The sequence below is a fragment of the Gymnoscopelus braueri genome (assembly GCF_963280865.1).
Source record: "Gymnoscopelus braueri genome assembly, chromosome: 16".
NCBI classification, from domain to species: Eukaryota; Metazoa; Chordata; class Actinopteri; order Myctophiformes; family Myctophidae; genus Gymnoscopelus; species Gymnoscopelus braueri.
This window is the reverse complement of record NC_137616.1, coordinates 3,952,187-4,016,091: the sequence shown is the minus strand read 5'-3', so window position 1 is coordinate 4,016,091 and position 63,905 is coordinate 3,952,187. Positions and strand designations below refer to the sequence as shown.

The 63,905-nt window shown below is 40.7% G+C and overlaps 2 protein-coding genes across 3 annotated transcripts; both read left to right on the top strand.

Moving 5' to 3' along the window:
* The first annotated feature begins 7,856 nt into the window (after positions 1 to 7,856).
* On the top strand, positions 7,857 to 22,192 carry LOC308103214 (uncharacterized protein). Of its 2 annotated transcripts, none has more exons than XM_080453111.1 (6): positions 7,857 to 8,186; positions 12,278 to 12,520; positions 14,353 to 14,420; positions 16,810 to 16,968; positions 17,406 to 17,502; positions 18,524 to 22,192. In XM_080453111.1, the coding sequence occupies exons 1-6, from the start codon at positions 7,985 to 7,987 to the stop codon at positions 21,418 to 21,420; spliced, it is 3,666 nt and encodes a 1,221-aa protein (XP_080309237.1). In that variant the 5' UTR covers positions 7,857 to 7,984; the 3' UTR covers positions 21,421 to 22,192. The 2 variants fall into 2 exon arrangements, with proteins under 2 accessions (XP_080309237.1, XP_080309236.1); XM_080453110.1 differs by having other exon boundaries at positions 12,251 to 12,520.
* A 17,007-nt stretch (positions 22,193 to 39,199) lies between these two features.
* Positions 39,200 to 57,975, top strand: LOC308102625 (macoilin-1; the record flags this gene model as incomplete). Its single annotated transcript, XM_080452426.1, has 12 exons — positions 39,200 to 39,276; positions 43,095 to 43,236; positions 44,760 to 44,886; positions 45,262 to 45,388; positions 46,130 to 46,284; positions 47,301 to 47,672; positions 48,532 to 48,787; positions 49,875 to 50,033; positions 51,058 to 51,228; positions 52,607 to 52,733; positions 57,354 to 57,528; positions 57,785 to 57,975. 12 exons carry the CDS (start codon positions 39,200 to 39,202, stop codon positions 57,973 to 57,975), a joined length of 2,079 nt encoding a protein of 692 aa, XP_080308552.1.
* Positions 57,976 to 63,905: the final 5,930 nt, after the last annotated feature.

Below are 63,905 nucleotides of genomic sequence, written 5' to 3'. Positions count from 1 at the left end.
CCAGGCCTATAATAGTATAAAATAGGTCCTAATTGGTTAATGTATGCTTTGTAATAATCCTATATATTAAAGTGGTCTAATGGGAGGGCTGGGCAGAACACGTCATCATTGACGCTCACTCACATGTCCATAAATCAGTCAGCTCCTCCATATATGGAGCTCTGGAACAATCACTACCATATAAGTTTGGGTTGATGTTCGTGACCAAATATGGCACCGGCAGTGGTGGAAAGTAACTAATTACATTTACTCAAGTACTGTACTTGAATTCAATTCAATGTTGAGGTATTTTTTACTTTACTTGAGTATTTCCAATGTTCGATACTTTTACTTCTACTCCAGTACATCTCAGAGGCAAATATTGTACTTTTTACTCCACTACAATTATTTGAAAACTTTAGTTACTATATATAGTTACTAAAAATGAGAGTACTTTTTTACACCGCACTGGGTACAGGCCGGCGGACCACGACAACAGAACATAAGGCCGAACATCTATGATCTAAATCTACAAAGTAGAAATAAAAGAGTAGCCTATACAATATTTGCCTCTGAGATGTAGTGGAGTAGAAGAATAAAGCATACAATATTAGCCTACTTTACTCCAATAAAGTGAAAGTACAATACCAACTACCCCCCCCACCCCCCCTGAACTGTTTATTGTACATATTTTTTCTGTTTCTGTTTTCAAACTGTTTTTATGATGTTCTGCATAGTAGTGTATATCTGTCTGTCATTTAATGTCTCTATGAATTGAGTACAAAGGACCCCAATGGAAACAAGCCATATAGGCTTTCTTGGGTTTTAAATCCTCTAATAGCTGACCTTGAACTGTACTTTCCTGTGCTTTTTTTTGCAAACTAATAAAGTATTCAATCAATCAATCAATCAATCAATCAATCAATCAATCAATCAATCAATCAATCAATCAATCAATCGATCAGTAAACTTACTACTTTTACTTTCTGCTTCACACAGACATGTATTACTTGAAGCTATGTTTTGCTGACATCTAGCGGACATTTTACATACTGCTCAGTCAGAAACCACTCAGTGCTCAATAAAATGATCAGTGATGGAAGAATTAAGTACTCAATTTTGTCTTACTTAAAAGTATCAATACCCAATTGTATAAATTGTCTGTTACAAGCACAAGTTCGGAATTCAAAATCTACTTGATTAAAAGTAAAAAAAAATTGGTATGAAAATGTACTACCAAAAGTACTCATTAGCTATGCAATATGCAATATAGCTATGCTATATGATTTCACAAGTTTACAACATGTATAAGAATCCTTTGAAAATAGCAGGTATGCAATGCGTTGTGAGCTTGAAGATGGCCTATTTTCAAATTGCCAAAGTAGGCAATATATATAGGTCTGAAGTGGTAAGTAGGCCTAGTAACTAAAGTTTTCAAATAATTATAGTGAAGTAAAATTATATTTGCTTTTGAGATGTAGTGGAGTTGAAGTAAAAGTATTGCAAATTGGAAAGTAAAAATACCTCAACATTTTACTTAAGTACAGGCCTACTTGAGTACACGTATACTTTCCACCACTGAAAATTATATAATATAAAGTTTAAAAATCGAAAGATAATGAGATAAAGAGATGAGAAAACGACTTTACTGAACCGATTATTTTACAAGGGTCTCAATCGATCAAAGATAAGCTGGTAACATAAGGTACTCGTAATTTAACTTAATACATTATTTAAGCGTTAATTAAGGGTTAAGCATTAATTAAGAATCAATCCATCATGAATTCATCATGAATTCTTTGTAATTCATGTATTCAGTAACTTTGCTTAATGATCAACAAATGATGTTAATTAATGATGATGATGATGAATTACAAGGAATTCATGATGAATAATGCTAATTAATAAATAATGTGTTAAGTAGGCTAATCATAAATTAAGCGTTAATTACGAGTACCAGCTTATGAGCAAGAGTTACATGTTGCTAATGCTATAATAACACATTTTGCTGGGGAAACCCCTGGAAACACCCGAAACACCCCTGGGGGTCCCCGGACCCCACTTTGAGAACCACTGCTTTAGTGGTTCTCAGTGGAGAACGTGAAGTTTGTGACCTCTGACCTCTGCCCTAAAGAAACACTTTCAGGAGGCTGCAATTCCAAATTGGCCCCTGTCAAAGTCTTAACCTAGGGCTTGTTTGTAAAGTGTAGTTCCTTATTTGGGCATGCTTCCTAATGTTGTTGTTCACAAACGTTTTCATGCCATTTTCAATTAAATTAAATTCAATTCAATTGAAAGGAGCTTTATTGGCATGAGAATGAAAACATAGGTTTACATTGACAAAGCAAGTGTCAAAACATAGTAAAAACTATTTAAGATTACATTGTTATTATAATATTCAAGTACCCCCGCCAATTAATATGTATATTGTCCGTAGACCCCCTTCTGAAAATATTTTGTGCCTAGGAACCCTATACATTATTTGTGTTGTTGTATAATTTGTTTAAAAAATAATCATACAACTTGTATGTTTAAAAAAATATTCCAAATATTTAGTTTTTCAAGATTCTTTTGAAAAAAGCAGATCAACACGTCGCACAACAAGCTCACAAAGGGTTCAAGACAAGTGATAAAACTGGTTGCTCCTTTTGGGTTGGTTTCTGTATGGGCTGGTTTCTGTAGACCTAATGGTTTCTGTGTAGACCTACTGTATATGGGCTGGTTTCTGTAGACCTATATGGGCTGGTTTCTGTAGACCTGTATTCTAAGACACTTAGTTTCTCTTGCAAAACCTGGCAGGTTGATGTAAACCAACCAACAAACTGGTGAGGCTACTTCTTGGCCTTACATCTACGACTCATCAAACCCCTAGGGTCGGAAGGCTCAGGCTTTATTAGAAGTTTGGAGAAAAAAGCACATTAAAGTACTGTTCAATACAAGGTCAGCTAATAGGATTTAAAACCCAAGAAAGCCTATGGCTTGTTTCCATTAATTGGGGTCCTTTGTATTCAATTCATAGAGACATTAAATGACAGACAGATATACACTACTATGCAGAACATCATAAAAACAGTTTGAAGATAAGAAAAACAAAAAATATGTTCAGTAAACAGTTCAAGGAAGGGGGGGTTAGGCCACACTGATAAGACACCCATGTACCTGTCAAAGTACTACAAAAACGTAAATAAAGACCACAATCACAACACCAGAGGAAGCTCCACTGATCACAACACAGATTTGACACAAACAAGAGTTTGAATTCGTTCTCCTGTTTATGCCACTAAAATGTGGAATGCCCTACCAAAAGTAGTGAAGGAGTGTAAAACCCTACTCAATTTCAAAACTGCCCTCAAAGAGTAGGCCTACCTACAGGTGGCTGCAATTTGAATTCTGGCCACTGTAAAAGTCAAAGCCTAACCCCCCCTTCCTCGAACTGTTACTGAACATATTTTTTGTTTTTCTTATCTTCAAACAGTTTTTATGATGTTCTGCATAGTAGTGTATATCTGTCTGTCATTTAATGTCTCTATGAATTGAATACAAAGGACCCCAATTAATGAAAACAAGCCATAGGCTTTTGGGGGTTTTAAATCCTATTAGCTGACCTTGTATTGAACAGTACTTTCATGTGCTTTTTTCTGCAAACTTCTAATAAAGTATTCAAACAATCAATCAGGTGGTTTTGTGATAATAATCAAAATCTACAAAGTAACTAGTAACTCAAGTTTTCAAATAATTATAGTGAAGTAAAAGTATAATATTTGCTTTTGAGATCTGTAGTGGAGTAGAAGTAAAATTAACGCAAATTGGAAATACTCGAGCAGAAAATACCTCAAAATTAGTTTTAAGTACGTAGGCCTACTTGAGTACATGTAGGCTACTTACTCTCCACCACTAAAAATTATATAATATAAAGTTTAACAATTGAAAAATAAGAGATGAGAAAACGACATTCCTGAACCAATTATTTTACAAGGGTCTCAATTACTCAAAGATAGTATTATTATAAGCTAATGCTATATTAACTCATTTTGCTGGGGAAACCCCTGGAAACCCCCCAAGGACCCCTGGGGGCCCCCGGACCCCACTTTGAGAACCACTGCTTTAGGGAACCAGTGGAGTGACGTTTGTGACCTCTGACCTCACATACTTCTTCACTCCTTGTCAGCGTTGCCAAGTTTGCTTATTATAAGCAACTTTGGGCTTGTTTCTTTTCAGTAACTTTATTGTCTCCGCCGAAGGTGGAGAATATGTTTTCGCTTTGTGTGAGCAAACATTGTTAGCCAAGCTAACATTGGGCAAGCTCCACGTGACACGTGTCAATTTGTTGACACCAATGCCTCTGATTGGCTAGAGGGACGCGTGACGAAATAAAATTCTATAAATAGGTGTGTCACTTCAAAAAGCCCCTACTTTTTGAAGTGAGGTAAAACAGGATCAATCAGACTTGATTGGAACAGTACCTTCAGTAAGTCCAAGTCACCCGTCTGTGCGTGTGTGTTTCCCTCTGAGAACACCTAACATTGGTCAAGCAAAGGCGCAGAAGGCCAAAGCTAAGAAAGCATACTCATCTACAATTGTAACGTAGAAGAGGACTAGAGTTGAAATGATCCCACAACAAAGCCGAACTCTTAATACGTGTCAATATGTTGACATCAATGTCTCTGATTGGCTAAGAGGGACGCATGACGAAATACAATCCTATAATAAAAAGGTGTGTCACTTCAAAAAGCCGTTTACGTTTTTGAAGCGAGGTAAGACAGGATCAATCAGTCTTGATTGGAACAGTATCTTCTAGTCCAAATCACCCGTCCGTGCGTGTGTGTGTCCCTCTGAGAACACCTAACATTGGTCAAACAAAGGCGCAGAAGGCCAAAGCTGATCAAACACACCAATCAACTGCTGAAACTGTTCAAGACAATGAAGATGAAGAAGACAGACAAGTATTTGAACAAACCAGTCAATTATGACGACTCCCATATGATAGATTGCTTCAATGTAAACAAAGCATTGCTTCAATTAAACAGAGCTAAGAATCATAAAGAAAGAATGAAATTAATCAGAGACAAAAAATCGCTAAATGACAAAAGACGAAGACTAGCCATGAATGCTTACAATATGACACAGCAAAGATTGCTACAATCTCTGGAAGAAAAAGTAGAAGAGTCTGAAGAGAACATCGAAAGGAAAAAAAGGAACTGGTCAGAGTATTTAAATAATGAAAGACAACATCAACAAGCACATAACACGAGTAAGAAGAAACGATACAGATCACAAGAATTAGAAGTTAATGAAGCTGCTCTCGCATTCTTAAAGAAGATGTCCGAAAGTGGACCCAATTATGTCTGTGGTTCCTGTGAACGAATGCTCTACAGAGAATCAGTGGCAGAGTTTAAACCTGGAAATTATACAGGAACGATAGATATTGTAAGTCTCCTAGGCAAAAACCCAACTGCAATCAAGCAAAACAACACTTGGATGTGCCACACGTGTCATCGGGCCATTAAACTTGGGAAACTCCCTACACAGGCTTGGGCTAACAACTTATTACTCGACCCAATACCCCGAGAACTGCAGGACTTGCACCCGTTAGAAGAAAGGTTGATAAGTCAACGTATTGCCTTCATGAAACTTGTTGGCTTGCCAAGAGGCAGACAAAAGGCAATCCATGGTAATGCAGTCAATGTGCCATCTAACCTAGACACTATTATCAAATTATTGCCAAGACTTCCTGAAACTGCGGAGGTTGTTCCCTTAAAACTAAAACGAAAATTGGCATTTTTGTAAGAAATACATAAATAAATAATTTTTTGGATCTCTTTTTTTCATCCTATCTTTTTTTAAACATTTTTTTAAACATTTTTTTAAACATATTTTTAAACATTAGAAGAGAAAATATGATTTTTAAATCATTTTTTTTTAAATAAATATTTCTTTAATATACACCTTTTTATTTAACTACAGTATATATCTTTTACTCTACTGTATCTCATTAGTTATTGCTATGATAATTGCTATAGTCTGCTGGCGGAGACTTGTGCTCCGAGGAGCACATTTTCTAGTTACTTGTATTATTGATAGTTGTGGGTTAAGGTTGTTTGGGCTTGTCTGTAAAGTGTACTTCCTTATTTGGGCTTGCTTCCTAATGTTGTTCACAAACGTTTTCATGCCAATTTCAATTCAATTCAATTCAATTGAAAGGAGCTGTATTGGCATGAGAATGAAAACATAAGTTTACAATGCCAAAGAAGTGTCAAAACATAGTAAAAACTATTTAAGATTACATTTTCATTTTAATATTCAAGTACCCCCCCCCCCCCCAATTAATATGTAATTTGTCCACGAACCCCCATCTGAAAATATTTTGTGCCTAGGAACCCTATACATTTTCTAAATAATCATACAACTTGTAGGCCTATGTTTAAACAAATATTCCAAATATTTAGTTTTTTCCCCCAAGATTCTTTTGAAAAAAGCAGATCACAACACTTCGCACAACAAGCTCAACAAGGTTCAAGACAAGTGGTAAAACTGGTTGCTTCTTTTGGGCTGGTTTCTGTAGTATGGGCTGGTTTCTGTAGACCTGATTGATTGATTGATTGATTGATTGATTGACCTATGGGCTGGTTTCTGTAGACCAGGGGACAGCAAACTTTTTGACATGAAGTGCCATGTTTTTATTTTCTTGATAGTCAGTGTGCCATATCAACATTATGTTAAATTATGACACCACATCAAAATTAAATATTTCCAACAGATTTGGATTGTCCATAAATATAACAACCTTTCTTCTTCTTCTGAACTATTTTCTTTCACATCAGGATGTAATGATCATTGGACTCACCTATCTCCCCTCCCCAGTCAGAGTTCAGAGTTTGAATGAATGTGGAATTGTGTGCAGGTTGTAATTTGCATATAGGGACTTCAATTAATTTACTAAATTGTTTTTAGTATTTTATTTTAAACTCTCTCTCTCTCACGCTTATGCCAGTGTGCCAGAGTGATCACCCTCCCCTGTGCCAGGCTTGTTTTTCTGTAAAGTTGTTGGTAGTTGCGGGTTGCGTTTTTTGGGCTTGTTTCTAAAGTGTAGTTGCTTATTTGGGCTTGTTTCCTAATGCTGTTTAAACGGTTGTCAAACATTTTCATGGCAAGGACCCCCAGATTAATATGCAGGCTATTTGTCTGCACACCCCCCTAAAATTATTCTGTGCCAGCCAGGGACCCCTGGCCCGTAGCTTACCAGATTTTGTGTTGTTAAAATGTTTTTGAATATATTATTTTTTTCAAGAATTTATTTGAAAATAGCAGATCTGCAAGCTCTCGTTGCGATGCAACGCGTTGTGAGCTTGTAGAGCTGCTAGTTTCAAATAGCCGATGCATATAGGTTTAAAGTGCTCATGTGGAAGCTATTAAAATGTATAATAGCTCATTCCTTCAATAGGGTATAGGTGTAGGCTACTCATGTAAGTGGTGGTAGCAGATCTAATATTCATATTAGCTTTGATTTATGATTTAGCATATTTTCTTTGCTAAATCAAATTTTACACTTGCTTTGGCATCACACATTAGAAGGACATGCATGAGGGGGCCGTGATTTGTCCATTACTTTTTTCCTTTTTTTAAAATACATATATTTTTAATGTTTATTTTATTTGAAAGTGAAATATCCCTTCAATGTTTACTGACACAGATATCTACCGTCAATCTGTAGTCTAAAGAGCGGTCATTAAGTAGGCTACTCTCTACCTGTCAACATGTACCACTTGGGTACCAAGTCGCACGCCACGCCCCCCTCGCTGACGTCACCGTTGCCGCTCACTATATAGTCGCTGCTTTTGGGCTTGGTTCCACAGATCTGGCAACACTGAACATACTTCAGTTGAAAGGGAAAGGGAAGTTAGTTCATCTCCACCCACACACACCCTGCACAGCTCACACCCGCAGAGCAGGAACTAAGCCATAAGTTAGCTTAACTTCTTTACATCATTTGTATTTTATATAAATCATGACTTCAATACAGACCATCAGGTCCTTCGTGACGGAGCGGCTGTCGCTGGCCGCCGGGGAGATCCTGGGAGCGGTGGAGAGCGTTTTTACTGAGTACCAGAGCCAGGCGGAGAGCAGAGAGCGGCAGATAGAGCGTCAACGCTCCATCCTGGACCTGGTGTTGAAGCTACCAAATCCACAGCTAAAACTACACGGAGCAGGTTGGTAAAAGCACTAAAACAGTGGTAGAAAAAGTACTCAATTGCTTGCTTTACTTAAAGTAAAAGTGGGAAGTAGGCTACATTATGCAGAATGTTCCATTTGAAATGTATACAATTTATGAAAATCTTTTGAAAATAGCAGATGTACAAGCTACAAGATCTATTCTACATTGTGAGCTTGCAGATCGGCTATTTTCAAATGGCCGAAATGCAGTGGGCTGAAGTGGTTAATGCATGTTTTGTAATAATAATCGAAATCTTCAAAGTAACTAGTAACTAAAGTTTTCAAATAAGTGTAGCGGAGTAAAAGTATAAGATTTGGACCCGAGATGTAGTGGAGTAGAAGTAAAAGTACTGAAAATTGGAAATACTCCACCAAAGTAAAAATACTTCAAAAGTGTACTTAAGTACAGTACTTGAGTAAATGTAGTTACTTTACACCACTGGTAGACACTAACTTATAAAAGCACTCTAGTTAAAGTCCCCATGAAGTGGATTCTATTATTTGTTTATAATACTTGCAAGAATAGTCATCATGGCCGAAAACCTGTACAATTGTGTTCTGTTGGTTATAATAACACATCATTAACTCTGTGGTGTGACAAACTGGATATACATATTGTATCATTCTTTTTGCTGTACGGGGTCTTTAAACACTGGTATTTACACTTCCTGACAGTTTAACTTCTGCATGGGTTTATTAAAGGCTAATAACCTCAGGTTTAAACACTGGTATTTACACTTCCTGACAGTGTAACTCTGCATGGGTTTATTAAAGGCTAATAACCTCTAGGTTTAAACACTGGAGTGAAACTGAAACTTTTCTCCTTTTTTATTTCTGTGTGGAACCAAAAACTGCAGTGGAAACAAAAAACTGCAGTGGAAACAAAAAACTGCAGTGGAAAGTGTCATTTTAATATGTGTTTTTGATTGGTTGTAGACTAGAGGAAGTAACCTAAGTGGGCCTGCAAAGGGACCTTTTTGAGGAACTTCTCCTTTTTGAGTTGAGGAACTTCTCCTTTGCTTGAGTGTTTCCAATTTCCAATACTTTATACTTCCTACTGCACTACATCTCAGACACAAATATTGTACTTTTTTTTTTACTTCATTACACATATTTGAAAACTTAAGTTACTAGTTACCAGTGGTGGAGAAAGTACTCAAATGTTTTGCTTAAGTAAAAGTATCAACACTGCAAAGTAGAAGTACTCTGTTACAAGTAAAAGTCCGGAATTCAACATTTACTTGAGTTAAAGTACAATATTGGTATCAAAATGCATAAAGTACCAAAAGTAAAAGTACTAAAATGTTTGAAAATAGCCTTTATAAAAAACAGGGATAAAGTGGTTAATGTATGTTTTATAATATAATAATTTATATCTGCAAAGTAACTAGCAGTTAAAGTTTTCAAATAATTGTAGTGGAGTAAATGTACAATATTACTAGTACTGAGATGTAGTGGAGTAGAAGTAAAATGATTGGAAATTGGAAATACTTGAGTAGAGTGCAAATAACTCAAAATTGTACTTAAGTACAGTACTTGAGTACATGTACTTAGTTACTTTCCACCACTTGTTTTCGATTGGTTGTAGACTAGAGGACAGTGGCAGAAAATAACTTAATTAGGCCTACAAGGGGAACTTCTAGTAGAAGTTGAGGAACTTCTACTTAAGCTTTAACCCTTAAAGAGCACCCCCTGGTGGACAGAATGATGTACTGTAATAGCCATATGTGTGTGTTTCAGTTTAAGCTGTGGGGCAGAATTCCATCCTTCCATCCATTCTTTTACATTTTAACATTTTAGTTTAGTTTAGTTATTTGTTTTACCCTTTTAACTAGTTATTTGCTTTATAAAGTTGTCTTTGTTTGTTTTGTTTTGTAAAGCATGTATTAAGCAGAGTATTTAGAAAAGCGCTGTATAAATTGCATGCAGTGGTGTAAAGTAACTAAGTACATTTACTCAAGTACTGTACTTAAGTGCAATTTTGAGGTCTTTTTTTTACTTTACTGGACTATTTCCAACGCGAAAATAAATTCGGATAAATTGTTGTGAGCTTGTAGATCTGCTATTTTCACTACTTCTTAAAAGTATTTTTTTGTATTAGAAATGATTTGATTTTTTAATTTTATTTATGAAACACTTTGGGGAAATGTAGGAATTAAACCGGGAAAGCATTGGTGTCATTTTAGATTTTAGCGTTGGCTATTCAAAAATAGTAGATCTACAAGCTCTACAAGCTGCAAGCTTGAACATCTGCTATTTTTGAACATTTTTGAAAAATCTTGCTGAGGTGACACAGGGTTAGGGTCACAGGGGGTCGAATAAGGACAGATGAGTAGTACTAAACATGACGACAGGCATGTTGCTGGTATGGTTGAAGTCACGTAGTAAGAATGCAAGAATGCAGTCTTTTTCTGGAAATTCCACTTATGGTTATGTAAGAAAACCTGTTGCACCACCTTGTTGTTGACCTGAAAGAGCCTGCATGGGAGAGAGAGATGTTGTATAGGTTTCGGTGTTGCCATGTCCGCCTAATATAAGCGACTTTGGGCTTGTCTGGGCTTGTAAAGTTGCTTGTACATATTTGCAGTTGCGTTTTTTTTTTGGGCTTGTTTCTAAAGTGTAGATGCTTATTTGGGCTTGTTTCCCAAATCATGTTTAAACAAGCGGATCTTAAACATTTTCATGGCAAGGACCCCCAGATTAGGCTAATATGTATTTGTCCACAGACCCCCCCATCTGCAAATATTTTGTGCAAAACTACCTATTTTTTTCTCCACGATAATTTTTTCTTGAAAATAGCAGATCTACAAGCTCACAACGCGTCGCATCTAGTTGCTTCTTTTGGGCTTGTTTTCATACACTGGGGTGCTTATTTCTCTCGCACAATGTGGCAACAGTGATAGGCCTCTGTCCTGAGAGAGCTGCGGGGGTGGATGGGTTGGTTCTCTGCCCTTATCTCAGGGACTTATCTCACTGTCCCAGTGACATAAAGGAATTTCAGCACCTGGAGGGAAGATGGAGTTAATCTCTGTCTTCTGTTCACTCATTAAGACCGGGAACGCATCTGTGTCATTTTAGATGTCCTTGGGCTATTCAAAAATAGCAGATCTACAAGCTCATAGCGCGGCAAGCTTGTCGATCTGCTATTTTTGAAAAATCGTGAAAATGTGTGCAAATCTTTGAATATATATATTTTTAACTCAAATCTTTGCTTCTGGGGGATTCTACAAATTTCTTCTAAATCCTAACATTTGTTTTGAAAAAAACTTATGTTGTTATATAATATCAGTGGTTTTCATGTCAAGGACCCCCAAAATTATATGTATTTGGCCGCGGACCCCCATCTCAAAATATGTTGTTCAAGGGACCCCCCAGGAGCACAAATCGGAGTTAAAAATGTTCGCTTTGAAACATATATATATATTCAAAGATTTGCACAAATTCACGATTTTTTCCTTCAAAAATAGCAGATCTACAAGCTCATAGTGCGGCACTCGGTGCCGCACTATGAGCTTGTATATCTGCTATCTCTGCATCTCTTATTGTGCCAGTATTTCCCTTTTTGGGTGCTAAATTACAATTTAAAATGTATATATCATTTTAATATTGAATTTACAAAACACTTAAACCTGATCAGATTAACTGCTTTACTGCAGGTAATGCTATAATCTAATGAGGTTATTGTGGGGATTATAAATCATCACGGCTGATTTCAGTCATTTGGATTCCATAGAGAGTCCATCATGTATTCTCTTGGCTAGAGTTGTTTTCCGATAGCGATACCAGTATCGGAAAAGCTGTCAATATATACTGCCTAAAATGCCCAGTATCGGCGAGTATATGCCAGTCAATGCCGACATCATACCACGTCATTTATCACATGATATTGAATGTTTCAGTTGATGTTGCACAACTGTTTCATACTCTTCTCTTACTGTACTATTTTAAGTTTCTCAAACTATTTAATTTCAAGGACCACCACAACTCTGAGAGTGAACAAATGGAACAATACATCTCTACTCTTCTCGGCTAGGCTAACTCTTAGGCTTTGTCTACTTAGACGATGTCGCCTCCTCTCTCCTCGTAGATCTCTCCTTCCTCCCTGTGAATGAAGAGGAGCTGGGCGCCCAGCAGGAGCAAGCGGAGCCGCCTCCTCAAGCGGAGCCGCCTCCTCAAGCGGAGCCGCTTCCTCCACCTCCTCTACCTCCTCCACCTCCTCCTCCTCCTCTTCCTCTTCTCAGACACATCAAACAGGAGCCTCGAGACGAGGCTCACGATGGCCTGAAGCTGACGCTGATAGTTGGCAACGCAACGGGAGAAACTCTCTCAGGTAAAAAAAAAAAGAAAAAAAAGAATCACTTTATACCAGTGGGTTCTCAACGTTTTTCATGTCATGGACCCCCATGCGGACCCTCGTCTGAAAATGTGTTGGGCCAGGGACCCCCATGAGCAAAGATTTGTGTTAAAAAGATTGAAAGATTTGCACATGTTTTCAAGATTTTTCAAAAAAATAGCAGATCTACAAGCTCATAAAGTGCCGTGCTATGAGCTTGTAGATCTGCTATTTTTGTATAGCCTATAAAAGTATAAAATATGGATAAAGGGGTTATTTTTTGTTTACACATTTCGCTGGGGACCCACTGGTATCCCCTCAGGGACCCCTGGGGGTCCCCAGACCCCACGTTGAGAACCAATGCTGTAGCCTACAGCTCAGTGTTGCCAGGTTTTGCGAGAGAAACAAGCAACCGGGTCTATGAAAACAAGCCCAAAAGGAGTGACTAGACTACATGAGACCTCGCGCTATTTGAAAATGGCTCCCGTTTGAGAACTACTGCATTAGAAAGCATCAAACTCTCGTGACCTCAGACAATGTCTTTAATGGCTGTAGTAGACACAATTCAATTCAAATGAGTTTTATATGAGAAAAAAACATACGTTTACATTGCCAAAGCAAGTGTCAAAATATAATAAAAACTGTTGAAAATGGAGAAAGTATGTATAGTTGGAGGGGGTACAGCATTGTGTAAACAGAGCTATGTCACATTGCGTCGTCACTCATTATATACATATATATATACACACATATATATACTACTTATATAGTTATGTATACTGGGTATAAAGCTTTGTGAGACAATTAGCAGCAATCTTTTGCAGTCACTTTGGGACAAATAGCAGCATCTTTTCTCAAAACTATTTAAATAGTATACAAAAAAAACTCAGATTTAAAATGTGTTTAAAGGTAGCAGCTTTTAGTTTTAGAGGTCTACTCTGTGCATTAAACTCAATGGTTAGTAGTCCTTAGGGTGGCTGTATTCCATTGGCTAACATTCTTTTATCGCAACAGTTCACAAATCTTGCTGCTATGTTCGCACATTGTTGTATGTCTCCTAGTAGGTATAGGAGTTTTTTTGTCGTTGGTCATGTTTTCAAACTCACTTTGGGTGCATGTAATCTGTGCCAAGTATGTGTCTCTGATGTCTTGGTATAGAGACACACTGGGGGCGCCCAGACCTGTCTTTCAGGTTGTGACTCGCCCACGCAGTTCCATTCAATGACACTAATGACATGGATGGCATCCCGGCACGGACCAGTTCAAACCTGTCAGCTCAGCTCATTACTGGCATTACTTGCATATCATGTATTCTGAGGGAGAAAACTCTCTCTGTCTCTCTGTCTCTTACGCACGCACGCACGCACGCACGCACGCACGCACGCACGCACGCACGCACGCACGCACGCACGCACGCACGCACGCACGCACGCACGCACGCACGCACGCACGCACGCACACACACACACACACACACACAGTCCACACACACACACACACACACACACACAGTCCACAGAAACAAGTAACAGCAAGCAACTCAACTCCTTAGAAAGGAGAAAGAGACAGCCATCTATAGCATGGTTCTGAAAGGGGGGGGGGGGTCCGGGGACCCCCAGGGGTCCTTGAGAGAGGTCCAGCAAAATTAGTTAATATAGCATCAAAATCAGCGACAAAATGCAACCTGAGATGGACAATGTAAGCTCACCAGTAGTATCCCCCTAAAGTGTATAGATCACCTCTATGTGAAGTATTTAAAGGGGAACCATACATGCTTTCCACCTGATTGATTGTTGATGATGAACTGATTGAGTGACATTGATTGACAGGAGCCATGGCTGTGTCACCAGGACCCTGCATTGAAGTGGAAACAGAACCGGAGCCGTCCACCTCCCAGGTAGGACTAATGTTATGATCTGATCACAATTATTTGAGATTAATCACAATCCATCTGTTGAAAAAGCAGAGTTCCTCAGGTCCTTTCTGTTTTCTGTTAATGTGGGGAAAGCTTTAGCTGAAAACAGCCGATCGCGCTTGTCGATCTGCTATTTTCTGCGAAAGCTTTCCCCACAACACAGATGCTGGGGTTTAAGTGGTTAAAAAGACATTATCGCAAATAGCAGATTTACAAGCTCACAATACAACACATTGTGAGCTTGTAGGCTATAATTTTTTTTTTTAAATCATTAATGAAAAAAAAATCAAATTAATCTATTATTGGCACTGCTCATTGCCATTGTCTTTTCTTGTTATATTTAAATTATTTGTCATATCTTCCCTTAAAATATAATTTTTTTGTAATGTAATTTTCATTTGTATGTTCCAAGGTTCAATGGCAAAAACACAATGAAATCATTAATTGCAATTATTTGTACAACAATGAACCACTTGGAACCCCAGCATGCCTAGTATTCGGGAACATTCGGCAAAGAACTGCTGATCTACAAGCTCATAATGCGTTGCGTTGCGACGTATTATGTACCTTGTACATCGGCATTTTTTTTAGCGAAGACATTTGGTGTAGATGCGGCCCATGCAAGTACAGAGCCACAACTCAGGTCCAGTTTACTAAGGGCGGATTCAGACTGGGTCCGATTGATTCAAACCGTTCCCGAGTACGATTGGCCTCTTGCAGCAGGCCGGTATTCACATTGGCCAAGATTCTTCCGCACTCAAGACCATTTCATTTAACAGTAATGGTAAATAAGTGCCTCATGGGGGCGCTGTGGACTATGGGGCTTTGGGAGAGAGATGTCATTCACAGAAGAAAAGTCACTTGTCAGAGTCTAGAGTGAATAATAAAGTTTGACTGTGTTCCTGACGTTGTCTTGAGTTATAATAAGAACAGATCAACAATACACAACCAAAGCAGTGTGTGCACTGGTCTTTGAAACCTCGAAATGTAACGTCGTCTCTGTTAATATGATATTGGCGTCACGGACGCATCCTTGGTATTTTAGCAGTGACGTCACGGACTAATCCTTAGTATATTTATCCTTATATACGCGTTCGCTACACATGTGTTTTTTGTTTATGTTTTTTCACGGCTCGCGGAACTCAAACACTAGCGGGATTATTATTTCTTGTCAACATTCAAGTAGAACTATGAGAAGGTATAACCCAGCTAAAATAATGTGTCATTATAAAAATATATAAATGATATATGATTAGCAGTCCACTTCCTCCTGTTGGTACGGATAGCTTCACATTGCATCGCTCTGTACCCGAATACGCATGATCCGGATCCGAGACTACCTCAGGAGGCGGTCTCGGGTACGGTACGGTGATCCGTTTCGGGGAACGATACGCAACGTTCACACTATCACAACATCAGCCAAGTGGTCCAGGGTGCGCACCCGGGACCATAGTGTGAATCCGCCCTAAGGCTCTGTTCTCACTGGCAGCCCAAGTCTGATGTCCTGTCCAGATTGGAGTGGGATTGGTTTATAGGAATGTGATTCCTATAAAGACATCACATCGGCCCATTCCTTCTCTCAGAGTCAAGGGATCATTCCTAAGTTGTGTTAGAGCGCCCTCTTGTGGAATTTTCAAAATATTTTTTTGAATTGACGGGGATATGTGTCAATGGCAGGGAATGTGTTAAGAACTTAAAGTACTTTTACTCAAAAATTGTAGATCGGTTATTTTAGTGTGTGTGTGTGTGTGTGTGTGTGTGTGTGTGTGTGTGTGTGTGTGTGTGTGTGTGTGTGTGTGTGTGTGTGTGTGTGTGTGAATGTGTGTGTGTGTGTGTGTGTGTGTGTGTGTGTGTGTGTGTGCGCGTGCGTGTGTGCACATGTGTGTGTGTGCGCACGTGTGTGTGTGCGCACACACACACACGTGTGTGTGTGCGCACACACACGTGTGTGTGTGCGCGTGTGTGTGTGTGCTTGCTCACACGAAGCCAGCCTGTGTGTGTGTGTGTGTGTGTGTGTGTGTGTGTGTGTGTGTGTGTGTGTGTGTGTGTGCATGTCTCTAAGTGGCGCATGCGTTGCACTGTCTCCTATTTGTGTTTAATTAGTGTAACTGGTTGCATCTTTGTGTTGCAATCAGCTGCAGCTGTTGTTGCCGTGCTCATACATATGGACATACACACAGACATACCCACACACTCGGTCAGTTGATGGAGTGGTTGGCACCACTCAAAAATTGATACCAATGAATAAGGCTGCCGTGTTAAGTGGTCAGATGGGTGGGCCGCGAATGCTTTCAAGATTTTCCCTGATCCAGAAAAAGGTTGAAAACCCACTGGTCAACTAAAATGTCGTGACGGTGTGGTCTGCTCTCAGGTCTTCATCGTGGTGAGCAGTAACCCAGGCACACCGACCCAGGATGGGGTGGAGGACGATGCAGAGCTACCCTCACCACCACAACAACAACAACAACAACAACACACCTGCACTGGAGGGCACAGCTTCGAACCGGGGCTGCCAGAGTCTGGAGAGCAGGTCAGTGACGTTAACAGTTAGGCTCTGTCACAATCACTACATCAGCCGTTAGGCTCTGTCACAATCATTACAACAGCAGTTAGGGTCTGTCACAATCACTACAACAGCAGTTAGGGTCTGTCACAACCACTACATCAACAGTTAGGGTCTGTCACAATCACTACAACAGCAGTTAGGGTCTGTCACAACCACTACAGCAACGGTTAGGGCCTGTGGCGTTGTGAGCTTGTAGATCGGCTATTTTCACAATTGTTGCGTCTTTCTTATATTATTTGACAATTTGGCCAATGTTTGACCAGTTTTTATAGTATAGTTTGTTGATTACTTTTGATGCAGTAAAATTAAATAAATTGTCACAACCACTGATAATGATATAATGGATTAAATGGATCAGTTTGATTAAGTGTTGCATCCGTATTGTCGTTGTTCTTCTGTAGCCATGCTGTTCCACAGCTCGGGAGATGAAACGACACGTCCCCCAAATGTTTGAAGAGGAAAACAACACAGAAGAGTTCCCTGGATTCAATGTCAAAGGTAAGGAGGAGCACAGTATTATTAAAAAGAATACAGAAATATAGAAAAATAAGAGCCTTCTTTCTTCCTTAGATAACGGTTTTGGTCACTTTTTCTGTTTTTCATTTGTCCGCGGTGTCTACTACTCCTCTTGAACGTTTTTGGCTTGAGCCCCAAAAGAGAAATTTGGTGTGTCCCCGGGACCCAGACTTAAAAGATTGATTATGGGGGGCACGGTGGCGCAGTCGGTAGTGCTGTTGCCTCACAGCTAGAAGGTCCTGGGTTCGATTCCCGCAGGGGACGCTGTGGTCCTCCGCATCATCAGTGCCCATACCCTAGGTGGGGTTGGCGAAAGGGCCTTTCTGTGTGGAGTGTGCATGTTCTCCCCGTGTCTCCTAGGGTAGGTACCCTCACAAAAACATGCAGTAATCCTGGTCACTATACTGCCTCCCCTGGCCAGCCGGGGCGCCTGATGGAGGGGAAGGGAACTGGTTGGAATAACGTGTTCCTTCCACGCGCTACGTCCAACCAGGGAAACTCTCCCTTGTCAGATGACAAGAAGGTCAGTTGGCTCTCATGCATTGAAGGAGGCATGAGCTCGGCCCTGGCCTCCCTAGGTTGGCAGAGGGAAGGTAGTGCCCAGGATTACATAGACAATTGGCACTGGGTGTAAAAAATAGGGTTACAAAATCGGGGGATAAAAATGTAAGTAAAAAAAAAAAAAGATTGATTATGAATGAACCAATTAAAGTCGTGGTGAAACACTTACCCTACCTTTAGGATTGGCCTTTTTAGGGACTTTTGATATAAAAAATTAAACATAGAAAAGCATCCTTTTATATTTTCTTGGCATCTATTGTTAGGTATGTCCACATTATGACCACGGATGTGCTCTAAAAGTGTGAAAAACATTTTTTTATTTCACCACGTCTCTAAGCCTTATTTCAAACACTGTTTCAATGAGGCGTTTCGTATGTGCCTGTATATTACTCAGTGATTCGGGACACATTTCAATAGTTTTTCTCTTGTATCTTTTGCCTAGACATCATGCACATACTGTGTAAAGAGGTTTCCCCTGAGCAGCAGGCGAGGAGCCCCAGTGTGGTCCGGGATGAACCGGAGCCTCCACACACTGAAAAACATGACGATAGAAACAGCAGCTCATCTCAACTCATGAAAACACAAACCGATCACAGCAGAACACAAGCAGACTGTGGAGCGTCACAACCAACCAGAGGTGACAAGCGTCTCCATTCACACTGTTTGGAATCCGACACTGAAGACAGTGATGAGTGGGAGTCAGAAGAGACCAGGAAACGTCCGTCGCCCTTAGACATATTGAAATCGGGCAAGACGCTACTTTTGAAAGTACCGAGATTATCCTTGAGCGACACTCTGACCCACAGCCTGAAATCAAAAACAACAACAAAAGCTCAGTCCATGAACGGTCAAACACAGAAATCAGACAAGACACACAATGTGGAACGACAAACTTTATCTTTGAGCAACAAACTGTCCCAGAGGCCAAAACTGATGCGCAGTCTCACAGGGGAGAGACGCTGCTTTACTTGTACGGCTTGTGGTGAAAAGTTTAAACACAGGGCAAGTCTCTGCAACCACATTCTGATCCATGCTCCAAAAAGGCGCTTCAAGCTGTCCCAGGACGCAAAATCCTCAACAAGTGACCCCAAGAGCAGTCAAACACCAACATCACCTAAGACACAAGACGTGGAAGGACAAAAATTATCATTGAGCAACAAGCTGTCCCAAGATCCAACATCACCAAAACAAACTCACTCCAAGAGCAGTCAAACACCAACATCACACAAGACACAACATGTGGAAAGAAAAAATAATTCTTCCAGCAACAAGCTCTCCCAAAACCCAAAATCATCAACACAAACTCAGTCCACAAACATTCAAACACAGAAATCACCCACGACACATATGGAAGGACAAAAACTTTCTTTGAACAACAAGCTGTCCCAGGACCCGAAATCATCAACACAAACTCCGTCCATGAACAGTCAAACACCAAAACCGCACAAGACACACACTGTGGTAGTTCAACAATTATCTTTGAGCAAAAAGCTGTCCCAGGACCCGAACTCACCAAAACAAACTGCGTCCAAGAGCAGTCAAACACCAAAATCTCACAAGACACAACATGTGGAAGGACAAAAAATGTCTTCCAGCAACAAGCTGTCCCAAGACCCGAAATCATCAAAACAAACGCAGTCCACAAACATTCAAACACAGAAATCACCCAAGACACATATGGAAGGGCAAAAACTTTCTTTGAACAAGCTGTCTCAGGACCCGAAATCATCAACACAAACTCTGTCCATGAGCAGTCAAACACCAAAATCTCAAAAGACACAAAATGTGGAAGGACAAACAATATCTTTGAGCAACAAGCTGTCCCAAGACGCAAACTCATCAAAACAAGCTCAGTCCACAAAACAAGCTCAGTCCATGAGCAGTCAAACACCAAAATCACCCAAGGAGACACAAAATGTGGAAGGGCAAACTTTATCTTTGAGCAGCAAGCTGTCCCAAGACCCAAACGTATCAAAACAAACTCTGTCCACAAAAGAAGCTCAGTCCATGAGCAGCCAAGCACAGAAATCATTGAAGACACATATGGAAGGACAAAAACTATCCGGGATTAACCAGCTGTCCCAGGACCCAAACTCCTCCCCAAAAACTCCGTCCATGAGCAGTCAAACACCAACATCACACAAGAAGACAGAACATGTGGAAGGACAAATGTTATCTTTGAGCATCAAGCTGTCCCAGGACTCAAACTCATCCAAACAAACGCAGTCTATGAACAGTCAAACACCAAAATCACACAAGAAGACACAAAATGTGGAAGGGGAAACATTATCTTTGAGCAACAAGCTGTCCCAGGACTCAAACTCAGCCAAACCAAAGCAGTCCATGAGCAGCCCCACAGGGGAGAGAGACTTTACTTGTACAGTTTGTGATAAAACGTTTAATCATAGGGCAAGTCTGTGCAACCACATGCCGATCCATTCTGGGGAAAAGAGCTTTGGTTGTACTTGTTGTGGTTTAAGGTTTAACTATAGGGGGAGTCTGGAAAGACACGAGATGATCCATACTGGGGAGAAGCCCTTTAGATGTGCTGTATGTGGCAGACCATTTCGTCAACGAGGTCAACTGAACATACACATGATAACTCATACAGGGGTAAAGCCCTTTACTTGTAAAGTTTGTGGCAAAAGCTGTTCTCAAAAAGGTGATCTCGAAAGACACATGAAGTTTCATACAGGGGAAAAACCCTTTAGTTGTAGTATTTGTGGCAAAACCTGGGCTTACATGGGTCAATTAAAGGCACACATGAGGATTCATACAGATGCAAAATCCTTTTGTTGTTCACATTGTGATAAACGCTTTCGGCAGTGGAGTGATCTGAAAAAACACATGATGATTCATACTGGGGAAAAGCCCTATCATTGTACCAGGTGTGAACAACGCTTTAGTCAAGCGAGTCATCTGAAAACGCACATGTACATTCATACAGGGGAAAGACCCTATACTTGTACAGTTTGTGGCATAACCATGAATAGACTTGGTAATCTGAGAAAACACATGATGATTCATACGGGCGAAAAACCCTTTAGTTGTACAATTTGTGGTCAGGCTTGCATTCAAATGAGTGATCTGAGAAAACACATGTTGGTTCATACAAAGCCAAGAACCTTAAGTTGTACAATTTGTGGCAAAATGTGTCGTCACGCAGGCAATATGAGAAATCACATGAAATCACATCAAGGGAAAAATGACGTGTCAATACATGCTGGGGAAAATGTCATGACAATACATCCAGAGCAAATATTCATGACAATACATCCAGGGAAAAAACACATGACAATAGATTCAGAGGAAAACCCTAGAAATACAATGATATCGTGATATGAGACAAGATATCGTATGGGATTTCGGATATCATAATATCGTTATATGGCCCCGTACAAAAGCGATTTTTTTTTACTTTGTAAACCTGTGATGTGACAATAAACCTGATACTGATTCTGATTCTGATAATATGATATTATCGTCACAATTTCCATACCAAGGTATTCGTCAAAACTATTGTGATATTTTATTTTGTCCACGTTGCCGAGCCCAAAGTTGTAGTTTGTGCCAAATGCTTTGGTCAAAATGCAACTGTTAAACCCTCTTAACCCCTTGAACCCCAGCATCCACTGGGGGCAATATTAGCCAAAAACAGCCGATCCGAAAATGTTCAATGTTTGGCAAAGATATTTGGTATTGATGGAAAAAAGCGAGTAGCGAGTACAATTGTAACTCAGGTCCGCTTTACTAAGAATGAATGGGTTTAAGAGGTAACTTATAGAAGACAATTTACCATGTGTACCTTTGGCAGGATTTGGCGGTTGTCTTTAAGGGAATGACGTAACTTATGGTACTTCCCAGTTCATCTTAGCTATGAAAGTGGTATTGGTTGTGTTTATTCTACTGTGCAGATTATGTTATTTATTTTGTTCATTTTTGTTCACAATTCTGTGTATTATATTTATACATATGTACCCCTAGTTGTTTAGACACAGACCAGTACTTTAGATTGTATTTTCATTATACTCTATCTGTTGTATGAACGATAACATTAGTGTTTCTACGTTCCCAGCAGAAAATTTAAATGAATAAAAAAAAGAGCAGATCAGTGATTGCATTGTTTGTCCGTCTGTGTAATTATGTGTAATTTCATTTTCCATTATCAAAGTAAAATGTCAAACCTTAAAGCGGCACTTGAGACATTTAGATCGTGTCACTATGAATATGAATTGAGTACATAAGGACCCCATTTGAAACAAGCCATTAGGCTTTCATGGGCTTTTTAATCCTATTTAGTTGACCTTGTATTTGAACTGTCCTTTCATGTGCTTTTTTTCCCTGCAGACTTCTAAATAAAGTATTCAATCAAAAGTCAAAGGTCATGTCTCACCTACACACAGGATCTGACTCAGATTTTGACCTGATGGTCAAGATTCAATGTATCTTGACCAGCAAGATACAAGCAAGCAGGCTCTATTTTAAATATAGCCTAGATATAGGCTATATTTTGTGCCAGTTAGTAGAACCAGTTAGTAGAACCCCCATAGAAGATTTGTGTAGTTAAAATGTTTCAAAAGGACGATTTCTTTGCGAAGTGTTATGAAGCTTGTAGATCGGCTGTTTTGAAAATAGGGTTAAAAGTTACAATTATTTTGATGCTATATTAACACATTTTGCTGGGGGGTGGACCTCCTGGGAACCCCTCAAGGACCCCTGGGGGTCCCCAGACCCACCCCACTTTCAGAACCAGGTCCATTTGGTTCCATTTGTACACACTCAGAGTTAAATGAATTGCCAGTGTATAGATTGAGTTCCCAGAGATAATAAATCATATCAAATGGGTAAGTGGTTAATGTGTGTTTTATAATGTAATCATACATATCTGCAAAGTAACTAGTAACTAAAGTTTCGACAATTGGAAATACTCCAGTAAAGTACCTCAACATTGTATTTAAGTACAGTACTTGAGTAAATGTACTTAGTTACTTTGCACCACTGGTCGGTGGTCTAATGCATATCAAACTGGGGGTCCTTTGAAATTAAAAAGGTAGAGAATCACTGCCCTTCTCTCTCCCCATAGTGTTCGGGAAATCCGGATGGGTACTCAGTCAAAAAAAAACATGTCTGCTTCTCAGAACAACATTTTTTACTCACAGCTTATATATACACCCAAAAACAGTACGTCCCAGAAACAAGTACAAACAAGAAATAACAAGGAAAGTTAGCAGCCCATCCCTTTGACCTAAGTGTCATCTGATAATAAAGGGTCTGGACCAGTGGTGGAAAGTAACTAAGAACATGTACTCAAGTACTGTACTTAAATACAAGGTATTTTCCAATACTTTTACTTCTACTCCACTACATCTAAGAGGCAAGTATTGTACTTTTACTCCACTACAATTATTTGAAAACTTTAGTTACTAGTTACTTTGCAGATATAAATTATTATTATTAATGCAGATTATAAAACATACATTTACCACTTTAGTCCTTTTCTATACCTAGGCTATTTGAAAATAGCCGATCTAAGCTCACAACGCGTCGCGATGCGACGCGTTGTGAGCTTGTAGATCTAATATTTTCAAAATGTTCAGTACTTTTACTTTTGGTACATTAAGTACATTTTGATACCAATACTTTTGTACTTTTACTCAAGTAAATTTGGAACACCAGACTTTTACTTGTAACAGAGTACTTCTACATTGCAGTATTGATACTTTTACTTATGTAAAAAAATGTGAGTACTTTTTCCACCACTGGTCTGGGCAGACAGCAGATCAGTCCAGGTCAGGTCAGGCCAGATTAAGGTTAACTGCTTGTGCAGGTCAGCACAAGCAGTAAATACCTGGCCTCAGGGAACAATGGGCCTCATGCAGCAATAAGTTCCTAATGTTTCCTCTTACATTTCTTCCTAAGTGAATTCCTAAGAGAAGTTCTGTCAGATTCATGAAACGTTCTTAAAAGGCAGAATTGTTCGTAACTATGTTCTTGATGATGATGAATCCCAATCCTCGTAACTTGAAGGGGTGTGCCAGTTCATCCTAATTACCATAGGGAGCCGCCCCACCAATCCCCATATAAGGCACGACTGCATGGCTCTGCCTGCAGTCACACCTGTGTGTGATTGCTGCACACAGAAATCACAGGAAATCACACACACAAATAAAATTGAGAGAATGAAGTAAAGAATACCTAAACTATAAGTCTACAGATGGTGGAACACCAGACTCCAAACATAAAAATAAATTAATTAATAGTTCTGTGGAGGTACTTCTGAAGTGAACAGCAAATTATTGTATTTAATTAATTCATGTATTTTATTATTTCTCTCACATTAATCAACATATCACTACTAGACATCAATGTACATTTGCTGAAATTAGCTGTTAAAAATGTTATCCATATTTCATGTTCAGGAGTAGCGTGGATATAAAACATTTTATTAATGAAAGCTGGTGGGTGGATATGGAGGGTCTTTAAGGTAGCAGCTGCTTGGTATGTAATGGGGTGGAAATAGGGGTGTGTTGGGTGATATGGTGGTGCAGGAGGGGTGTAGGGGGCTATGTATGGGGATGGGTATGACGGGTGGGTATAGGGGGGCTTTCAGGTAGGAAGGGGACTGGAAAATGGGGGTGTGGCGAATGTCGGGGATATGGGGGTGGGGGTATGGGGGGTGATGAGGGTGGGTTGGGTGGGGGGTTATGGGGTAGGTATGGGGCTTGGGCTTCAACTCAACCGGGTCCGTTTGGGTTAGATTGTAATTTCAGACCCGTCTAAAACATTTTCATGTCAAGGACCCCCAAATTGACATGCATTTGGCTGCAGACCCCCACCTGAAAATATTTTCTGCCAGGGAAAATGTTTCAAGATTTATCAAAATGTCTCGAAAATAGCCGATCTACAAGCTAAAAATGGCCAGTAATGGGACGTGTTGTGAGCTTGTAGATCGGCTATTTTCAAACAAAGGATAAAATAGGGTTAAAGTGATTAAACTGTTCTTCGTTTGCTGTGGACCCCCTGAAACTCCCTGAAGGACCCCTGGGGGTCCCCAGACCACACTTTGAGAACCACTGCTCTAAAGATATGATAACAAATATTATTGTAATTTAAATCCTATATTATACAACTGTAGAATTGAAGAAACTTCGAGAATTAATTATTTTTGCACAAATATGTCACACTTAAGAACTCAAAGGCCAGCCTAAGAGTGCTCATCAGTGTGTGTAGATTCTGTTCTTACCTGAGAACAGATCACAGCTAAGAAAACATTGGAGTATACCAAAATCTTCTTAAAAACCTCTTAAATGGGTCTAAGAAAAAAAAATCCTCTTAAGAAAGTGTGCGTAGATTCTGTTCTTACCTAAGAACATATCACAGCTAAGAAAACATTGGAGTATACCAAAATCTTCTTAAAAAATTCTTAAGTGGGTTTAAGAAGAAATTTCCTCTTAAGTACCGTTGCTGAATGAGGCCCAATGATGCTATCTCTCACAGATTACCTTTAGGAACCTAAATATGTTCCTATATGTATGTTCCTAAATATGAACATAAATAAGTGAACTCAAATGAGTTCACTTATACGCACGCACACGCACACACACACACACACACACACACACACACACACACACACACACACACACACACACACACACACACACACACACACACACACACACACACACACACAAAAATGTGTTTTACAGCCTCTTGGTGGCGCTCTAAAAGGCAGATGTGAAAAATGCAGGGCAAAGGTTTTTCCTTGGCCTCTAGGGGGTGCGCATACAAAGTTTTACACAGATCGGTGCAGTTATTGGTAAAAACAGGAATCGGCCTGTTATAGCGCCACCATGATTTAAAATGCCATTTCTTCCTCTGCCTACTGGGAAAGTGCGTGCAAACTTTCACGCTGTGTTCGTGATTTGAGGCATTTTGTTCAAAACGGAGCACTCCTGCAAACTTTGGAAGCCAATCTTAGCCAATCAGGATGGCATATGAAAAATCTGAAAGACCCGTTTCGTTGAATGACTATTAGGGATACTGTGTACCGATTTGCGTGATGTTTGGACAACATCTGCAGTACTGTCAAATGTGTTTGTCACCATAAATCGGCCTCCTGGTGGCGCTATAACAGGCCCATGTGGGGCAGAGGTTCTGCTCTGGCATCCAGGGGGTGTGTGCAGTTTCGCTGCGATCAAGCCAACGGTGGCAGACACACACGCACACACACACACACACACACACACACACACACACACACACACACACACACACACACACACACACACACACACACACACACACACACACACACACACACACACACACACACGGACGGACGGACGCACACACACACACACACACACACACACACACACACACACACACACACACACACACACACACACACGGACGGACGGACGGACGGACGGACGGACGGACAGGGTGCAAAACATAGTCTTGCCATGCCTTTCGGCCTGGTGGAGACAATAATGTAGTTGGGAACAGTACACGTGTCAATGTGCGTGCGAGTGCTATGGACTATAATATCCATAGTGGCCCTCCACTCATAAAAGGCTGTGTGTGGACCATAGAGTTAAACATAATATAGAGGGCAAGGGAAATCCTCTCCCATCCACTTGCATTGAGTTGCTCACCCAGCGCATAGTCTGAAATCACCCCTTCTTCCGGGTTGTGAAATGTGATGGGCGAGGCCTATTTGGGGCTTCCGCGACGCGTTTCGCGTCGATGACGCGTTTTGCGTCACCTAGGTGCGCAGCCGTGTGCGCAAGCTCGTGAGTCGAGCCCATTGGTCGAAACCGTTTTCGCTCGTTCATGCACAGTGGCCCCAGCCGTTTTGAGCAGCAGTACCTATGAATGGCCAGCATGTCCCATGCGCTTCAATGCAACCGCTGGGTTCTGGGGGTTTGGTGTGGACACGGCTCCTAAATGAAAGGGGTCCTCCACCCCTTTACAATTTTGTAGCTAAGCTGTGAGCCAGGTCTGCCTCAGCCTGTGCTACCGTTGTCACAGGCCACTGAGCCCAATCCCATATCCTGCAGGTACACCGTAACCATGACAACACAGCCCATGTGCTTAACAGTGATAGATCCTTTAGGGCAAACTGCCAATCTCCGGTGTTTACAGCAAAATGCTAATAAACATCTTAAAATGTGGGGAAGTGCAAAAACAGGCTTCCTCCCGGTGTGCATTCTGCTATTGGTCAATGGCCGTGTGCAAGTTCTGAGCAATTGCTTAAGCCACTGAGGAGAACCATGCAAGACAGAGAGTGTGTGTGTGACTGACTGACTGACTGACTGAATTATAATAGGATAGTGATTGGTAGCTAGAGTGGCAACTGAAAGCAGTTTAAACTGATAGATTGAATAATTATGGGTGGATCTCTTCTCCGAAGGACGAGCTTTGACAATGACTAACACCTTTAACACTAGCACACCAAGCAAAAATCCAGAACCCGTGTTTCACAGCAGCACGGTGCGGCTCACATAGTTCTTGTGGTCGACAATAGCCATAACTGGTGTAGCGTGTACCTTACATCCATACTCGTTGTGACTCCTCCCGGAGATGAAACTTCTAGCTGTCATGGTGAAGAAACAACTTGTAAATTCCCATGGTTAAGGCCTTTGCAGACAGGGTGTGATTAGTCAATCAGTTTTTACCGCATGCGAAAAGACGCACAAATCGAACTGGGTTCGATTGGAAAAAAACGCATCGCCGCATCGCATCGCCGCATCGCCGCATCGCCGCATCGCATCGCCGCATCGCATCGCCGCATCGCATCGCCGCACGGTCTGCAAAGGCTTTACTGTTTAACCACTTAAACCATGGTTGAGCGGAGAACCTCAGGGCTCTATAGAGCGTCGCAGTTCCCGCCCACTTCCTGTTTTTTTTGGTGCCGGAAGAAAAAACTCAATGCATTTTTCCATTGACATTTCCAAAAATATTTATATCTATTAATTTAAGCCTCGAATCAAGCCATCACGAGATGACATGAATCATGACCATAAAACGTTTTTTTCTGAGATTTTTTTTTAATTTTATATTTAATTATATGATATACTATATTTAATAAATACCCTTTGTTTTGCCGTTTTCAACAAAAAAAAAATCACAGAATCAAACGTTTATGGTCATGATTCATGTCATGTCATGATGGCTTGATTCGAGGCTTAAATTAATAGATATAAATATTTTTGGAAATGTCAATGGAAAAATGCATTGAGTTTTTTCTTCCGGCACCAAAAAAAACAGGAAGTGGGCGGGAACTGCGACGCTCTATACTAGTGTATATTTTGTTTGTCATTGTGGGGAATGCTTTTGCAGAAGATAGCCGATCGACAAGCTCACATGTTAAGCTTATCGATCGGCTATTTTCTGCGAAAGATTTCCCCACAATACGGATGCTGGGGTTTGAGTGGTTGAAAAAAAGAGTATAATACAAAAACATCTAATAATAATTTGATAATAAACTAAATAAAATGATATAAATAATTAAAAAAATACATATTCTCTATAATAATAAAAGCCACTTATAGATATCTAAGATAATAGAACATATACACACATAGTGGAAGAAGAAAGAGAGAGACGTAAGGATAGGTAAGCGACAAGTAGACCAGGAGAACAGTTATAACCAGGAAATCGCAAAGCAAAAAGCAATCGAGAAAATACTTGGGCTTCTTGCACAGGCCCGAAAGCGCCCTCGCGACGACGTTGCGTTTCTTCCCTGTCTCCTCTGAGGTGAAGGACCCTGCATCTTCAGCCAGGGGGTCATCCTGGTCTTGAGGTGAAGGAGGTGGATTGACGATATCTGCATCTCTTGTCCTCTTTGATTTTCCAAAGAGACTCTTCTTCAGGCTCCTCAGGAAACCGACCTTCTGGGTCTCGTCCGAGATCGTTCCTGCGTCTTCAACCAGAGGTTCATCATACTGGGATCGAGGTGATGGAAGTGGAGCGCCGATCATGTTTGCATCTCTCGTCTCCCCCTTTTATTTGCCAAAGTCAGTTCAGAAGCTGACTTTCTGGTTCCAGGGAGGAGCTGGTGGGATCTCCTTCCGAGAGATCCTCCATCAAAAGTATAACTGAAATATGATTGTTATTGCTGTAGTTTGGTTTGTCGTTCTCCTATTCGTTCTCCTGTGAGAGAGAATGGGCTCCTCCTCCCAGACACCAGCTATATATATTGTGTAGAATGCTTACGTCACTATCAGATCATAGATGAGGAAGCGCTGAGATGGCAAACTGAAAACAGGTGCTCTTTGGAAAGGGTTTATTTTAAGGACAAGAGTTCAAAGTACATTTCCTTTGTAGCATCCCTATTCTGGGGGGAACATTCGCTGAAAATAGCAGATCTACAAGCTCACAATGCGACACATTTGTAGATTGGCTATTTTTGGCAGAGGTTTGTTGTAGAGGGGGGAAAAGAGCAGTTCAAGTACAGAGCCAAAGGTCAAGTTTACTAAGTATTGAGCGTTTAAGTGGTTAATGGTTAATAACAATGACAATGTCACTGGTAGGCAGGTTTCTGAACTGCTCTGATGAAGATGCACTAGGCATGGAAACTCTTATGTCACTCACTCTTTATGCTCAGAACCTTGCAAATAAAATGCCAATGAAAAGCATTAGTGGGGACCAATTATGTAATGAAGACTTGAAAAATGAAGTAGTTCTTTAAACTTTCTACGTGCCATATTAGGGCATCCGTGTCGCTGATTGGCCACCCCAACCCGTCGACTTTGCGGATTGGCTAAGCCTTATGTGACGTTTGTGCAGCTGCACATCATTGTTTCACAGAACACGACACTGCAAATCCATATTGATCTGGTCTGCGGCTACAATGTTGCACTGGACAACGCATCTGAAGGGAGTACCTCAGAGGAAATCTTATCATGTTGCGGTAGCAGTTGGGTACAAGGTGTACTCTTTTGAAAGGCACAGTAGCATGGATCAGATTGCAGTGCATGTGTTCAACACAGTGTCTTTGCTCTGGATGACCCCAGTGAGCACTGGAAGAGGAGAGCGCCCCCTTGAGGTTCCTTCGAGGCGCTGGAAACATACAGCTGTGCTCATAGAAGATATCGTCTACATCTGGGGAGGTCTGTGTACGTCCACACAAGAGCTATGCAACGTACTGTATGCATTTGATGTTGACGACCACAGATGGTTCAAGCCCAGTGTCTCTGGGACTGTTCCAGAGGGGAGGCGCGCCCACTCAGCCTGTGTCTTGGGGAAGGTCATGTACATAATTGGACACCGACCACGCACTAATGACATCTACAAGTTGGACACCGCCACAATGGTCTGGTCTTTAATCAACGCCGGAGGTATTCCAGGGCCTGCTTCATCGTGTCACTCTGCCACCATCATCGGGAGAAAGATGTTTGTATTTGGGGCCGAGGGGACAATTTCACCTACAACAACATCATCAGAGTGTTTGACACCGAGACCAACTGCTGGCTGAGCACGCCTTCTTCTGCACAGCTTCTTCCAGAAGGACGCGCAATTCATTCAGCCTTTGTCTGCTGTGGAGAGCTGTACATATTTGGTGGCCGCAACCGTCTGCTGAACCAGTCCTTCAATGATCTGTGGAAATTCAATCCAGAGACCTTCTCCTGGAGGAAGGTTGAGCCCAAGGGGAAAGGCCCATGTCCAATGCATAGTATGTGCTGGTGCATGGTGGGAGAACGTATCATCCTCTTTGGCGGATACAAAGGCGAGGGTGTTGGCATTGGTGAAATGTACATCTTAGACGTAAGTCCTAGTCTTAAGACGTTATGCAAGCTAGCAGTTATTCAATACGGTCTGGAGTGGTCAGAACTCCCACACGACATCAGGTGGGAACTGGCCGCCATGACTACCAACAGCAACAGAAAATAATGACAGCCCATTGAAAACAAAAAACAACCCTAATAAAAACAATTTAAACATTTATAAATACATGTTTTAATAATATAATAATAATAAGGGTAATAATAATAATAATAATAATAATAATAATAATAATAATAATAATAATAATATATAATATAATAATAAAGGTGCTCGGGTGGTACAGTGGTAAAGTCACTGCCCACCACCACAGAGGTTGTGGGTTCGAATCCACCGTGGTGCATCCGGCTTTGTCGAGCTTCTACACAAGCACAATTGGCCCGTGTTCGGGGGAGGGAAGCCGGGCGGCACCTGTCAGCGGGCAGTGTCGGGCGGGAGGAGTAGGACGAAGGTGAGTCAGTAAGATATAACAGCAGTGACAACACAGAAATGAGTGTGGGGAGGAATCAATTGTCATAACGACTAAATTGGGGAGAAAAAAAGGGGTAAAAAATAACTGGCTACTCCAATTTTTTTTTTTTTTTAAATAATTTATTAATAAATTAATGAATAGACAGACAGACAGATCGATTTCCAGTTAATCTCACAAGCCACCACTGCACTGATCTGTGCCATATTTCTTGTGCAGGCAGTCGGTCATGGAAGTCAATCCCTGAATATTTTTTCTAACCCGTTGACAGCATATATTTTTCTTCCTTTTGAGCGGTGTAACCGCTCCTATAAGAGGGTTTAGGACCCATCCGTGGTGAAAGTTCTTCTTTCCGTCACGAAAATGTGTCTTTCGCTGTGACGCCATGCTGTGGAAAACACGCCATAGGCTAAGCTCTGCAGGACGTGCCGTGATTGGCTAGCGAGACACATGATGAAATTTACTTCAAACTTCGCAGACGTGCTGTGATTGGCTAGCGAGACGCATGATGAAATTAATAATAATGTAAAAAATTTAAGCACGTCACTTCGCAGGACGTGCTGTGATTGGCTACCGAGATGCATGATGAAATTAACAACTCATAAATAGCACCGCTCACTTCACACTGGGTGTGATTTTTTTCTTTGTGAATTCATTCATGATGACAGAAGTCATGTTGACGTCCAAATGATGGAGCGTATAAGATCCAACTTGCAGGCAAGACAGAAGCGCAGGCAAGACAGAAAACCAGAAGCGCCGTGGTTAACCCCACTTGACAGCCATTTAGTTTGTAGTTTTCTTTCAGTGAGCCAACACTCCATCGTAAGCCAAACGAACTACACACCCCATTTTGAGAACCACTGCCCTATAAGCACACGGTCACAGATCTGTGTCAGATCATGTCTCCTGTAGTACAATTTTGGTACTTTTACTTCACTGGAGTATTTCCAATTTTCTATACTTTTACTTCTACTCCACTACATCTCAGAGACAAATAATGTACTTTTACTCCACTACAATTATTTGAAAAGATATAGTTACTATTTACTTTTGACTATTTGAATTATTATTACATTAATCACTTCAGCCCTATTTAAACTTTGGCTATTTGAAAATAGCCTATTTTGAGCTTGTAGATCAGCTATTTTCAAAAGATTACATTTTATACATATGATACCTTGTGAAAACAGGACATTCTGCATAATGAGTGCTTTTACTTTTGGTACTTTAAAGGGATACTTCACTTTCGGGCCGGGGACACATTTAAAAAAAATATTAAAAATAAATGAAAAAAGTTATGGAAAATTCATGGCCCCCTCACACATTAGTAGGACACTCTAATGCGTGAGGGGGCCATGAATTTTCCATAACTTTTTTCATTTATTTTTAATATATTTTTTAAATGTGTCCCCGGCCCTAAAGTGAAGTATCCCTTTAAGTACATTTTGATGCCAATACTTTTATTCAAGTACATTTTGAATTCCGGGGTATTTCTACATTGCAGTATTGTTACTTTTATTTAAGTGAAAGAAAATGAGTACTTTTACCACCACTGCATGTCTCCATCCAACAGGTTCAGGGACTGTATCTATCCTCCATAAAACCATAAGCTTGTGGATCTGCTATTTTTTGCTAATTTGCAAAACTCTGGACGATATTTTGGCTATGACATGCACAAAATAAGGACAACAGCCCTTATTTTGTGCATGTCATAGCCAAAATATTCTTACGTCTGTCTGTGGGTTTTATAAATACTGTCATACTGAACAAATGAAAAGTATTAATAACAACTTGTGAATACATCCATTGCAACAACAGGTTCTATTTTCCATACACCTGAAAAGTGACACAAGGTTTCCACCAAACAGTGACAAAATGTTGTAAATTAAAACTTTTTGTTAATGCTGTTAATTTAGACCGGACTCCCTTGAAAACAGATATTGTGTCTCAACAGTTTTTTACCTGTTAAAAGGTCAAATAAAAACATAATCTAGTTTTAAGACAATTGTTATTTCCTGTGGGATATCAAGGACCATTGCTAAAATATCTCTGGTAAACTATAACCTTGATAAGATTAATTGGAAAACTAACACACGCGCTAGGTCTAACGAGGGAACCTCCCCCCCTGTCAGGTGATAAAAAGCGGCTTGCAAGCTCTCATGCATTGAAGGAGGCATGAGCTTGGCTCTAGGCTCTCCCTAGGCTGGCAGAGGGAGTGTAGCGTCCAGGATCACTTAAACAATAGGGCATAGCAGTGGCGGCCATTTTCTGGTTCCACTTCAAAATACTCAATGCATTTTTCCCAATGACATTTTCAAAAATATTTATATCAATTAATTTAAGCCTAGAATCAAGCCATCCAGGGTCCTGGTGAATCATGACCATTCAACATTTTTTTCTGTGATTTTATTTTATTTTATATTTAATAATATGATATACTATATTTAATAAATACCCTTTGTTTTGCCGTTTTCAAAAAAGTTTTGTTCACAGAATCAAACGTTTATCATGATTCACCAGGACCCAGGATGGCTTGATTCTAGGCTTAAAATAATTGATATAAATATTTTTGGAAATGTCAATGGGAAAAATGCATTGACTATTTTGAAGTGGAACCAGAAAATGGCTGCCACTGCTATGCCCTATAGCACTGGGTGAAAAAATGGGTGACAAAATCGTGGGATAAAAAATTATAATAAAAAATAACTAAAAACTAATAGATAACATTTTTACACTTGGACTGTAAACTGGATCTAGCATTGTTAGTCGACCATTTTAATGGCCTTAACACTTCCACTTTTAACATCTTACTGTACCACGTGCTGTGGTACATTTCTGACTAATAAAGTAATCAATCAATCAAAATAATGTGGTTGTTGGTGACAGGTGTAGACAGCCTAATGAGTTGTTATGGTTTTCAATTGAGTGGGTGCCACGTCAGTCAGTAGTAGTTAAAGGTAAGGAAAGTGATTTGTTATAAAGGTTAAAGTACTATATTCTGATAGTAGGCTAATCATTGCTACAGAGTGTTTGTTCGGTCACAGGGGTTCCTCCAGCTCTTTAGTAAACAGAATATAGTACATTTTCAGGTAGGTGACAAAATGTAAGCCAATCAGGAGAGAGCACTGAAAATAAATGTTCTGTTTAATAAAGAGCTGGAGAGACATGGGAGACTCCTTTTACTGAACAAACACCCCATTGCACATTGCAATGAGTAGCCTACTATCAGAATATAGAGCTATTTTAACCAAAGTGAGTCACTTACCCTGCCTTTAAATCAGCTGCTCACCTGCAGGTTTTATGAATGAAATGGAGAGGGGGTGAACGGGGGAGGTCCAACTTTGCTGACCGCAACAGCAATGCTATGATTCACTTTGTGCTATGAGATAATTAATCCATTAAGACCGGGAAGGCATCTGTGTCATTTTAGATTTCTTGACTATTCAAAAATAGTCTACTATTCTTTTGGAAAATCGTGACATTTTGTGCAAATCTTTGAATATATATATATACATGCATTTTTAACTCAAATCTTTGCTTCTGGGGGGTCCCTGGAACAACATATGAGATGGGGTACGCGGCCAAATACATATCATTTAGGGTTTGGGTTTGCAAGGCGTTGTGAGCTTGTAGATCTGTTATTTTAGCAAATAAATGGTAAATGGTGCATTTATATAGATTGTGCATTACATTCACCCATTCACACACACATTCATACACCGATGGCGGTGGAAACCATGCAAGGCACCAACCTGCTCATCAGGAGCATTTAGGGGTTCAGCGTCTTGCCCAAGGACACTTCAACACTAACTCTGGGGAAGCCCGGGATCAAACAGGGAACCTTGCGGTTCCCATCCGGCCGCTATACCGGGCACTCTATTCCTGAGCCACTGCCGCCCCGTCACAATGTTTGCCACTTTCTTATATAATTTGACAATTTGGCCAATGTTTAACCAGTTTTTATAGTATAGTTAGTTGATTACTTTTGATGCAGTAATGGTCTTTTTTCTTTTCTTTCTTTTTGAGGTATAAAAAAATTCTTAAAAGTCCTTAAATTGTCACTTCACTCACTGTCATCTGGGGACCCCCCCAAAGTCATATGAGGAACCCCCTGTGGGTCCCGACCCACAGGTTGAGAACCCCTGATGTAGGCTAAGCCTGTTATTTACCTAAATGTACCTATACTGCTGGCTATCGTGCATAATAACACAGTAGATGTGCCTGTATTATTGTCGCTGCTCAATGTGGACTATATGGAATTCAGGACCATGGACAGCGCTGTTTGATGTGGCCTTTACCAGTGGTTCTCAACCTGTGGGTCGGAAAGAAAGAAAAGGAAAAAAGACCCAACTATACTAGACAAATTGCACAGTCAAACATTGGCCAAATTGTCCAATAACATAAGAAAGAGGCAGAAATTGTGAAATTGTGAGGCGTTGTTGACTGTGGAACCGAGTCAAACTAAATGTAATCCTTCAACTAAGTTATTTTGGGGGGTCACAAAAGATTGAGAACCACTGGCCTATACTGCCCTAAAAACCCTCCCAAAGGTCAAATGTGATTTTGGGGGATTAAACCATTAATATCACTTTATTCATGCACACACACACACACACACACACACACGCACACGCACACGCACACGCACACGCACACGCACACGCACACACACACACACACACACACACAGACAGACAGACAGACAGACAGACAGACAGACAGACAGACAGACAGACAGCTTACGTAGGGTTCTCTCTAACGCACTGCCAGGCGCGCTGCTCTGCCCATAGACCCAACATAGCGTGCGAAGTCTCCAACTTTAGTAAAAATAAACAAAACTACTTCGCAATATATATATATCCCCTATTTTTATGTATATATATATATATATATATATATATATATATATATATATATATATATATATATATATATATATATATATATATATATTTCATACAACACATTATGTTGAAAATGTTCCACCACAAGATGGCATTGTGGCAGTGGTGGAAGAAGTAGGCCTACTGACATTTTGTACTTAAGTAAAAGTACCAATACCACAATGTAGAAATACTGTTACAAATAAAAGTCCGGTGTTCAAAATTGCCTTGAGTAAAAGTACAAAAGTATTTGCATTAAAATATACTTAAGTACTGAAAATAAAAGTAGGCTACTCACTCAGACTTACATTTTATCCTTCAACTTCTTGTTGATGCCCCAAAATGACTGGATAATATACAGGTTTAGTAGCAATTATAGAAATATTAGACCTTAGTTGTCGAATGTTCTAATCATGTTCTAAACATATATATACTTTACTTAAAGCTACTTAAAAACATTTTCCTATTTTTGTATTTATTGTTTTGCATTTGGGAAAATTAGCATATTTAAAACCGAGGTGTATACTAGGACCTTTACTGTTCCTGATATATGTGAATGATATGTCATCAGCCTGCGACTGCAAACTGTTCCTGTTCGCAGATGACTCGGCCCTGCTAGTCTCGGACAGGGATAGGCTGCAGGTTGAGAAAACTCTCAGCTCCGAACTCGACAAGATCTGCATCTGGCTCTCTGACAACAAATTTCATTACACCTGGGTAAAACTGAATCCATCCTCTTTGGGTCCAGTCCTAACCTTAGCAAGGCAGAGAGTTTCACGATCAAAGTGGGTGATGATGTCATCAAAAGAAAGGATGAAATTACCAACCTGGGCTCCATCTTGGAGGCAAACCTCTCTGGCAACAAAAACGCCGAAAAAGTGATAAAAAATGTCAACCAAACAACACGCTATTTGTGGAGGATTGATCGTCTAGTCAGTAAGAATACTCTGAAGATTCTTGCAGGGGCCCTCATTCAAGGTCATTATGATTATGCCTGCACTTCATGGTATCACAACACCTCCTCCAAGGCCTTAAAAACAAGGCTCCAAACAACCCAAAACAAACTTGTAAGGCTACTTCTTGGCCTCAATCACAAAACTCATCTAACCCCTGCTCATTTTGCTAGGATTGGATGGCTTAGGGTTGAGGACAGAGTACAGCAACTTGCTATGGGCCTGGTCTTCAAGATACACCACAACATTGGGATCCCCCTGTATTTGTCAAAATACTTCCAAAATGTTAATGAAGTCCATGATCATAACACCAGAGGCAGCTCCACAAATCATGTTCAACCCAGATTTGGCTCAACTAATGGAATGAACTCGTTCTCATGCTATTCATCAATAATGTGGAATGCCCTACCAAAAGGAGTAAAGGAGTGTAAAACCTTACTCACTTTCAAAACTGCCCTAAAGATACACCTTCAGGAGGCTGTCCAAGTCTTAACCTACCCCCCCCTCCTTCATTTTCCTCTTTTGTATATATATATATATTTTTCTCTCTTCATACGTACCAGTAACCTGAAAGCTGATTGTATGACATATAGTAGTCTGTCTGCCTCTTATATATCATCATGATTTGTGTGCATGGGGTTCTCATCTTAAACAAGCTTAGTGCTTATTGAGAGTTCCAGTTTAGTAGACCTTGTATTGTGAATTTGTACTTCCATGTACTGTTATGTACTGTCATGTACTATTCTCATGTCTTACTAAATAAACTACATCAATCAATCAATTCAGCCGTTGCCTGAACACCCGCGGTAGCGCAGGCTGCACAGCCTCTCGTCTTTAGTGAAAATAAAAAATTAGCTTTCGCTACTAACCAAAAAGAAGACAGGTTTAAGATGTTGAAAGCCTACTTTCCTTAGTGGCAACACGCAGAGCTCCCTACGTCACGTCTAAAATACACTTTTTGGACAGAAAAGAACATATTTCACCGGAAAGAAAAAACGTGTTATTCCACTGCGCCCCCTACAGATCTGATTAATAGAATTCTTCTATTGACCAGATTTTTCTTTCCGGTGAAATATTTTATTTTCTGGACAAAAAGTGTATTTTAGACGTGAGGTGGGGGGCTCTGAGTGTTGCCACTAAGGAAAGTAGGCTTTCAGTATCTTAAAACCGTCTTTGGTCTTTGGTGTGTGGTCAACGGCCCGAGAATAACATTGCGTTAAAGGAGAACTCCTTCTAACGCTATGGACCAGAGCTACTCGCCACCATTGGTGTAAAGTAACCAAACCAAGTAGCCTACATTTACTCTCAAGTACTGTACTTAAGTACAATTTTGAGGCACTTTTACTTTACTTGAGTATTTCCAATTTTCTGTACTTTTACTTCTACTCCACTACATCTCATGCAAATATTGTAGCCTACTTACTCCACAACAATTATTTGAAAACTTTAGTTAGGCTACTTACATTATAAAACATACATTGACCACTTTAGCCCTATTTTATACCTATATAGGCTATTTGAAAATAGCCGATCTACAAGCTCACAATGCCTTGCATGGCAAGCTGTGAGCTTGTAGATCAGCTATTTTCAAACATCTTACTTTTACTTTTGGTACTTTAAGTCCTACATTTTGATACCAACATCAAAATAATTTACTCAAGTAGGCTACATTTTGTATTACAGACTTTTACTTGTAACAGAGTATATACTTCTACATTGCAGTATTGATACTTTTACATAAGTAAAACATTTGAGTACTTTTTCCACCACTGCTCGCCACCGTGGTACCACCGACTATAAATGATAGGCTTATGAACGAGAACGGGGCATGCGCAGATCCGTTCCCACGCAGCGCAGGTTGTAGACTATAGACAGATCAGTGCCAACCAACCAACCAACCAACCAACCAAAGCATAAAGAAAAACACACAGATCTCTTTATTTTCTCTTCTTAATCGTTGTGCCGCGTATCCTCGCCGCGGTGGGTGGATAATCTCACTTATAGGATAGAGAGGCCATACGATGAAGAAACGCTGTGTGGACGGCGGCAGGCTACGGAAGATGAAGAAGATGAAGATAACGGAGAGGATCTCTGAGAGGTATGTCTATGGATGGATGGAGGCATGTTATATTATAGCCTAATTATACAGGGGGGTCTTCAACAGGGGGTCCGGGTCCGGGACCCCTAGGGGGTCATCATTAGAGACACTGCAGGGGGGGGGGGGGCGACAAATCTTTGTGTAATATGGATTCTTTTTTTTTTTTTTTTACCACTTCAACCCTAAAAATCCCCTTTCTGAGGGGAACGTTAGCCGAACGAGCGGACCAAGTAACAGCCATAGGTCAAGTTTGCAAAGGATTGAGGGTTTAAGTCTTTAATTGTCTGAAAACACACATTTAACATAATATATAGTGGTGGTGGGGGGGTCCCTGCTTCATCCCTCTCTCAGCTAGGGGGTCCTTGGCCTGAAAAGCGTTGAAGACCCCTGTTATTGCCTTAATGTACCCGATGATGACGCATCGACATGAACGGCGCTTTTGTTGTGGTGTCTGTCGGCTTCTTTGTGCTACAATGTGAGCCATCATCATCAATCGTCGTCATCATCACCTGTTTGCGTCTCTGTCTGTCTGTCATCGTCTCTCAATTATGACAATATAGACTAATTATTATGAAGAAATCTATGTATGAGCCTGTACATTGAATATATATATATATATATATATATATATATATATATATATATATATATATATATATATATAGGCTATTATGAATAAATCTATGAGCCTACATTGTGTAGAATTGAGCCAATGAATAAGAGACTTAAATACAGTTTGATGGAGGAAGGAGGATGGGCTTTTCTTAGGGGCTGTTGTTGGCTTTTCTTTTTGCACTGTTTCTTTCATGACATTAACGTCTATTGGGCTACAGGCTACGCCATGTTTTATGCAAAAGGAGCTTTGGTTTGGTTACAGTGTGACAACATGCTTCTTGTTATAGCCTAGTAGGCTACTTTAATTGTTATTAGGCCTATTAGTTGTAGCATTAGTGTTGTTGTTATTTTTATTATTAGGCATATTATCATTATCAATATTATTATTAATATTAATATTAATATTATTATAAGTAGTAGTAGTAGTATTATTAGCCTATCATTATTATCAATGATAAGCCCATTATTATTATTATTATTATTATGTAATAGGCTCATAAGAACAGATTATTTGACATGTGAAGATGATATTATTGAAACCGTCAGGCAGCGTCTAGACTGAGTCTAGACTGAACAACATTATGCAGAAACAAAGCAGTAATTTTACATTGATTTTACTGCTTTTCTTTTGTTTTCATCTTTTACATTTGTATGGCCATAAACAGCCTCCAGCGCACATTTTGCGTTGTTAGGAGATATCGTTTCATTCGGTATTTATAGCTATTTACATTTTCTCTGTTGCTTTGTTGTTGAGGTCCCGTCACACACATGCAGAGCCTCTACATTCATTTATCTTCACTGAAAATAGCTACAAGCTGGATTTGCTATTTTCTGCTAAAGTTTCCCTCCAGGGTTTAAATGGTTGAAATGAAAAATCATTTTTCATTTTTATTTTAGACAATTACTGTGTCTGCAACTGCAGGCACAGTAATTGAATCGTCCCGTGCTTTGTATGAAATGTAGAGATATTAGATATTGTGCAGGCTATTCGATAAATGAATTATCAGGTTATTCGTGTATCGGTTGATGTTATTAGGCTACTTCTTTGTGTTGACTGTGTGTGTCTGCTGCTGCTGGGGCATAACGGTACGTCTCACCGCGAGAGAGAGGAGAGGAGACATTGCCATGGTTACCAAACAAAGAAGAAGCGATGTGTTAGTAGCCTATAGATGAACCCATGATGAACAAAGGAGAATGGTCTACTACTGGTCTCTAGTCTGTGTATGGAGCAGCTTATAAAGACCATCTTGAGTGGCGCAGAAAAGCAATATTGATTCACAGAATGACTTAAGGACATTATTGCTACACATATTATTACTATTATTGATCAGTGGTTCCCAAACAATAGGACCAATTTAGGGTCGCAGGCCCGTTTTTGTGGGTCACATGTTAAAACAATATTTTTTTAAAATGATAATTTCAAAAGATTTTCAAAAATAAAAGTTTATTTTATTTCAGAAATGGAATCTGTCACAGGGACTTACCTCCACGGTGTAAAGTAACTAAGTACATTTACTCAAGTACTGTAAGTACAATTCTGAGGTATTTTTACTTTGCTGGAGTATTTACAATTTCAGTACTTTTACTTCTACTCGATTACATTTCAGGCAAATATTGTACTTTTTACTCCACTACAATTATTTGAAAATTTGATTAACTAGTTACTTTGTAGATTTAAATTATAATATTATAAAACATACATTAACCACTTCAGCCCTATTTTATACATATGTCTATTTGAAAATAGCCGATCTACAAGCTCACAACGCGTCGCGACGCGTTGTGAGCTTGTAGATCTGCTATTTTCAGTAACATTAGTAACATTTTGAACTCTGGCCTTTTACTTGTAACAGATTATTTTTATATTGTGGTATTGCTACTTTTACTTAAGTAAAATATCTGAGTACTTCTTCCACCATTGCTTACCTCCAATCCAACCCTGTACACCGAGTGCCAAGCAGGAAGGCATTGTTTTTTTTTTATAGTCTTTGGTATACCGTGTGACTTGGCCTGGGATTGATCCCCGGACCTCCCAATCTCAGGATAGACACTTCACTGAGCTGGTCCATTCACCTACAGTATGGCCGCCCTATGCAGTATATATTTGCGTGTGCAGTATTTATATGCAAAGTGTCATGTATAGTACCAGCGTATGTGGTCGTCACCAGTGGTGGAAGTACCACAAAGTACTCACATTGTGTGTGCGTGTGCGTGTGCGTGTGCGTGTGCGTCTGTCTGTCTGTCTGTCTGTCTGTCTGTCTGTCTGTCTGTCTGTCTGTCTGTCTGTCTGTCTGTCTGTCTGTCTGTCTGTGTGTGTGTGCGTGTGTGTGTGTGTGTGTGTGTGTGTGTGTGTGTGTGTGTGTGTGTGTGTGTGTGTGTGTGTGTGTGTGTGTGTGTGTTAGATGGGCAGCGAGTGAGTGGCGGCGGGTGGCCACACAGAGTTTGTGTGGCCATATGTGGAGGAGGACCATGTATACGTCACGGGAGAAAGGGAAAAAAACAAAAAAACACACGTGATGCGGAAGTCTTCTGCGAGGAGATGTGGAGAGTGGTCGAGCGTACACTTCATACAATCGCTCAATGCGGACTTGGAGAGCCGACTCGGCTCCTCCACTCGCCAAAGCAAATGAACAATTGGGCCCAAACTATTTCCGGGTCAAGCTGGAGTGACCGAGTGGGAGTGAGCGAGTGGCCGAGATTTTGGGTATTGGAATTCAGCTATAGAGTTAAAAAAATAATAGAGAGGGCACCGGATATCCCCTCCCATCCACTTGCATTGAGTTGCTCACCCAGCGCATGAGGCGAAATCACCCCTTCTTCCGGGTTGGAAAATGTGATGGGCGAGGCCTATTTGGGGCCACTGTGACACGTTTTGCGCCACATAGGTGACGCGTTTGGCGTCACGGCGGTGCGCAGCCCCGTGCGCACGCTTGTGCGCAAGCTCGTGAGTCGAGCCCATTGGTCGAAAGCGTTTTCGCTCGTTCATGTACAGTACAGTGGCCCCAGCCGTTTTGAGCTGCAGTACCCATGAATGGCCAGCATGTCCAATGCGCTTCAATGCAAGGTTCTGGGGGCTTCGCTTACACCTTCCTGAAATGCATAATGATGATGTGGACTCTGTTTGTTTGTGTGTTTATACAGTGCTTACACCTTCCTGAAATTCATTATGATGATATGGACTCTGTTCGTTTGTGTGTTCACAGTGCTTACACCTTCCTGAAGTTCATGATGGTGTGGACTCTGGTGCTACTGGCGGACTTCATCCTGGAGTTTAGGTTGGAGTACCTGTGGCCCTGCTGGCTGTTCTTTGGCAGCGTCTACACCACCTTCCACTGCCACGGCCTGGTGAGGTTATTTGATCCATTATACCACATGAACCCAGGTGTCCCTATATTCGGGGCATGTCATTATAATCAGTGGTGGAAAAAGTACTCACATTTTTTACTTAAGTAAAAGTATCAATACTGCAATGTAGAAGTACTCCATTACAAGTAAAAGTAATGCAATGTAGAGCGGCTATTTTCAAATAGCCTAGGTATAAAATGGGGCTAAAGTGGTTAATGTATGTTTTACAATGTAAAAATGTATATCTGCAAAGTAACTAGTAACTAAAGCTTTCTAATAATTGTAGTGGAGTAAAAGTACAATATTTTCCTCTGAGATGTAGTGGAGTAGAAGTAAATTTAAGTATTGACCAATGGAAATACTCCAGTAAAGTAAAAGTACCTCAAAATTGTACTTAAGTACAGTACTTGAGTAAATGTACTTAGTTACTTTACACCACTGATTATAATAGGCGAACATTCCACAAAAATAGCAGATCTACAAGCTCTGTGACGGGAAGCTTGTGGAACGGCTCTTTCTGCTGGTGTTATTTGATATGTTGATATGTTTTGTTAAAACAAGTGTTAAATAGCTCTATATTCTGATAGTAATCATTGGACTATGGAGGGGTCTTCGACATGTTTCAGGCCAAGGACCCCTGGAGAGAGAGATGAAGCAGGGACCCCCATACTTATATTAAATATATTCATATGAAACTTTTTTCATAGATTTCATAGATAGCTTCAATAGACTTCTTTGACAGCACTATCATCAGTGTTGTGTAAATCAATGTTTTTTGTGTTAATGTGCATTCTCAGACATTTAACCACTTAAACCCCCAATACTTGGTCTGCTCTTTTCTCCCCCTCCACACCAAATCTCTTCGCTGATAATAGCCGTTCTACAAGCTCATAAGATCCACAACGCGACACATTGTGAGCTTGTAGATCTGCTATTTTCAGAATAGGGATGCTAGGTTTCAAGTGTTTAAAAAAAAAAGAAGATTTGTCAGTCCTCTTGTAGTAGCTATGAGAATCCCCCTGTTGAAGACCCATGCTATAGAGTGTTTGTTCAGTAACAGGGGTCTCCGCGTTTCTCCAGCTCTTTAGTAAACAGAAAACTTATTTTCAGGTTGGGATACCGATTTTATACAATCAGGAGAGAGAACTCATACAGGATACAGGATAAATAAATGAAGTGAAATTGGAAGTGATGACACAAAGAAGTGAGCAGACGCAATTTGAAGTGGAACTGGAAGCTGATATTATGGTCTCTGTGGAGTTCTTTCTCCTGATTGGATAGAATTAGTGTCCCGACCTGAAAATGTATGTTTTCTAAGAGCTGGAGAGATGGGGAGACCCCTGTTACTGAAACTACAAAACACTATATAGCCATGAAAATGCTATAGATAAACCAATAAAAAAAAAGTTTTGCGTTAGCAATTATGTTGCTTTTGCTTTTGCTTGACCACATTGACAGTGTGGGTTGCGAATGTCCTGCACCCGACGCTCCGTTCTAATGTTGAACATATTGTTTGTCTGCAGGTGATCTGTGTGGTGTTTGTGTGTGCTGCGTTCACCCTGGACATTTTCTGCTTAATCTTTGTCCCACTGCACTGGCTGTTCTTTGGGGCCAGCACCTACGTCCTGTTCAACTACATATGGCACACAGGTGAGAGTTGAACTTATGTCATGGTATCAAGGTGTTTATATGCTCTGTCCCTTCAGATAAAGATATCAAGGTGTATATGTTCTGTCCCTTCAGATAAAGATATCAAGGTGTAGCCTATATATGTTCTGTCCCTTCAGATAAAGATATCAAGGTGTATTTATGTTCTGTCCCTTCAGATAAAGATATCAAGGTGTCTGTCTATATGTTGTGTCTCTTCAGAGAAAGGTATCAAGGTGTCTATATGTTGTATCCCTTCAGATAAAGGTATCAAGGTGTCTATATGTTGTATCCCTTCAGATAAAGGTATCAAGGTGTCTATATGTTCTGTCCATTCAGATAAAGATATCAAGGTGTCTATATGTTGTGTCCCTCCAGAGAAAGGTATGTGCATTTCCACGGTGTCTCTATGGGTGCTGCTGGTCTACACGGAGGCTTCGCTGCGTCTCAAAGACCTGAAGAACTCCCACGCCAATAACCTGTCTCATCTGTTCGCTGCACACTGGTAGGTTGGTCTAATGCAAGAGGTTCCCAAACTTTTCAGCTCGAGACCCCAAAAGATAAATTTGATGTCTCCCAAACTATAGTGAAAATAACAGATCTACAAGCTCACACTCTGCTATTTTCACTACTTCTTCGGTCTTTTTTTCTTTTCTTTCTAATTTATGGAATTTCTTAGATTTTTTTTTTTTACATTTAGTTTATTATTATTATTTTTTTCTGAAAATCTCTTCTGAAAAACAATGTAAGGAATAAAACTGGTCTAATGCACTGGTTATCAACATGGGGTCCTTGAGCGGGTTCCATGGGGTCCCCAGCTAAATGATAGGAACCAAATGGACCCTTGCAGACTTGTAACTCTGAAGAGTATACAAATTACTTACTTACTTACTTACTTACTTACTTAATTACTTACTTACTTACTTACTTACTTACTTACTTACTTACTTACTTACTTACTTATATAAATGGAACCAAATGGACCCTAGTCTCGCATAGCCAGACAACTATTCCGCAATATCCGAATGCTGTAAGTCTGGAACTACACCACCCGAAAGCGGAGAACGGAAGCTGTCATCTGCTGTTCGTCATTTCCGTTCATGAAAATATTTTTAAAGATATCTTTACATTTAATTTTAGAATGTCCATTTCTGATAATCTATCTAAAGATGTTTGTCTGGCGTGTGCGTGTGCGTGTGCGTGTGCGTGTGCGTGTGCGTGTGCGTGTGTGTGTACTGGTGTTCAGTATCGGGTATCCTGTGGTGTACCTGGGTTTCGATGCGACCTGCTACTTCACCAACGTGTTCCGGCTGCGCACACAGAAAGCTGTGCAGAACGACAACGACTTCCACATGCACCTGCTGCAGCACAGCCTGCCTCCAGTGCTGCAGCTCAACACCAGTAAGTACTCTGTCTATATAATACTGGTTCCCAAACAGTGGGTCGACTCGGAGTCGGGACCCATTTTTGTGGGTCGCGAGTAAATATCCCTTAGTTTTTGGTTTCCTACTATTCCTTTAGAATTATTATTATTTCAAAAGATAACATAAAAAGAAGAAATCTACATTTGTCATAAGTTAACCACAAATTAAAACAACTTTTTAGATGTAGTGAAAATAGCTGAACTATAAGCTCGATGCGACGCGTTGTGAGCTTGTAGATCTGCTATTTTCACTAGTTTGGGTCACTGGGAGAATTTGTTTTTTGGGTCTCGAGCTAAAAGGTTTAGGAACCAATGGTCCTTGATGGCACCAGTAAGTACCGAACATCCTCAGTAGCTAAGTAAGTATCCCTAACATAAATAAGTAGTTGTAATTATGTGATTAACAGGTGACCTCATTACATTTAAAATCATTTAAAAGTGAGGTATTAAAAACAATCTATTAGGTTGGATGCTTAATCAGTCACTCAATTAAACAAGATATAATGTATATAATGAAAACATAAAAACATGTAATGCAATCAAGTTTCTACCTTGTTTAGTATTATTTATTTTGTTAATAGCCTATATTTCAGCAGCCATCTTCAAATTGTCAATTTTGACGCATTAGCACATTAGCAGATTTGGATTCAGCACCCCTTAATACCCCTAGAAAACATGTATGTCATAAAAATGAACACGATTTGCCTTCAGCACTTTAAACAAGCACATTTTCTGAAATTCTGCCTATAGTCTAGGTAGTCTCTATTTAAGGCAAAAAGTAGTCCCCACTACTTGATGGGGATGACCTTCCACATTTTAACCCATTAAGACCTGGAACGCATCTGTGTCACTTTAGCTTTCTTTGGCTATTCAAAAATAGCAGATATACAAGCTCATAGCGCGGATTTGTTACTGTTAGGATTTAGATTTTTTTAAAGAATCGCCTCAGGTCTTAAAGGGTTAATCCGTTGTCATGATGTGGTGGTTGTTGCAGCATCCAGGTGGAAGAGCAGACTAGAGAGCAGCAGTGAGTACCAGTGTACCAACGGCACCGTGGTGGTTCAGGACGACTCGGCTCACGCCATGCTGGAGTGTCTGCAGATCCACAGCCAGGACAGAGCCGCCGCAGCCGCAGCCGCAGCAACAACAACAGACAGCGGCAGAGCAGCACCGCCACCCGACTCCAATAACCGCCGCACATCATCGTCGTCGTCGTCATCCTCAGCCAAGCCTGCCGGTGGCGCCAGTGAGTCCCGGGAACACCCCCACCTTCCTCACCCTCCTCACCACCACCACCACCCCCCGCACTCCGGGGCGGGAGGGACTCCGCCGGAGTCGTCCTCCGCGGGGACCCCAGAGAAGCAAGGTTATTATTTTTGTATTTATTTATATGTTTATTTGACAGGCAGTGGTGTAAAGTAACTAAGTACATGTACTCAAGTACTGTACTTAAGTACACTTTCTGAGCGGTGTAGCCGCTCCTATAAGTGGGTTTGGGACCGTCGTGAAAAGACCGTCGTGAAAATGTGTCTTTCCCTGTACTGTGATTGGCTGACTCTATTCACACCCTTTTTGCTGTACCGTGATTGGCTGACTCTATTCAGACCCTTTGCTTTGATTGGCTAGCGAGACGCATGATGAAATTAATAACCTATAAATAGCACCACGCACTTCAAAAAAAATTCTTTTTTTTTTAAAGTGAGCTTCCATCACTGTGATGACCACTGTTGTTTCTAAATAACACCGCTTACTTCACACTGGGTGTGATTTTTACTTTACCTGAGTATTTCCCATTTTCAGTACTTTTACTTCTACTCCACTACATCTCAGAGGCAAATATTGTACTTTTTTTTACTCCACAACAATTATTTGAAAACTTTAGTTACTAGTTACTTTGCAGACATAAATTATTACATAATGAAATATACAGTAACCCTTTTAGCCCTATTTTATATACAGAGGCTATTTGAAAATAGCCGATCTACGAGCTCACAACGTGTCGCGATGCGACGCGTTGTGAGCTTGTAGATCGGCTATTTTCAAACATTTTAATACTACATTTTGATACCAATATTTTTGTACTTTTACTCAAGTAAATGTTGAATTCCGGACTTTTACTTGTAACAGAGTACTTCTGCATTGCAGCATCGATACTTTTACTTAAGTAAAACATTTGAGTACTTTTTCCACCACTGCCGTTACCTCTAACTACGATAACCTTGCAGAGAACCCACCTCAGGAGGAGCAGGGAGGCAGAGGAGGCGTGGTGCGCGCCACCAAGAGCCCCTCCTCGCCGAAGGCTCGCAGGAGCAACGCCACTAGCGCGCCCTCCCCCCCGTGCACCACGACGGGCAGGACGGACAAGCAGCAGAGGGCGGCGGCGTGGAAAGCCCTCAGCACCAATCGGGACCCGCCGGCAGCGGCAGACAGGACCGCCGCGGCCGCTCAGCAGCAGCATCATCACGCCGAACAGATCTCTAAGTACGACTCTGTGAAGGTTCCGTTTTTCACCAGGTTGCCAAACCTGGTCTATATCTACACTTGCTAGTCCTGACTTGTTCGCTAGTCGTGACTTTTTCCTCATTGGCTGGTCCTTTAACCAATGAGGGCTCAATGTCCTCTCAGAATATGGGATCTAAAGACGACGCAAAAGACGCAATGTCACTTACGACCACAATGTTTCCTTTGTGGTCCTATACACATCTTTTAATGTATCTCTATGAACTGTGGCGCTGTTCCTCATTTGGCCTTTCAACGTTGCCATGTTTAGTGAGAGAAATAAGCAACCGTATGGGATCTAAAAACGTTGCCATGTTTAGTGAGAAATAAGCAACCTGGTATAATATTTTTTTAAATATCTTGTTTTTTATTGATTGATTGAATACTTTATTAGTCAGAAATGCAAAACAGCATGAGGTACAGTAAGAGATTGAGGCTAAAAGGTTAATACAAAAAAGTCCTGGGGACTTGTTTCCATTGTGGTCCTATACACATCTTTTAATGGATGGTGTCAGGGCTTACAGAGATGAAAGGGTTAACCAGTGGTTTTTCATCATGTCAAGGACCTCCCAAATTGCATTGCATTGCAATGTATTCATGGTCACGGACCCCCATCTGAAAGGACTTTGTACCAGGGACCCCCATAAGAGAACATTTAATCAACATTATTTGGAAAATTGCGTCATTTTAACCACCTCATCCATTTATGTTGGCTAATCAAAAATAACAGATCTACAAGCTCACATCGTGTCACTTTGTGCCGCGCTGCGAGCTTATACATAGTCTATTTTTGAACATTTTTGAAAAATATTGAAAGCGTTAGAAACATTTTGAGTAATTTTAAATTGTTTAACACAAATCTTCTCTTCTGGCGGCCCCTGGCACAAAACATTTACAGATGGGGGGTCCACGACCAAATATACATCAATTTGGGGGTCCTTGACATGAAGAAGTTTGAGATGCACTGATAAGCAACTTATCCTTTCCCCTCCCTCCCTCCCTCTCTCTCTCTCTCTCTCTCTCTCTCTCTCTCTCTCTCTCTCGTGTCTGCCGGTGTCTCTCGCCCCAGGCTGGACCAGGAGCTGAGGAGGCTGAAGGCAGAGCTGCAGAGCAGCAGACAGAGTGAGCAGGAGCTGAGGAGTCACATGAACAACCTGACCAACAGTGAGAGGAGCCTGAGACCAGAGCTCTCCCTGCTCAGACAGTCCAACACGCTGCTCCAGAACAAGTAATCCGGCGCCCTCTACGGGCACATGTTGTGCATTGCGATCAATTCATCTTCTGCCACATCAAAAGTGTTTCTCAACCCCTTTTCAGCTCCAGACCCAACAAGATACATTTTGGGGAATCAAAAGTTGCAAAAAATACAATTATAAGTATATAATTGTATATATTGTGTGTGTATATATATATATACACACACAATATATATTATTACATTTATTATTATTATTACCTTTATCATTATTATTAATATTATTACATAAATACAACACATTATTCAGGGTTGTAATTACTGGGAGGTTGGGGGGTAAAACTATGCCTCTGTTTATGGAAACCTCATTATGTCCAAAACTATTACTTTTTAGGATTCAAATTCAAAAACAGCAAGTAGTAGATCCACAAGCTTCTGCTACTTGTGAGGCTTTTGTGTGACGCTGTGGTATATGATCAAATAGGGCGTTAATTTGAGAAAAAAATACACGAAAAGTTAAATTATGGAGATGGGGATGTGTTTTATCCCTGCTGCCTCTGGTCAGACTGAATACATTTCTATTGGGAAATGTAGATAATTATGTTTGATAATATCACAATTTAACAAGTGCCGCGCTACGAGCTTGTAGATCTGCTATTTTTGAAAAATCACGAAAGTTGCTGCAAATCTTTGAATATATATGTTTTAAAGTGAACATTTTTTACTCGGATTTGTGCTTCTGGAGGTCCCTGGCACAACATATTTTGAGATGGGGGTCCGCGGCAAAATACATATAATTTTGGGGGTCCTTGACATGAAAAAAGTTCGAGAACCGCTGATATTATAGCAACATAGGATTTAGAAGACATTTGTAGAATCCCCCAGAAGCAAAGATTTTAGTTAAAAATGATCGCTTTAAAAAAATATTTATTCAAAGATTTGCACAAATGTTCCACGATTTAAAAAGAAATAGCAGATCTGCAAGCTCATAGCTTGTAGATCCATTCTTTTTACAAAATGGAACCCTGACGTCTGGTCTCTTTTATGTGTGCGGCAGGATTTTGTGTCTGAGCAAAAGCAAGCAGAAGGACAAGCAGACCAGCGCCATGCTGGAGAAGAAGACCAGAGCCGAGACGGAGGCCAGACTCTCCGTAGAGAGACAACTGACCGAGCTACAGCAGCACAAACTGGACGAGGCGGCTAGCTCCGCACGCAGCCTAGCTAATAGGTAACAACACCTCAAAATACATAGTTGTTTATTTGATTTCATTTGTTTTTATTGACGGGTTTTAGCTATAACTTGTATAAAGATAGAATTAAAGGGGTGTAAATGGTATTAGTTTTTTGTTGTTGTTGTTGTTAAAATAAGCGTTAAAGGGTAGTTCACCCAAAACATTACTTATTTTCTATCAATTACACACCCCATGAAGCCTTGAATTCATGGAGATTGATTTCGTTTTTGTCGCATTCGTCTCCGCCGGTCATTAAGTTATTGGCACAGGAATGTGACAAAAACTAAAAAATCGCCATGAATTCAAGGCTTCATGGGGTGTGTAATTGATAGGATTTCTTTTTTTTGGGTGAACTACTCCTTTAAGCAGCTCTATATTGTGATAGTAATCATTGCTATAATGAGAGTTTGTTCAGTAACAGGGTCCGTTCTTCCCGTCTCTCCAACTCTTAAGTAAATAAAATGTTCAGGTGGGTTAACAATTTCATCAAATTGGGACACTTCAAAATTCAAGCTGATAAATTGGTTCCTCTCTTCTGATTGGACGAAATTGGTGTCCCACCTGAGCATTTATTTTTCTGTTAAGAGATGGAGAGACAGGGGACCCCTGTTACTGAACAAAAACTCTAAGAATGATTACTATCAGATTAATAGAGCTTTAACATTTTAACAAAACAAAAAAATGATTTTTAAATATCACTTACAGCACCTTTAAATTGACGAATATTATGACAAATAAACTGCCTCTTGTATTTGTAATATTACGCAGTACAATTCACTCCAATAATTCACAATGATAGTGTCTTTATGCCTTATCCTAACAGCTTAGGTAAGCAAAATACATGTACAATATAGCAAAGAATATAAAGAAAATCATGGCTTGAAATAATTACATTTCAAGAGATGCAGGCGATGCAATGTTTTGCCTGATTTATATTTGGTTGTGCTCTGTGTCAGGGAAAATAGCAAATCTGCTATTTAGAAAATCTCGTCTCTGTCAGGTGGAAACCTCATTATGTCCAAAACTGATACTTTTCAGGATTAAAAATTAAAAACAGCAAAAGTAGCAGATCTACAAGCTCGAAACACGTCGCTTCGGGCCGCGTTTCGAGCTTGCAGATCTGCTACTTTTGATGCTTTTGTGTGACGCTGCAGTACACTCAAGTAGGGTGTTAATGTACACACAAAAAACACAAAAAGTTAAAATATGGAGATAAGAGGATTCTATCCGACAGCAACAATCTGCCACTTTACCGACGCACGACCAAGTACAAATCACCCTTTTCCCCCCCTCTTTTCTGTGTGAAATCCACCTGAGCTGAAATTGAAGTCCCTGCTGTTACTTTGCATTTTCTCCCGTTTTCCCCCACACCAGGCAGGAACATTCTGAGACCCTAATGTTAAGGAAAAGAGTTAAAGATCTAGAAACAGAGTACAAACAACTACAGCTGGACTGTCAAGTCAAAGAGGGCCGTGTGCTAGATCTAGAGAGTGATGTGGAGGTATTATTCCTTTAACTTTACTCAGGAATGAAACGTGTTCAGTTTGAATGTCTGTGGTGACTTGTTACGTTTTGCGGTACTTTGGCTTGGGGTTTTATTTTTTTTTGTTTCGTGCAGTTTTTCTACTTTGTTGCTGTTTGCAGTCATTGGTTATGATGTCATGTGCGTCGTTGTTTACGATGTGTTGTGTCATTTTAGTCATTGTTATGGGTTTCGTGTGATTTGAGTGCGTTGTTTAAGACATTTTGTGATGTTTTAGTCGTTTTATATGGCTAAAATGTGTCGTGTCATTTTAGCCATTGTTTATTTGTTTTGTGTCATGCGGTCATTGTCTATGATGTGTTCATTGTTTGTGATGTGTTTTGTATCATTTTAGTCTTGTTATGATGTGTTTTGTGTTCATGACGTGTATGAGGGGTCCTTGAGAGGGGTACCAGGGGGCTCCCAGCAAAATGTGTTAATTTTGCATTCAATTCGGCTTAACCACTTGACCCGATATAATTGGCTATTTGAAAATAGACGATCTACAAGAGCTATTTTTTCTATTTAAAAGAAAAAATGTTTAACATTTGGAATATTTTTGAAACATTTTTACACAAATCTTGTACGGGGGTCCCTGGCACAAGATGTCTTCAGATGGGGGTCCGTGGCCAAATACATATCAATTTGGGGGTCCTTGACATGAAAAGGTTTGTGACCCACTGGTCTAGCCGACACCAGCTCGGCACCCCTGAATCGCTGCATTCCACACTCTCCTGTCTAGCATCAGGGTCTTGAGCTCTGCGGCGTTGCTAGCTCTGCAGTGCCAGTTTGCCTCGCCATCAGTTCCCGGTGCCTGACGCAGTGCCCTGCCGCAGCCTCATCCTTCTCTCTCTGACCTTGTCCGTGACCCGCCGGAGGCCTCTGTATAGAGGTCCACGTTTCTGATGTGGTCCTCCCGTGTGACATAGCATCAAGTGCCGGTCGTCGCATTCCTGTGTAGACTTTTCCTGTGAGCATCCATGTCTCGGCCACGTACAGCAGTACTGATTCTATTGTACAACAGCCGCCTCTTGAGGTCTTATGTCAGATTTGCACTCTCTCCTGATCCTGTACAAGACATCCCAGGCAATGCCCTCTGGATCTTCAGATCCTGTTCCGTCGAGGCAGTCCAGGCACTGAGATATTTGTAAGTTTTTGACCACCTGTGTTAACTGACATTACTTTGGTTTTCTTGGCATTGAGTTTCAGGCCAATCTTCCTGCACTCCTTTTCTACTGCCAGTAGTAAGTAGTTCCCTTCCTTTCTCTGCTGTGTCGGAGACGAGGGCAATGTTATCTGCACAGTCGAGGTTGGTGATCGTGATGGGATGTACTTGCTGAGTCTTCCTGGGGACCAGCGAGAGCCCCAGTGTCTCCTCCCTGCTACTGATTGAGCGTCTCAGGGCATGGTCAATCACTACGATAAACAGGAAGAGGGCCAGTCTGTCACCCTGTAGGACTACCATGAGTATCTCAATCTTGTTCTCACCATTGTGGGTCTGAACCTTGGCTCGAGTCCGACTATAGCTTGCTGCACCATCTTCTCAGGAACACCATAGGCCCGGAGAATGTTCATGAGTTTCCCTTGGTGTATGGTGTCCAAAGCTTTTTGGAAGTCAATGAAGGTGATCACTGCTGACAATTTCCACTCCCTGACACCTTCCAGTAAACTCCTCTGAGCCACTATCCGTCCGACTGTTGTGCGCAGAGGGCGAAAGCCATTCTGTGAGTTTCCCAGCAGAGGGTGTAAGACAGGTCTAAGGTGGTTGAGGATCATCCGGTTAGCTGTCTTGGCGACCAGTGATCTCAATCTAATTCCCCGGTAGTTGTACGTCTTGGCAAGGTCCCCTGACTGGTACAGGAACAATAATCACTGCACGCCACAGCTTGGGTAGCTTGCCAGACGTGTGTGCTTGGTTGATAAAGTCCAGCACTTCCTCGTCTATGGACACGTACTCTCTTGCCACACTTGACGTTATAGTCCTCTGGTACTCATCCACGGTAAATGGTCCGTCTGGTATGGGAAGGTCATGGAAGATGCTCGCACACTGAGGGCTCCAATGTGACAGATGCTTCATTGCACCACAAAAATAGCTGTGACGTTCCAGCTCAAAGCTCTTCCTCAGACTCAGTCCTCAGTCTGAGGAAGAGCTTTGAGCTAGAAACGTCACAGCTTTTTTTTTTGTTCAGGTTGGGGATGTGCATGTCGTTTTCCCTTTTTCAAGTTCATGAAAGACAGCAGCTATCGGGCCATCCTCCCCCTGCAGGAGGATTTATCAGGAATCTTTTTGAAATACGAGTAACAAGTTTCCGTTCCTCTGCACTTATACTCCCCTGAATCCCCTGACTGAGAAAAGTTTCTGCCAGAGATGTCATTGTCTATGGTGTGTTTTATGTTGTTTTAGTCATTGCATGCGTGTTTTGTGTTGTTTTAATCATTGTTCATGATGTGTTTTTGTCATTGTATTCATTGTTTATGTGTTCTGTGTTCTGTGTCTTTATATTTCACTGTGAAATCAACCAGCGACACTTTGTTGATTGTTACGATACAGTGTGTGCACTATGTATTGTGGTGTATTGTGTGTGTATTTCACTGGTTCTCAAAGTGGGGTTCTGGATCCCCCAGGGGTCCTTGAGGGGGTTCCAAGAGGTCCCCAGCTAAATAGTTGATAGTTAGGAACCAAATGGACACCTTATTTGTCTGTAACTCTGAGAGCGTACAAATGGAACTAAATGGACCCGTTTGTACGCTCTCAGAGTTATGGCGGTCCGTGGCGTAATGCCTACCAAACTGGGGGTCCTTGAAATTAAGAGTTTGAGAACCACTGGTGTAATTTGTATTTAAATTTGTGGTGATGTATACACTCCATGACGCATGCCGCAGCACAAGCCAGGTGTTTCATAAAAACAATGCACAGCTCAAAGGGTCAAAGGTGTCTCCATGCTGAAGCCATTGACTGACATGAATGGAAACCAAAGAATGCATCCTTTGGCACATTCCAGTAATGTGCAGCTTTGACTGTTTTATGAACGGCTGGCCATCAGTGTTTGAAATGTTTTGTATATATCTCTTTTGTTTGTTTTCCGCATTGGTTCCCTGAGTGGATGATGGAAACAATATCCGTCTTAACTTTTTTCAACCTGGCGAACTTATTTTGGGCATGTCATTATAGGTAAAATATTTCTAAACTTTTTTTTTTAAATACAAAAAGTAATAGCAGAACTACAATCTCACAACGTGTCACCATGCGACACGTTGTGAGCTTGTACATCTGCTATTGTATCTATTCGTCGTATACCTAAGTATACAGGGTTGAAAGGGTTAAAGGAGCACTGCACCCATTTTCAACCATACCTTCATATTGAAAACAACTGTCCCCACTGTTATTTGCAAGGTCCTCACTATTGCTAATTATAAGATGCTAGTGGTATCATTCTGAATACTCACTGCTGTGTCTCAGAGGAGGGCTGTGGATAGTTCAGAAACATGCCTACCAATGACATCATCAGTAGGCAGGATTGGACAGACATTTCAACAAGATTTGCGATCTTATAATTAGCATATAAGGTTGAACATGGGTGAAGTGCACCTTGTGTGGTTAAATCCGAACAATCAAAAATACGTTTTTGTTGCTTGTTCCAAAGTGAGATATCTACCACACACATGCTACAGAACAAAAGAACACAACGTTCTCAGGGAACCAAAGCGAACACAGCGGTCACCATACAAGGGTGTTAAAGGTGGTGTAAGTGATTTCATTTATTTATTTGTATTATTTATTTTATTGTTATTTTTGTTATTATTATGTATTTATATTGGGAGGGACGTTAATAGCTCTGTATTCAGATATGAATGATTAATATAGAGTGTTTGTTCAGTAACAGGGATCTCCCTGTCTCTCCAGCACTTTGGTAAACAGAACATCAGGCCGGGATACGAATTTCATCCAATCAGATCCTGATACAGGATAAACAAGGAAGTGATGATACAATTAGCAGGGGGGGGGGGGGGGACCGTTAGTCCCCAAGGCTACCTGATTGGGTTAAATTGGCAGCACCAGAACATTTATTTTCTGTTTTTTAAAGAACTGGAGAGACAGGAAGACCCCTGTTACTGAACAAACACTCTATAGAGATGATTACTATCAGATTATAAAGCTTTCACTTTTAACAAAAACTTTTTTTGTTTTTGTTTTAACCAATAAACCAATAAATATCACGTACAGCACCTTTCTTACACTTGTACACTCTCAGAGGTAACCACTTAAACCCCATATGGTTGAGCGGAGTCCCTCAGGGCTGTATGCTAGTGTATTTTATGTTTTTGCTCTACATTAGATACCTTCGCAGAAAATAACCGATCGACAGGCTTGTCGATCTGCTATTCTCCTGCGAAGGTTTTCCCTCAGAATATGGATCCTGGGTTTAAGTGGTTAAATTAGCGTTTATATAGAGAAGGAGACGACCTCACAACCTCACAAGATGCCGGCCCCATCTGTGGCGCCATCTTGTGAGGTCCGCCGCTAGGACAACAACAACAACAACAACACGGTGCAACGTCCAACGTTATCTCTTTCTGGATTGTTTGTGATAATGCCAGGCGTTGGAGAAGTACCGCTGTGTGGAGCAAGAGACGGACATGCTGCTGTCCACCTTGTCAGCGCTGCAGGAGAAGGCTCAGCATCTGGAGTACAACCTGAGCGCCGAGACACGCATCAAACTGGACCTCTTCTCAGCCCTGGGGGACACCCGCAGACAGCTGGAGATCGAGCAAGGTGGTCCCCTCCCCCCTTAATCCCCCCCTCTCCCTCTCCCTCTCTCTCTCTCTCTCTCTTTAACCATCCCCTGGTGTGTTTGAAATTCTTCTTGTACATGGTCTTGAGTGCTTGTGACGTTTTGACTTTGTCAGTCAGTCTGTTTAGAGTCTTGACTTGACCATACAGGTATATGTGCCTATTCGGAATGCCCTATGTTCCTAATGTTTTGTTACACTGAGAATAACTCATTTTCTTCTTTGCGTCTCTCCTGCAGGTAAAGTGGTGAGGCAGGACAGGGAGATAGTGGAGATGAAGAAGAAGATCGCAGACGTCATGGCGGTCACTCCCGGCATGTCCTACATGACGCCACAGCCCCACGTGCCCCAGTATCTGACCAAGTTACTCAACTCTGAGCGCTACATGCTCAACCCACGGGCCCTCATGTACCAGTGTCTGAAGAAATAAGGATCAACCCACGTCGGACCCTCATGTACCATTGTCTGAAGAAATAAGGATCAACCCACGTCGGACCCTCATGTACCAGTGTCTGAAGAAATAAGGGATGCTGGTTTTTTGTGTTCGTAAAACCCTCTCGGACGGAAACCTCCTTGTGGAGACCACCTATGCGTGGCGGGGGGGGAATGGCGGATGGTTCCTGGATGATTATGTCACAGACTTGTAGGTTCTCAGAAATGGGGGTCCAGGGACCCTCAGGGTAACTTGAAGGGGGGTCCCGAATGGACCTTCACAGGTCTGTAACTCTGAGAGCGTGCAAATGGAACCAAACCATTTGGTTCCATTTGCACGCTCTCAGAGTTAAGGAGGTTGTGGTTGAAATGTTAAAGTTTGAGAAGCAGAATCACAGAATCGAATGCCTCCTGATTCTTGAATGACAACTTTGACGGACATCTACTTCCGACGGTGGGAGGTGGACACAACGAGTGTGGGGTCAGAAGTTGACAGATGACTCGATCTCATGAAGCCTCCACTTGGGGAAATGCCTTTTTTTTGTTAACGCATTTCTGGTGCTAAGCTGATATCAGATATACATAGAAATATTAAACATTGTACAACAAAAATTGATTGTTGGCATCAGTGTAGAATCTGTACCGTTGAAAGTTATTGGGGCTATTCGGTATACCTTAACTCACAATTAAAGTCAATTTTATGTTACAAAGTGGTGAAATTTATAATGATAATAATAAAGAATGTTTTTTAATATATTGAGCAATGAACATAAATGTTCATGTTTTAAAAAATGGATTTCTGGTATTGACTTCAGAATAATTAGTGGTGTGTTAAGAGTTGAGTGATAAAGGTGGATGAGAGAAGGGAGCTGTTTCTCTCTGGCATAAAACTATGTATTTATTGTAAACTGTGCGTTGCTATTCTGCAAACCTTGGCCCCGGGCTCTGAAACTATAGACCATTTGAACGAGGGAGAGGATCATTAGATTCATTTTGAATGTGTCTATAACTTAACCAATTTAACCCTGGCGTCCCTATTTTGCGCGTATCATTATGGGCACAATTTCTCAAGAAATGTCAGTATTTTCTTTTTAAATATCAAACTTTTTCAAAAATAGCTGATCTACAAGCTCACCATGTGACATCATAGTACAATTAAGTGTATATTAGAGCTTAAATGGTTCAAGTAAGTGTATTCCTTTTACTTAAGAAAAAATAAGTGTTAAATAGCTCTATATTCTGATAGTAATTGTTACGATAGAGTGTTTGTTCAGTAACAGGAGTCTCCCCATCTCTCCAGCTCTTTAGTAAACAAAAAAAATTGCCAATTGCCAGATGCCAATTTGTTCCAATCAATTTGATCCAATCAGGAGAGAGACCTCATGCAGGATACAGGATAAATAAATCAAATTGATGTAACTGAAAAAGTGGGCAGAACAATTGCAACTGGAACACTATTAAATTAAAGCTGTATAAATGATATTTGTGGGGTTCTCTCTTGTGATTGGATCAAATTGGCACTGTTACTGAACAAACACACTATATATAGAGTCTATAGCAATGATTTCTACTATAAAATATAGAGCTTAAACTTTTTAACAATGGACTTTTTGTTTTTATAAAATATATATATACACAACCCTATATACTTTGTTTACTGGGGTTCTTTTACTAATTTTGAATACAATACTTTTACTTGTAACAGAGTATTTCTATATTGGGGTATTGATACTTTTACTTAAGTAAAACATTTGAGTACTCCTTCCACCACTGCTATCTGGCATTGTGAGCTTGTAGATCTGCTATTTTCACTGGATAGGGACGCTGGGGTTCATGTGCTTGAGGCTGAGTTGTGAATAACATAATAGATCAGTTGTCCTCAACCTGTGGGTCGGGACCCCCAGGGGGGTCCCTACATGATTTTTTGGGGGGTCCCCAGATGACCGTGAAGTACTAGCAAAAGTAATTAACAAAATATACTATAAAAACTGGTCAAACATTGGCCAAATTGTCAAATAACATCAGAAAGAGGATTTAAAAAAAAATGCCGATCTACAAGCTCACAATGCCTCGCATTGGGAGGCGTTGTGAGCTTGTAGATCGGCTATGTTCACAATATTAATCTGTGGAACCGAGGCAAACTAAGTGTAATGCCTCAACTCCTACAATTCCAAGTGCTTGTCAGGGTGGGGTGTCCCCAGTTCAAATATGATTATTTTGGGGGGTCGCGACCTGAAAAGGTTGAGAACCACTGGCATAGATGAATGCTGTCGACCACTGACTAATGGCTGTGAGAATTGCTCTTGATTTGGATTCTTGTGCCTATACCGACATTACTTTCCCATTGGGAAGTAACACTAATTTAATGTGAAAGAGTAATGTGTTTGGATTGAAGTGCTACGTACCGTTTTTTGTAATCTTTTCTACTCACGTTGTAAAGACGAAAATTGAAAATCACCCTGTATTTGTTAATACAGTAGAAATGGATGTCAACCGTTTTGGTAGCTTTTCTTTCTCCTTTAGAGTGTTTCTAGGGTGTTTTATATGAAAACAGATTTTTTTAGTCTTGTTGTATTTTACTATACCGCTGTAATTTTGTACAGCAATGTGTTTGTCAGCATGGACAATGTGTTTTAATTAAATTGATATTTGAGCACAAATTGTGTCATATAAGGTTATGTATAATGAATTATACCTTGTATAAGGGCTACGGTTTCTTAAGATTTCGATCAAATAATTGATCATTTGAAAAAGGATGTTACTTTTTTTTTGCATAAACGATTTGAACAAATTCCGCCTGATTTTTTGCCTCAAACATTTTTTTGTGTGCGTTTCACGTTGCATCACCTTAAATATAATCGTAAAATATTCAGAACCTGCCTTAGAGCTGCAATCTGTAGATTGTCAAGGCAATCTGTATTGTGGTGCTCGGAAAATACAAGGACACAAAAATGAGACGGAGACAACAACTCAGCGCTTAAAGTATGAGAGATTTGAAAGTATTTGAATACTGGGGCCAATGTTGTTGCAATGGAACAGTCTGTCTGACTCCCAGAACAACATGGGGTTATATACCCAATGCAACAGAACAAATCAGCAAACAGGAACAGACAAGAATTTACAATGAGAGTAACAAGCCCACCCCTTTGACCATATCATTTTAATTGTCATATGATTTTTTTAAACGGAAACCATTCCAAATCTTATCTCCACAGCTGTTGGAGATAAGACGCTACAACTGTGCTGGTCAAGGCAAGCAGCAAATAGGGTGCCTACTTGTGGAGAGCGGATTATTTTTTGTGTACTAGTTGATTTAAATGTTCACATCTCAGATTTCTTCAACAAGATCCATGCCATCCCCGAGCAAACAGTGAATGTTGTTGCTGTCGGGTGTAAACCTTGTATGTTCAAAACCGTAACGTTTTAAATTCTATTTAAAGAACATTTTAAATAGTGAAAATAGCCGATCTGCAAGCTCACGACGCGTCACGTGTTGTGAGCTCGTAGATCTAGTTGCTTGTAGATCTATTTGCTGCAGCAAGTACTCGGACCACAGGTTCTGACATCATAGTACGCTGTATAATACAGTAGAAATTATGTATAAAACATAACCGTCTATGTCGGGTGGAAACCTTTGGAATGTCCAAAACTGTTACTTTTCAGGATTCAAATTCAAAAACAGCAAAAGTAGCAGATCTACAAGGTCAAAACGCGCCGCTTCGCACCTGCGTTTTGACCTTGCAGATCTGTTACTTTTGATGCTTTTGTGTGACAAAAAAAACACAAAGAGGTTTCTGCCCGATGGCAACGATATGTGAAGAGAATTGTGGAGGTGTTTCTCCTTGGCCTACTGGCAGTATATATGCATGAGAAATGTGTCGCTGACACAGATACAGCAGTACACACACAGGGGTGAAAACCTCCAGCCTAGTATTTCTAGAAAGGGGAATTCGGTGGAGAGCTCATATCTCCGCCAGGCCAGGTAGTCTAACAATATTGATGATGTCAGTCTTGCCCATATATGGAGTTCCACACAGTTCCAGACTTGGCTATGGCCTAGAACAGTGATTCTCAACCCTTTTCAATTCAAGGACCCCAGTTTGCCATGCATTAGACAACAGACCCCCCCCCCATTTGATGATCTTTATCTCTGGGACCCAAATCTACACGGTAAAATCCTCAGTGTTCATTTAACTCTGAGAGTTACAGACCCTTAAGGGTCCATTTGGTTCCTGAATATTAATCATTTAGCCAGGGGGCTCCTGGAGCCCCCTCAAGGACCCCCAGGGGTCCCCGGACCCCACGTTTAGAACCAATGGCCCAGAGAGGGACACTGGATCTGAGGTACATTCACGAAAGACAGAACAGTTCTTGACGGATTCGAAACCTGTTTGGGGATCAATTGACTTTCTTGGGCTGCTGGCAGCGTACTGTATGCTCAAGAAATCTGACTGTGATCGATTTAGTGGTTTGCAATATTGTCCGTGGACACAGACTCCGATAAAGACAGGGGCAAAAACAAAAGTAGGCCTAAATTCTCTTCCCTGCCTTCGGCTGGTGGAGACAAAATGGACGTAGACATATTGACGTAAGACATTGTCATTACTAGTGGACCCAGATGAAATTTGATGATTGATGATTTTTTTTAATTCCTTGCTTTATGGATTAATAAAAGATTTTCTACTTGAACTGAACAGAGCTCCCTTGGACCTTCTTTAAGTTCACCGCCTTATTTTCTCCACTGTGGTGCCTATATGGGTTCAGGAGGTTAATGTAAAACAAATAAAAGGTCCTATCATACCAAGATTTGGCGGCCCCCCTGCAGTAACGCTGAGGAACCCCTAGGGGTCCCGACCCCCTGTTGAAGAGCCATGCTTTACATATTAAATGCTGTGCAGCATGTGGGGTTTCTCATCTTGCGTGGCGTATAGCTTTGGTGGTGGCACTGGCACTGGCTTCACCTCCCTGATGGAGAGGCTCTCTGTTGATTACGGAAAGAAGTCTAAACTTGAGTTTGCCGTCCACCCAGCTCCCCAGGTGTCCACAGCACCCTGGAGCTTAAGGCCAATGGAAATGGTCGACTGAAAAAATGCTAGATTTGTTTTGTCCGAGTGCTTAAATGTTATCTGTGTTAGTTTTTCTAATCAATCTTATCAAGGTTATAGTTTATCCCACAGGAAATAATAAAACTGTGGCCTCAATGAGATTATATTGAAACAAACAATGATATGCCATCCAAGCCATGTTGTTGACTTCATCATACGTGATACATACATTTTTGGATTTGTTTTAAACGTTTCAAATAGAAATGTGGTACTTTTGACTCCACTACATTTCTACAAAGGGACTCTTGTGACCCAACTTACATTATGAATTAACCACTTAAGCCTTATTTCAAATATAGTGAAAATACCTGAACTACAAGCTCACAACATGTCACATCGTGACATGCATACCTTAAGGCAGTGGGTCTCAAGGGGAGGGGGGGGGGCATTTGTAGAATCTGCCTCAGGTCTTAATGAATTAAATCTGACAGGAGCCAGGTCAGTGGAACCCCCCTTTTAGCGTGGTTGTGAACATCACTGACTTTAGTAAGATAATTACTAAGGTACTTTGGAGCTACATTACTCAACATCCTACTGTACTGTATATGTACCATGCACATCTTGATTTGGGTTTTACTCTTTCATCTACTCTGAACCATTTCAGGCTGTCAAAGCATGCTTTTTGCTGGGATGAGGAGGTGAGTGTTGGGCAGTGTTGGGCAGTAACGAGTTACTTTTAATATATTACTGTAATATTATAATTTTACCCAGTAATGAGTAGTGTAAGGTATTACTCAGAATCAGTTTTATTGTCACATCACAATGGTCATTATAAGTTGGCACCGTCAGAGAGGGGACTTTTGGTCCACTGCCACCACTTCCA

What these genes read in the sequence shown, in the direction of transcription:
- LOC308103214 (XM_080453110.1), top strand. Translation starts at nt 7,985, where the DNA reads ATGACTTCAATACAGACCATCAGGTCCTTCGTGACGGAGCGGCTGTCG. An exon ending in TGCCAGAGTCTGGAGAGCAG is followed by an intron (nt 16,969 to 17,405) that starts GTCAGTGACGTT and finishes GTTCTTCTGTAG; the next exon opens with CCATGCTGTTCCACAGCTCG. An exon ending in CCCTGGATTCAATGTCAAAG is followed by an intron (nt 17,503 to 18,523) that starts GTAAGGAGGAGC and finishes TCTTTTGCCTAG; the next exon opens with ACATCATGCACATACTGTGT.